Source organism: Diospyros lotus, chromosome 1, assembly GCF_014633365.1.
Source record: "Diospyros lotus cultivar Yz01 chromosome 1, ASM1463336v1, whole genome shotgun sequence".
NCBI lineage: Eukaryota > Viridiplantae > Streptophyta > Magnoliopsida > Ericales > Ebenaceae > Diospyros > Diospyros lotus.
This window is the reverse complement of record NC_068338.1, coordinates 8,645,603-8,717,691: the sequence shown is the minus strand read 5'-3', so window position 1 is coordinate 8,717,691 and position 72,089 is coordinate 8,645,603. Positions and strand designations below refer to the sequence as shown.

The window sequence follows — 72,089 nt, the reverse complement described above, 5'->3', positions numbered from 1 at the left end:
ATAAGGGGAAATTAATTCGAAAAGAAATTTAATTAATTACCTTAACCAATCTAGAGGACAATTTCGAAAAATGCCCAACCCGGCAATGCCTCATGGGAGGCCACCTTGTGCTCAAAACTCCATTTCTGAGCTTCTGGCATGCTCATCGAGCCCCAAAATACTTTCCAGACTTTTCTCCCATTTTTTTTTTTTTTTGGGATTTTCTCATTTTTCATTATTTCTTTTCTTTTCTTTTATTTTCTTTTCTCCTTTCTTCTTCACCTCTGGCTTCTCCCGCACGCGCACTATTCATCATCTTCTTCACCGCGCATGGCCACTGGCTGCGCATGCTGCCGTCGTCCGCTCGCCTACGCCGGCCTCTCTTGGCTGCCGTACGACCGCCCGCCACCACCGCCTCCTGCATCAGCTGCCGTAGCCTGCGTGCACAGCCCTCCAACGCTGGCTCTGTTTCGCTGCAAATGCCAACTGCCATGGACGTCTGCCTTGTTGCTTCCAGCCGCCGCAGCTGCTCCCTCAGCCAGCCTCAACGCCGAACGCTTCCATGAGAGCCGCCGCCGCTAGCCTCCCGGGACCCTCCAGCCACCGACCCCCTGCCATCGTTGCCGCTGCAACTGCAGCGACCAACGTCGCTGCCTCTCGCTGCCGCCGGTCGCTGGTTCTAGCCGCCTTTGGCTATTGGCCAACCATCAGCTTCCTGCTCGCAGCACTACTCGCCGCCGGGCACGCCATGGCTGCCTCTGCCTCGGCCGCGGTCATTGCTCAATCGTCGGCCATGGCGGCTTTTGCCATGGCCGATCTTTTCCTCTCTCTCTCACTCCCTTGCGAGCTCACTCTCATGCTCTTGCGATCTCTCTCTCTCTCTCTCGACTCTCCCTCACGATTTCTCACTCTCCCTCTCTGATCTTTGAATTCAAAATTTGAATTTTTGATGGCAGAGCTTGCGGCTCTCCTATATATATTCACGCCTATATATATATATATCCATATATATCTTAATCACACACTTAATCCCCCCCTAATTTCTCAATAATTTCACTTCCCAATTTCCTTAATCCCACTTAAAGGATTTATTAATTGCACTTGACCCTCCAAGCCTTAATTAATTATCCTTAAACCACACTAAAACTTAATTTCTTCAAAAATTAATAATCGACTTTACTTGATAAAGCTGATTTCGTCCCTGCCCCTGCGCAGGACCTTTACTCAACCCGAAAACACTTCAGGGTTGCCTTATTCATAAAACCGGACCACCCCTAGGGTCCTCTTAGCTTCCCGAAAGTCCCTTGCGACTATTCAGTATTTGCACTCATTCAGGCTTATACAGAATTAAATCCAAAAATTATTCCCGATTGGACTGCTTCCAGCGTCATAATCCTCATCTCGAGACGCTCACCAGTCTCTGGCCCTCTTCCCTGGACATCCAAGTCCCGAGGCACTCCCTGCTGCCAATTCGATAATTTTATTAATTAATTTATCAAAAACGACTCTTGGGCTTCCCAGACCACCCGAGGTCCAAACAAAATAATCAAAAATTATTTGTTTTCAACACCATGTAATACCAGGTATTACAACTTCTCATTACCGATCAACTGACCATGCTAGCACTACATGGGAAGCAACCATTTGGCCCACCCAGCCAACTTCGACCATTTCCTACATGGTCTTCTACCTTGACCAGTTAACCCTTATTAATCTCTTGCCCAAGATAATCACGTTCTCAGGCTACTTTCTGAATCCCCTACTCGAGAATCTCATAGCCGAACTAATTCTCAGCCTTTTTCCTCGGATTATTCCCACCTCAAGGATTCACCTAGGCATTTGGTCATCCGTCTCTTGAGGACATTCATCAATCGAGTGCCGCCTTGGCCTCCAACCAAATGGAACTGCTGGTCGTTAGTCATGCCTACTGCAAGGATATCCATCTTCTGATGGATTTTCTCCGCCTCAAAGCATCGCTTTGCAGTCCACTTCCCATTTTCCCATCAAGTGAAAAAAACTCTTGCTAACATTGCATTACTGATCAGGCTACCACGATTTTTACACTGATCACACACGGCTACGTTTCCCCTTGCCAAACACACATGGCCACGATTTTACGTTGGTCCAACCAGCAACGTTTTAGCACTGATCATCACCGCAATGTCTCTTTTAGTGCCCACAAGACACTCAGACACCCATTTATCATGGCATACCGTCATTAATCATACACATGCATAGCTTGAGTTGATCCTCATGGCAATCTCTCATTACCGATCAACTTATCACGCTAGCACTACATGGGAAGCACCCATTTGGCCTACCCTGCCAACTTCGACCATTTCATACATGGTCTTCTACTTTGACCAGCTGACCCTCATTTATCGATATGATTACGCAAATCGATATACCTAACACCATGTCAGGTAATTACACATTTCAACCATACGTGCATTACCCAAATCCAACTCGAGCTTGGCGATGCACGCACCATTACAATCTCACCTCGAGCTTAACCATGCTCGGGCCTCAACCTTCTCCTAACCAGGAGTTTCTTGCACAAGCACATAAACTCCTCTGGCCTTTCTTTCTGGCCGATATTGCACGCTAGTAGGGGTCTCATACCCATACGGGGAAACTCTTCATTGAGCAACCCCCTTCAATACTTCACCCAATTCCAACTTTTACAATCATGTCCCATGCTAGGCCTTACCTTGGCTGTTAAACCCTACCGCGAGTCAAGGATCATACCATTGCGCTTAAGGTCGCAGAACCATTAATCTGCCCTCGTCATCACCCACGGTGCGTGGCACAAGTGATTAGCTTATTACCATCTGCACAATCACTTATTGCATCGCACCTGTAGGATGACTCGTGCCTTTGGTCCGCACCACAACAAGCTAACACGGTAACACCCCCACTCTTGTAGCGGTCTTCTAGCTAAATTTACTCGCCCAGCTTCAATTTCGTTGGGACTTTTTAAATCTCACATTTCTCAACAAAGCCTCTTACTCTTGAAGCATGAAACTTTTCGGCAATCCCCAAATCAGGTTCTTTCTCAATTTACGATAAACACCTGATTTAAACCATGCATAATGGTTCCCTTTGTCCTACTCGGCAAGGTCAACACCATGACAGCAATGAATTTTCTGACAGCAGCGATGACACCACCACATCATCTCAAAAGTCTCGCTGCTCCTTAAATCTTACTGGTTATCACAACAAACATGACCCCACTCTTAGGCCATTTTCCACAAATCACTTTGCTATACTTATAGCAGCTAGCTAAATCCCTGAGAAACTTTGGCTTCTCCCAGGTTTCTTATAACTTTTGCTACAACCAGCTCACATCACTCAGTGAGTGACCACATTAGCCTTAACGCCATCATCATCAGCTAAGATGATCTCTTGCCATCGCTTAACGCCACATCCAGCCGCAACCACGACTCAGTAACCACCCATGCCACTGACCGATTACTCTCTCAACGCCCCACGACCCTGGCTATCCGCTGCATTGTTGCTGCCGCTATCACCGGTCGGCATCTTCTGTCGCCATCGGCTACCCCTAGCCGGTCACCAATCGGCTCCACTAGTTGCTTTCTTCACACCCATGAACCTCTAACCATGTGACTAAATCTCATCAATTGCCCACACTCCAAGGCATCCCTTTAGCTGTATAGCACTCACAGCTATCAGGTGATTTCATCACCTAAACACCATTCCTAGGAACCAATCTCGTCCCATAAGCTCTTTCTTCGAGCTCTCTTTACCCATTGGCGACATCTTAAAGTCGCCCTCATCTTCCATCTAACCAACTTGATTAGCTCAAGCCGGATTGCCCGGCTCACAACCAACACATGCTTCCTCTAAGCACTACACTTGCAATCATCGACTATGACTTCGATTTAAAGTCCACCCACTGAAAATCACCCCTGCCACTCATGTGGAACTTACACTTCCACTCAATGCCATATGACTCATCTTCCTGCTCAGGCACTTGCTATCACGCTGGCTTTCCCTTGGTGATCTATCCTGTTAGAGTGATAGTACCTTAGGAGGTCCATCTAGTGTTGTGGCCCCATGCCCAACTTTTCTTGGGAGGACATCTCAAGTTCTACTTAGGCCACATTTCAACACTACCATCTATAACTCTCGCTACGGAGTAGTATTCTTTCAAGCGGCACAACTCTGCCCTGACCAACCATCTTTCATCGCCTTGGATCTCTTTCTAAAAATTCGCCTAGTCTAACCACCAGGACCCGCTGAACCTTTATGTACACGGTTAATCAACAAGGCTTTACATCATAGTCTTCGAACCTCACGCTCTCACCATTGCCATCAGGTGCTACCACCTAACAACTGATCCTGTGTCATCAACCGGAAATCCATCCAGTGTTACATGAGGATACTTCCTCATATTTGCATCGACACATCAGGACTAACTTTAGACTGTGCAATCACGAGCCTTCATGGATTTCAAACCGTACCTTATTGTAACGACCCGCTCCCACTTACGGGCGCCACCGGTAAATAATCGACATGATTACTCACCCGACAAACCACAACTGAAGGGTTGGACTATATTTCAACAGGAAACGCCCTAGGTGGGAACTAGGCTTCGTCCTTCCCTTCGCTCCACTCAAGAATCGGTCCCAACTCAAATAAGAAAAATCCAGCGGGCCAAGACCCGAAACCCGAGTGAGCTTCACCTCTCTTTAGCTCACTTCATAGCAGGCCAGAGGTGACCCAGGCACAAAGCTAGCATACAAACACTTCACTGAGTATTTGGGGATTTATGAGAACATACATTGCTGATCTTTACTCGGTGCGAAACTTGGCTTTACCGACTATGCCACATTCAACAAGTAATCTCACAATCATTTATCACACTACGATGATTTCAACAATTAAATACATCTAGTGTTCAATATCGTTTACATTCAATTGCATGAACACATATAAAAATTACAGAAGATTACTCAACATCACATCACATCTCAGGCAACTAGCTAATTACCACAACAGCCTCCCGGCACCATCCTTGCTTGCATCTGGACTTGAATCATCTACACACGAGGTAAAACCTCATGAGTCATAAAGACTCAGTAAGGGTACAATGCATGTAAATATGGATATAATCATGTTTATGTATGCCAATGCATGTAAATGAGGCTAGGTCCACTCATCCTCACAACCCACTAAGGTTTGAGGCATCAACCTATCAACCCCTACCACACTAGTCCTCCATATGGCCATTGGTCCACTAGGTCTTGCATCACACAAGATATAACCACTACATGCCAATGCAACATAAAAACATTATCAAGCATATTTACCGACTTGCAAAGCCACCTCCACATGAGGCCATCCCTTACCTGGCTTGAAGCCTCATCTCTGCCTCGGCGAGAACGCCAGCCCGAACTTCGAGCTCTTCTAGGATTACTGCCTTCCCGGTCGAACCTAGAGGCAAACACACAAAAACCCAACTCTATCAACATCCGGCATTAAACCAATGCCCTCAACTTCGCCACACACAGCAAAATCACCATCAACACTATTTCCAAACAACGAACCACGGCATACACCAGCCGTCAATAATTTCCAAACAACCCCGACCAAGGGTTTAATTCAATTAATACTACACAATTCATTATCTCACATAATGAAATATAATTAAATTAATTTACCTCAATTAATTTGAAGAAGAAAACCGATCAAACGCCCACACCCGCATTGGCTCTCGAGCTGCCACTTGCGCTCAAAATCCCATTCTTGAGCTTCCAGCATGCTCCACGAGCCTCGAAATAATTTCTAGAACCTTTTTGAAATTTTCAGAAATTTTCTCCTATTTTTCCCATTTTCCATATTTTCTTCCCTTTTATTTTTATTTTCCCTTTTTCTTTTAATTTTTCCTTTCTTCTCCCCTGGTCTTCTTCTCTCCCACGCCCGACACTATTCCTCCTTCTTTTTCGCGCAAGGCAGCCGCCACCCACGCCTGGCTCGCTGTTCGCCGCTGCTACCCGCGGCCACAGGCTGGCCACCACCTCCGCTACGATTCGCTGCCACCGAACCAGCCTCCTCGCGTGCCTCATCCGTTGCCATCGTTTGCCTGCCTCGCTGCTTGCAGCAGCTGCGCGCTGCCATGGCCGCCTAGCTGCCGCAACAGGCAGCTTCACGCTGCTATGGCCGCGCCTCCGGCCCTCTCCGACGATTCCCCGAGCCGCCGCAACTGCCATTGACCTCCCCCGTGCATGCCCCGCCTCCCTCGCGCGTCTGCCATGGCTGCACTCGATCGGCCATGGCAGCTTCCAGCGTTGCTGCTGGTCGCGCTAGCCTCTAGGCTCCTTCAATCTCGCACTTCTCTCTTTCTCCCTCACTCTTCTCCGACCTCGCGAGCCTCGGCCAAGCTCTACTTTCTTCTTCCATCATCGGGCAGCCATGGCTGCTCTCCTAAGCTTCAGCACCGCGGCCATGGCTGCAATTTTTAGCCATTGCCGCTATCTCTCTCTCTCTCGATCTCGCTCTCCCTCGAAATCTCTCGGCCTCCATCTCTCCTTCTCTTTCACTCTCATTCGCAAGCTCTCTCTTGATCTCTCTCCGCTGCTCTTGGCTCCTCTCTCTAATTTAAATTTCAGAGACCACAACATTGTTGAAAGCTTGGTGCCCACGCATATACATATATATATATGTATATATTTACACCATAAACCCCTAAATCCTCCATAATTCCACTTAAGAACCTGGATAATTGTACTTGAAGAACCATTTACTGCACTTGCACCCTCCAAGCTTTAAATTAATTACATCAAAGCCACACAACAACTTGATTTCTCAAAATTAATTATCGGCGGTTGCTCGATAATGTCGATTTCGTCCCTGCACCTACGTGGGACCTCAATTCGACCCGAAAACACTTAAGGGTTTCCTTATTCTCAAAATCGGACCACCCTTAGGGTCCCCTTAGCTTCTCGGAGGTCCCCTGCAGCCATTCGGTACTGACACCCATTTGGGCTTATACCAAAATTATTACGAAAATTATTCCCAGTCGGACCGTCAACAGCGTCACTATCATCATCTCGAGACGCTCACCAATCCCTTGCCTTCTTCCCTGGACATCTAAGTCCCAAGGCACTCCCTGCTGCCAATTCGACAATTTATATTAATTAATTACTCAAATTTAACTCTTGGGCTTCCCGGACCACTCAAGATCCTTTCAAAATAATCAAAATTATTTATTTTCAACACCATGTAATACCGGGTATTACATTCCACCCTCCTTAAAGAATTTCGTCCTCGAAATTTACTTTGCCTTAATCTCTTGCCCAAGACGATCACACTCTCAGGCTACTCTCCGAATCTCCTGCGCGAGAATCTCGTAGCCGCACCATTTTTCATCTTTTACCTCAGGTTATTCCCACCTCAAGGTTTCACTTAAGCATTCGGTCCTCCGCATCTCGAGGACATTCACCAACCAGATACCGCTTTGGCATCTCGCCAAATTGTACCACTAGTCGCTGGTCATGCTTACTGCAACGATATCCATCTGCTGATGGATTTTCTCCGCCTCAAAGCATCGCTTTTGCATTTTACTTCCCATTTTTCCTTTTTCGCATCAACCGAAACAACTCTTACTAACATTGCATTACTGATTAGTCTACCACGATTTTACGCCGATCACACACGACAACGTTTCTCACTGCCAATCACACATGGCCACGATTTTACGCTGATCCAACCAGCAACGTCTTAGCACTGACCACACGCCGCAATGTCATTTCTAGTGCCCACTAGACACTCGGACACCCATTCCACCATGGCATATCGCCATTAATCACACGCATGCATATCTTGAGTCGATCCTCATGGCAACTTCTCGTTACCGATCAACTTACTATGCTAGCACTACTTGGGAAGTAACCATTTGGCCCACCCTGCCGACTTCGACCATTTCATACATGGTTTTTTACTTTGACCAGCCGACGCTCATCTATCGATACGATTACGCATAATCGACATACCCAATACCATGCTAGGAAATTTCACATTTCGATCACACGTGCACTACTTGAGTCCACCTCGAGCTTGGCGATGCACGCACCATTATAATCTCACCTCGAGCTTAATCATGCTCGGGCCCCAACCTTCTCCCAACCAGGAGTTTCTCACATAAGCACACAGAATACTCTGGCCTTCCTTTCTGGCCGATATTACATGCTAGTTGGGGTTTCATACCCGTACCAGGGAACTCTTCACTGAGCAACTCTTCTTCAATCTTTCACCCCATTTTAGCTTTCACAATCTTGCCCCGTGCTAGGCCTTACCTTGGCTATTAAACCCTACCGCGAGTCAAGGATCCTATCATTTCGCTTAAGGTCGCAGAACCATTAATCAGCCATTGTCATCACCCACGGTGCGTGGCACAAGTGATTGGCTTATTACCATCTGCACAATCACTTATTGCATCGCACCTGTAGGATGACTCGTGCCTTTGGTCCGCACCACAACAAGCTAACATGATTACACCCTCACTCTGGTAGCAGTCTTCTAGCCAATTTTACTTGCCCAGCTTCTATTTCATTGGGACTTTTCAAATCTCACCATTTCTCAACATAGCCTCTTACTCTAGAGGCACGAAACCTTTCGGCCAACTTAAATCAGGTTCATTCTCAATTTGCGATAAACACCTGATACAAACCATACATAATGGTTCCCCTTGACCTTCCTGACAACATCTTTTCCCTGATAGTGACGATGACACCACCATGCCATTTCAAAGGCTTGCTGCTCCCTGACTCTCATTGGTCAATGCAACCAGCACGACCCCACCCTTAGGCCGCCTTTCCTCATATCACTTTGCTATGCTTATAGCAGCTAGCTAATTTCCTGAGAGACTCTGGCTTCTCCCGGACTTCTCATAACTTTTGCTTCAATCAGCTCACACCACTCAGTGAGTGGCCGCATGGGCTCTAATGCCATCATCACTGGTTAAGACGACCTCTTGCCATCGCTTAGCGCCGCATCCAGCCGCAACCGCAACTTAGGAGCCACCTACACCACTGACCAACTACTCTCACGACGCCCCCACGACCCTGGCCAGCCGTTGCATTGTTGCTGCCGTTATCACCGATCAGCGTCTTCGGTCGCCATTGGCTGCCCCCATCCGATCACCTATCGACTCCACTAGCTGTTTTCCTTCACACCCCATTAACCTCTAACCACGAGGCTAAATCTCATCAATTGCCCACACCAAGGCATCACCCTAAGTATAGTACTCACAGCTATCAAGTGATTTCATCACCTAAACACCATTCCTAGGAACTAATCTCGTCCCACAAGCTCTTCCTTTGAGCTCTAGCCACCCATTGGTGACATCTCAAATTCGTCCTCAACTTTCGACTAACCAACCTAATGAGCTTTAGCCGGATCGCCCGGCCCATAACTAACACAACCTCCCTCCAGGCACTACACTTACAATCATCGACTATGACTTCGATTTAAACTCTACCCACTGGAAATCACCCCAGCCAATCCTGTGGAACACACACTTCCACTTGATGCCGTAGGACTCCTCTTCCTACTCAGGCACTCACTATTACTCTGCCTTTTTCCGAGTGATCCCTCCTGATAGAGTTGTAGTACCTTAGGAGGTCCATCTAGTGCTGTGGCCCCATGCCCAACTTTTCTTAGGAGAACATCTCAAGTTCTACCTAGGCCACATTTCAACACTACCATCTATAACTCTCGCTACGGAGTAACATTCCTTCAAGCACAATTCTATCCTGACCAACCATCTTTTATCACCTTGGATCTCTTTCTTAAAATTCACCTGGTTTAACCACCAGGACCCGCTGAACTTTTATGTACACGGTCAATCAATGAGGCTTTACATCACAGTCCTCGAGCCTCACGCTCCTATTAGTGCCATCAGGTGCTACCACTTGGCAACTAATCCCGTGTCATCAACCGGAAATCCATCCAGTGCTACATGAGGATACTTCCTCACTTTCGCATCGACACATCAGGACTAATATTAGACCGTGCAATTGCAAGCCTTCACAAATTTCAAACCGTGCCTCAGCCACACGTTCAGCATGCCACAACTCCTATCACAGGATTGGAGATCCCCATACTTGAAACTTTCACGCGCTTCAATAAACCCATCTCATGGTTGGCTTCCAACTCGTAAGTCTCGCCCTCCACGGCACTTACGTAACATTCTCGAGTCATTCACCAACTTCACCAATTGACCCATCTTTTTGCATCACCGCAAGGTCACACGGGTCTCTCATCTCAATTTATTCGATCAACTTCGATCAAATTCAACCACAACTGCGTTAGCATCCTTTAACAAGGAGCATCGCCACACATCTTGTTTTCACACCACAAGATATCACTCAATCTATTCACAACCTTTTGTTACAATAGCAACAAAGGTACTACCATGATACTTTAACCCTTTCGAAAATTTAGATCTGGCCCAGACATAACCTACAGCATACCCCATGTTTCCGGCGTCTAGTCGTCTCCACCACAGACGAGTTACTCCACATAGAGGGCTGCAGTCCCTCTTGTGAACTAACCGTCTATATCCAGTGGTCCTTAGCATTAGACCCGTCAACCGTAGGCATTAACCGTAGCGTTATTCCCACGCTAGACCCATTTCTTTTCCTCGGGTTTCTTTCTCGAACATCTCGAGATGTTACCACACCTGAACATTCACTAAATCGCCTCAACACCGCTTACTACTCGCAGCTGAGTTATGGGATTAACCACTGCTTTCGTCACCCTTGACGTGCATCTCACGGATCTTCAGTCCCTGACCATCTGCATAATCACTGTGTTTCCCTGTGCTTTAGGCGAGCCAACACTTGGTCACCATCATCGTGTCACTCCCATACACTGGCCCAACATTGGTTCCCCATCGTGTTGCCCTGTGCCTCAGAGAGTCAACACCCAATCATTATTACTGTGTTGCTCCCTTACACTGGCCCAACAACAGTTTCCAACGGCATGGCTCAGGTCCCACTCTGATCTGTTTCGCACCTCGTAGCTTCGCCCTACCAAGCTTCCTACTCGACTACTAATCCATCAGAACGTTTTTTGCGTTCCACGATTTCTCCCTAGGACTACTCTAGATGTCTTATCCCTTGCAGGAGACTATCGATCTCACCTGACTAACTCTCTTAAGGTACTGCTCTAGGTTTTCGGCATCTGATCGTCACCTGCAGTTCACTAAATTGCTCAAGCCCATGGGCCACTTGCCCTCAACGCGAGCCAACTCATTAGTCCTCTGCCACACGGTCCATAGCATCAGATCCGTCACATCGAGCCTTGCACCCGTAGCATCAAAGCTACTTAAAGCCTTCCTCGAGCTACGTTAGTTCCACCACCATCTTACCAAGCCATCTTACTTGATTATCCTTGCCTTGATAACCTCAAGCTCATACCATGAGTCTCGCTCCTCAAGACTCTACATCTCTTATCACTTAAGAGACTCTCAAACAACAACCAACATGCTGAGCCTATCTCAAGCTCCGGTACTCATAACCATCGAGCACCTACCATTACCCTCCAGGTAAATTGAGACCTCTCGTCTCTCCTTGCACATCCATAGTGCATTTAGTCACGATGCCCAGCTTGGCCTTCCAGCACGCCTCACTCAGGCTCCCATGACTTGGAATTTAAAATTCTGAGCCTCCACATTGCTCACCTTGCCCCTGCCCACTCGGCATCCGAAGTTGGCGTTTCCATTGCGCGCATAGCTTATGGATGTCCTGTTGCCACAATTCACTACCCTCGGCCCACTCACCGCTCAAACCCTTCATTGGGTGACCTCCACGTCTCCCATTAAGGGTCTCGAGACCTTAGGCGTCATCACGACCCCAAGTATCATAATGAGGGTCTATTCACCGCTCATCTCCCGACCTTAGGCGTCCCACTAGACCCCAAGCGTCATAATGAGAGTTTTGATTGGCCCCTCATCCATCGATCCCATGAACGGTCACTTGGCCTTACTCAACCAGGACTTCTAACCCAATGGCTCTCACGCGCATATCAATACATGACTAACTCTTTAATACCCAATCTGGATTCCCCTAGATTCCAGCTCGACTCACTTGGGACTTCCATCTCTTGCAAACACCCGCTAAGGTCCACTTGCCACACGCCTATCATCCCCAAGGATAGACCTCGTCTCATCAAAAAGCCAACTAGGGTCCACTCATACCCTAGGCACATCCCCTCTGAGATCATCATAACAATACGATCACATCGCATCACATTCATCTAGCATCCCGACTCTCCTCAGAGTCCTTCCGGATTTTGCTTGATGTCAAGTCTTTTCCTTGAGCCTCGAGCTAACACCCACTTAGTTCGTTTTATCTCAAGCGTACATGCCTTACTGCACCACTTCCAAGGGACAACTCTATTCCCTCGAACATGCTCGGCAAATCCCTGACATAGGGACGCTCCACTAATCCCCTCCCGGACTAGTCATGCTTCGGCTTCGTGTCCCCACACGAGCCTCAACACTTCAATTTCAAGGAGTTCCCGTTGTTTAAACACTTCATATCCTCGAAATGCCACATTCGAGTTTTCTTGACACCAACACCCACACTCGAGTTTTTGGTTCTTCAATCCAGGGTATTTTCTCATCCCAAGAACAGGAATATCCATACATGCCATTGCAGGCCTCAATGACTTGACCCAATCTCTTATGGTCCTTGGTCCATATGTCCAACTTTCAAGGTTATCGGACCAACCTTACATTGAAATCTCAAAATTTCAAATCAATTGTTCTCGACCCCAACTCAGCAGTTACAACATTTCGACTTGCATTCACATCAAGCCAGACATCCTCTATTCCAAAACTCTGGCAATTTCTCACATTAATCACTTAACCGACCATATTTAACACTTAAGCACGCTAGCCTTCCCCACTCATACAACTAGCCATGCTCTGATACCATTTGTAACTACCCGCTCCCACTTACGGGCGCCACCGGTAAATAATCGACATGATTACTCACCCGACAAACCACAACTGAAGGGTTGGACTATATTTCAACAGGAAACGCCCTAGGTGGGAACTAGGCTTCGTCCTTCCCGTTGCTCCACTCAGGAATCGGTCCCAACTCAAATAAGAAAAGTCCAGCGGGCCAAGACCCGAAACCCGAGTGAGCTTCACCTCTCTTCAGCTCACTTCATAGCAGGCCAGAGGTGACCCAGGCACAAAGCTAGCATACAAACACTTCACTGAGTATTTGGGGATTTATGAGAACATACCTTGCTGATCTTTACTCGGTCCGAAACTTGGCTTTACCGACTATGCCACATTCAACAAGTAATCTCACAATCATTTATCACACTACGATGATTTCAACAATTAAATACATCTAGTGTTGAATATCGTTTACATTCAATTGCATGAACACATATAAAAATTACAGAAGATTACTCAAAATCACATCACATCTCAGGCAACTAGCTAATTACCACAACAGCCTCCCGGCACCATCCTTGCTTGCATCTGGACTTGAATCATCTACACACGAGGTAAAACCTCATGAGTCATAAAGACTCAGTAAGGGTGCAATGCATGTAAATATGGATATAATCATGTTTATGTATGCCAATGCATGTAAATGAGGCTAGGTCCACTCATCCTCACAACCCATTAAGGTTTGAGGCATCAACCTATCAGCCCCCACCACACTAGTCCTCCATATGGCCATTGGTCCACTAGGTCTTGCATCACACAAGATATAACCACTACATGCCAATGCAACATAAAAACATTATCAAGCATATTTACCGACTTGCAAAGCCACCTCCACATGAGGCCATCCCTTACCTGGCTCGAAGCCTCATCTCTGCCTCGGCGAGAACGCCAGCTCAAACTCCGAGCTCTTCTAGGATTACCGCCTTCCCAGTCGAACCTAGAGGCAAACACACAAAAACCCAACTCTATCAACATTCGGCATTAAACCAATGCCCTCAACTTCGCCACACACAGCAAAATCACCATCAACACTATTTCCAAACAACGAACCACGGCATACACCAGCCGTCAATAATTTCCAAACAACCCCGACCCAGGGTTTAATTCAATTAATACTACACAATTCATTATCTCACATAATGAAATATAATTAAATTAATTTGCCTCAATTAATTTGAAGAAGAAAACCGATCAGACGCCCACACCGGCATTGGCTCCCGAGCTGCCACTTGCGCTCAAAATCCCATTCTCGAGCTTCCAGCATGCTCCACGAGCCTCGAAATAATTTCTAGAACCTTTTTGAAATTTTTGGAAATTTTCTCCTATTTTTCCCATTTTCCATATGTTCTTCCCTTTTATTTTTATTTTCCCTTTTTCTTTTAATTTTTCCTTTCTTCTCCCCTGGTCTTCTTGTCTCCCCCGCCCGACACTATTCCTCCTTCTTCTTCGCGCAAGGCAGCCGCCACCCACGCCTGGCTAGCCGTTCGCTGCTGCTACCCGCGGCCACAGGCTGGCCACCACCTTCGCTGCGATTCGCTGCCACCGGACCAGCCTCCTCGCGTGCCTCAGCCATTGCCATCGTTTGCCTGCCTCGCTGCTTGCAGCAGCTGCGCGCTGCCATGGCCGCCTAGCTGCAGCAACAGGCAGCTTCACGCTGCTATGGCCAGGCCTCCGGGCCTCTCCGACGATTCCCCGAGCCGCCGCAACTGCCATCGGCCTCCCCCGTGCATGCCCCGCCTCCCTCGCGCGTCTGCCATGGCTACACTCGATCGACCATGGCAGCTTCCAGCGTTGCTGCTGGTCGCGCTAGCCTTTAGGCTCCTTCGATCTCGCACTTCTCTCTTTCTCCCTCACTCTTCTTCGACCTCGCGAGCCTCGACCAAGCTCTACTTTCTTCTTCCATCATCGGGCAGCCATGGCTGCTTTCCTGAGCTTCAGCACCGCGGCCATGGCTGCGGTTTTTAGCCATTGCCGCTATCTCTCTCTCTCGATCTCGCTCTCCCTCGAAATCTCTCGGCCTCCATATCTCCCTTTCTTTCACTCTCATTCGCAAGCTCTCTCTCGATCTCTCTCCCCTGCTCTCGGCTCCTCTCTCTGATTTAAATTTCAGAGACCACAACACTGTTGAAAGCTTGGTGCCCACGCATATACATATATATATATATATGTATATATTTACACCATAAACCCCTAAATCCTCCATAATTCCACTTAAGAACCTGGATAATTGTACTTGAAGAACCATTTACTGCACTTGCACCCTCCAAGCTTTAAATTAATTACATCAAAGCCACACAACAACTTGATTTCTCAAAATTAATTACCGGCGGTTGCTCGATAATGTCGATTTCGTCCCTGCACCTACGTGGGACCTCAATTCGACCCGAAAACACTTAAGGGTTGCCTTATTCTCAAAATCGGACCACCCCTAGGGTCCCCTTATCTTCCCGGAGGTCCCCTGCAGCCATTCGGTACTGACACCCATTTGGGCTTATACCGAAATTATTCCGAAAATTATTCCCGGTCGAACCGTCAACAGCGTCACTATCATCATCTCGAGACGCTCACCAATCCCTTGCCTTCTTCCCTGGACATCCAAGTCCCGAGGCACTCCATGCTGCCAATTCGATAATTTATATTAATTAATTACTCAAATTTAACTCTTGGGCTTCCCGGACCACTCAAGATCCTTTCAAAATAATCAAAATTATTTATTTTCAACACCATGTAATACCGGGTATTACACTTATCCACTTGTTCAGCCTGCCACAACTCACATCACATGATTAGAGATCCCCATACCTGAAGCTTTTGCACGCTTCATTATTCCCATCTCATGGTTGGCTCCACAAATTGACACATCTTCTTGCATCACCGCAAGGTCACACAGGGTCCATCATCTCAATTTACCATAATCATTTCGGTTAAATTTAACCACAACTGCGTTAGCATCCTTTAACAAGGAGCATCGCCACACATCTTATTTTTACATCACAAGATATCACCCAATCGATTCACAATCCTTTTGCTACCATGGCAACAAAGCACTTCCATGATACTCCAACCCTCTCGAAAATTTAGGTCTGGCCCAGGCATAACCTACAACATACCCCAGGTCTTTGGCGTCTAATCGTCTCCACCGCAGACATATTACTCCATATAGAGGGCTGCAGTCCCTCCTGTGAACTAACTGTCTAAATCCAGTGGTCCTTAGCATTAGACCCGTCAACCGTAGGCATCAACCGTAGCGTTATTCCCATGCTAGACCTGTTTCTTTTTCCCGATTTTCTTTCTCAAACATCTCGAGGTGCTACAACACCTTAACATTCGTTTATTACTCGCAATTGAGTTATGGAACTGACCATAGCTTTCACCACTTCTATCGCGCATCTTACAAATCTTTAGCCCCTGACCATCTACATAATCACTGTGTTGCCCTGTGCTTTAGGCGCGCGCCAACACCTGGTCACCATCATCGTGTCACTCCCATACACTAGCCCAACACTGGTTCCCCATCGTGTCGCCCTGTGCTTTAGAGAGTCAACACCCAATCATGTGTCACTCCCATATACTGGCCCAACACTGGTTCCCCATCGTATTGCCCTGTGCTTCGGAGAGTCAACACCCAATCATTATTACCGTGTGACTCCCTTACACTGGCCCAACAACAATTTCCAACAGCATGGCTCAGGTCCCACTCTGATCTGTTTCGCACCTCGTAGTGTGACTTTCAGCCTTTCAGTCACATCTCTGATATCGAACTTGACATGACTACCTCGCTACGTGTTGGAAATGTATGCCCTAAAGACACGTTTTGTTTAATTTATGGTAATGATGTTTCTTTTATTCAGTTTATGGCATATATATTATTTGCATTTAATTGTTGGAAAAGTGTCCATGCTATTAAGTAAGTGATTCATGTGATGGGTCGTTCTTCACAGTTAGGCATGAATCATGGGTACTTAATAAGCAAGAAAATATTACTCTTGATCTTTTGATAGAACTGGGCATTCTATCATGATAAGATCATTGTGCAATAGATCCTAATGGAGGATAGCTTGCCTTAGCCAGTAAACAGTCCATTTACTCTAATTGTACAAGCGCATTCGGAATGCGTAGAGTGGACCTGTGATAGAAGCTAATGACAAAGTACTAATTATCATGGAGCTAGTCTATCACTGCTACTACGTGGACGAGTACTCTAATACTTGAGTATTAGTTGGTGGTCTAGTGAACCTAGAGCTATATTCTTAGATTCACTGTAGGTGAGGTCTATCAAAGATCAATAACCTTTTGAGTTGGGAGTATGGTTTCTAATTAGCTAAGACAAACTAATACAAGATAGTTTCTGTGATTCACCCCCTTGTGATTGTCCAAGAATAATCAAATAATCCAGGGCCCTGGGAACGTGACTTAAGAGTGTGGTGCTTCTGGGTAGCTCCCAGTGATAAGCAAGTACATTCGAGTAGTCACGGATTATTGGACTAGTGATCTAAGGATGGTAGAAATCATTTAGAGAGGTGTTAGTACATTATTCCTTTCTAAATGATGGGTGTTACGCAGAGGGGTATTTTCGTCATTACACTAGTAGGTCAAAGACATGGCATATGCAAAATTATTCGTGGGGTCAGTGTTACCATATGGTGATAGTTTGAACACTTAGAATGACAAAATATAGCTACTAGGTAGCAGGGATATTTTGGTCATTTTAGTAGCCATGAATAATTTGTCTTTTGGTCCCCGGGGTAGCTCGATATAACTCATGTATTATTTAATACATTTGGCTTGTTGGGTGAATTACATTGAGAGAGAATTATTTTATTCAGAATGGTCCATAATTAATTGGGCTAGAATAAAATAATAGTTCATTAGTTTTTAATTAATTAATTGGGCTAACCCAATTAGAAAATTAATTAAATGGACTTGGCCCATTAGGGTTTGGCCCACTAGGGTTTTAACCCTAGGGTTCTCCCTATATATTCTCTCCTTGGTTGTTTTTCATCCAAGTCGATTTTTACTCTTCACCGAAAGAGAGGCCACGAGTTCGAGTCATACTTCGGAAGATCGAAAGAGAGCCTTCAAGTTCTGATGCGAAGGAGCCGAAGGATTGCAGGACAGCCGTCGTCTCCACCACGAGAAGAAGCTCCCGCCCATCCTCCGCCTGTCGCTTCATTCCGTCCGGTAATTCGTAGGAAAAGTAAGTTTCCTAGATTCTAATCAATACAAGGAAAGTTTTTTTTTAAAAAAAAAAAACGCTTCCGTTGCATGCTATATATCCTCGTTATGATCCTTCACTACGCTCTCGGCCACTATTCTTACCAGGCGTCCTACTCGACAACAAATCTATCAGATCATTACCGTGTTCCACGTTTTCTCCTTAGAACTACTCTAGATGTCCTATCCTTAGCAGGAGATTCTCAGTCTCGCCTGACCAAATTTCCTAGGGTGCTGCTCCAAATCTTCAGCATTTGACCGTCACCTGCAGTTCACTAAATTGCTCAGGCCCATGGGCCACTTGCCCTCAACGCGAGCCAACTCATTAGTCCTCTGCCACACGGTCCATAGCATCAGATCCGTCATATCGAGCCTTGCACCCTTAGCATCAAAGCTACTTAAAGCCCTCCCGAGCTACGATGGTTCCACCACCATCTTACCAAAGCCATCTTACTTGGTTATCCTTACCTTGATAACCTCAAGCTCATACCATGAGCCTCGCTCCTCAGGACTCTACATCTCTTACCGCTTAAGGGACTGTCAAATCACTCCAACTCTTGAGGCTCCCTGATCTTACCCCACAAGACCACACCTCACGGCTTTCTGTTAATATCTAAAAGTTTCAACTTTCCATGACAATGGATCCAAACCCATCATGATTCATTTCACCACCTAGCTCATCCCAAAAGCTTGGTTATCAACTATTTTAATCCACAATTGACATGTTGAGCCTACCTCAAGCTCTATCACCCATAACCATGGAGCGCCTTCCATTACCCTCGAGTAAATTGAGACCTCTCATCTCTTCTTGCACACTCACGTATGCATTCAGTCACTACGCCCAGCCTGGCCTTCCCGCACGCCTCGCTCGGGCTTCCTTGACTTGGAACTAAAATTCCCAGGCTTTCACATTGTTTACCATGCCCCGCCCTCTGGGCACCCAAAGTTGGCATTTCTTACGCTCGCATAGCCCACGGATGTCCTGTTGCCACAATTTACTACCCTCGGCCCACACACCACTCATACCCTTCATTGGGTGACCTCCACGTCTCCCATCAAGGGTCTCGAGACCTTAGGCGTCATCACGACCCCAGGCATCATAATGAGGGTCTATTCACCTCTCATCTCCCGACCTTAGGAGTCCCACCAGACCCCAAGCATTCTAATGAGAGTTTTGATTGACCCCTCATCCATCACTCACATGAACGGTCTTTTGGCCCTTCACAACTAGGACTTCTAACCCAATGGCTCTCAAATGCATATCAACGCATGCCCAACTCCTCAATCCCAGATCTGGATTCCCTTGGATTCCAGCTCGACTCACTTGGGACTTCCATCTCATCTAAACACCCACTAGGGTCCACTTGCCACATGCCTATCATTCCCAATGATAGATCTCGTCTCATCACGAAACCAAATAAGGTCCTCTCATACCCTAGGCACATCCCCTTCGGGATTGCCATAGTGATACAATCACATGGCACTATATGCATCTCTTGTGCATACTCACACCCGACTCCCCTCGGGGTCCTTCCTGATTCTACTTACGTCATGCCTTCACTGGCCACGACATACAAATGCATTACATGCATACTCCCCACAGAGCCTTACTGCAAGCAACCTTATTCCCAGTAGCTTGTCACATCGCCTGATGTCGAATCTTTTCCTTGGGCCTCGAGCTAACACCCACTTTAGCTCATTTTACCTCAAGTGCACATGCCTTACTACACCACTTATAAGGGACAATTCTATTCCCTCGAACATAGTCGGCAAATCCCTGACATAGGGACGCTTCACTAATCCCCTCTCGGACTAGTCAGGCCTCGGCTTCGTGTCCCCACACAAGCCTCAACACTTCCATTTCAAGGAGTTCTCATCCCTAGAACACTTAATATTACCCAAAATTCACAAATTCGAGTTTCTTGACACCACACCCACACTTGGGTTTTCAGTTCCTCATTGCTCAACCCCCACCACTAGTCCTCCTTATGGCCACAGGTCCACTAGATCTCGCATCACGCAAGTGTCAACCACTACATGCAAATGCAACATAAAAACATTATCAAGCATATTTACCAACTTGCAAGGCCACCTCCACATGGGGCCGTCCCTTACTTGGCTCGAAGCCTTATCTCTGCCTCGGCGAGAACGCCAGCCCAAACTCCGAGCTCTTCTAGGATTATCGCCTTCCTGGTCGAACCTAGAGGCAAACACACAAAAACCCAACCCATTAACATCCGGCATTAACCCAATGCCCTCAATTTCGCCACACATCGCAAAATCACCATCAACACTATCTCCAAACAACCAACCACGGCATACATCAGCCGTTTAATAATTTCCAAACCCCACCCGAGGGTTCAATTCAATCAATACTACGCAATTCAGTATCTCAAATAAGGGGAAATTAATTCGAAAAGAAATTTAATTAATTACCTTAACCAATCTGGAGGACAATTTCGAAAAATGCCCAACCCAGCAATGCCTCATGGGAGGCCACCTTGTGCTCAAAACTCCATTTCCGAGCTTCTGGCATGCTCATCAAGCCCCAAAATACTTTCCAGACTTTTCTCCCATTTTTTTTGGGGGGGGGGGGGATTTTCTCATTTTTCATTATTTCTTTTCTTTTCTTTTTCTTTTCTTTTATTTTCTTTTCTCCTTTCTTCTTCACCTCTGGCTTCTCCCGCGCGTGCACTATTCATCATCTTCTTCACCACGCATGGCCACTGGCTGCGCATGCTGCCGTCGTCCGCTCGCCTCCACCGGCCTCTCTTGGCTGCCGCACGACCGCCCGCCACCGCCGCCTCCGGCATTAGCCGTTGTAGCTTGCTTGCACAGCCCTCCAACGCTGCCTCTATTTCGCTACAAATGCCAACTGCCATGGACGTCCGCCTCGTTGCTTCCAGCCGCGGCAGCTACTCCCTCAGCCAGCCTCAACGCCGAATGCTTCCATAAGAGCCGCCGCCGCTAGCCTCCCGCGACCCTCCAGCCACCGACCCCTTGCCATCGCTGCTGTTGCAACTGCAGCAACCAACGTCGCTGCCTCTCGCTGCCGCCGGTCATTGGTTCCAGCCGCCTTTGGCCATTGGCCAGCCATTAGCTTCCTGCTTGCAGCACTACCCACCGCCGGGCAGCCATGCCTCGGCCGCGGTCATTGCTCAATCGTCGGCCATGGCGGCTTTTGCCATGGCCGATCTTTTCCTCTCTCTCTCTCTCACTCCCTCGCGAGCTCACTCTCACGCTCTTGCGATCTCTCTCTCTCTCTCTCTCGACTCTCCCTCACGATTTCTCACTCTCCCTCTCTGATCTTTGAATTCAAAATTTGAATTTTTGATGGCAGAGCTTGCGACTCTCCTATATATATATTCACGCCTATATATATATATATCCATATATATCTTAATCACACACTTAATCCCCCCTAATTTCTCAATAATTTCATTTCCCAATTTCCTTAATCCCACTTAAAGGATTTATTAATTGCACTTGACCCTCCAAGCCTTAATTAATTATCCTTAAACCACACCAAAACTTAATTTCTTCAAAAATTAATAATCGACTTTACTTGATAAAGCTGATTTCATCCCTACGCCTGCGCGGGACCTTTACTCAACCTGAAAACACTTCAGGGTTGCCTTATTCATAAAACCGGACCACCCCTAGGGTCCCCTTAGCTTCCCGGAAGTCCCTTGCGACTATTCAGTATTTGCACTCATTCAGGCTTATACAGAATTAAATCCAAAAATTATTCCCGATTGGACTGCTTTCAGCGTCATAATCCTCATCTCGAGACGCTCACCAGTCTCTGGCCCTCTTCCCTGGACATCCAAGTCCCAAGGCACTCCCTACCGCCAATTTGACAATTTTATTAATTAATTTATCAAAATCGACTCTTGGGCTTCCCAGACCACCCGAGGTCTTAACAAAATAATCAAAAATTATTTATTTTCAATACCATGTAATATCGGGTATTACAACTTCTCATTACCGATCAACTGACCATGCTAGCACTACATGGGAAGCAACCATTTGGCCCACCCAGCCAACTTCGACCATTTCCTACATGGTCTTCTACCTTGACCAGTTGACCCTTATTTATCGATATGGTTAAGCATAATCGATATACTCATACACCTTGCCAGGCTATTTTACATTTCAACCATACGTGTACTACCCGAGTCCACCTAAGCTTGGCGATGCACGCACAATTACATTCTCACCTCAAGCTTAACCATGCTCGGGCCAAACCTTCTCCCAACTAGGAGTCCTTCGCATAAGCACATAGAGATACTTTGACCTTCCTTACTGGCCGATATTACTCGCTAGTAAGGGTCCCATACCCATAGCAGGGAACTCTTCACTGAGCAACCACCTTCAATTCTTCACCCCATTTCAGCTTTTACAATCATGTCCCATGCTAGGCCTTACCTTGGCTATTAAACCCTATTGCGAGTCAGGGATTCTACCATTACGCTTAAAGGCTTGGAACCATTAACCGACCCTTATCATCACTCACAGTGCGTGGCACAAATGATCGGCTCATTACTATCTACACAATCACTTATTGCATCGCACCTATAGGATGACTCGTGCCTTTGGTCCCTCACCATAACAAACTAACATGGTTACGACCCTTACCCTTGCAGTGGTCTTCTAGCCAATTTCACTCGCCCAGCTTCAATTTCATTGGAACCTTTCAATTCCCACCATTTCTTGATAGGGCCTCTTACTTTAGAGGCATTAAACCTTTCGGCAAACTTAAATCAAGTTCATTCTCAATTCGCAATAGACACCTGACTTAAACCATACATAATGGTTCCCCTTGACCTCCTCGACCCTAACATACCAGAACTGCAATGAATTTCCATCCCTAGTCGTTGCCTCTCAACTCTCTCACAAGTCAACTTGACCCATACAACCCTAATCTTGGATTAGCTTTTCTCTACCACCTTGCCATTTCTCGGATGGCTTACTAATCCCCTAAAAAACTCTGCATTCTCTCGAATTCTTCTTATACCTTCTGCTTAGATTAGCTTACATCACTTGGTGAGCGACCACATTGGCTTTAATGCCATCATCATCAGCTAAGATGACTTCTTGCCATTGTTGGAAATGTATGCCCTAAAGACACGTTTTGTTTAATTTATGGTAATGATGTTTCTTTTATTCAGTTTATGGCACATATATTATTTGCATTTAATTGTTGGAAAGGTGTCCATGCTATCAAGTAAGTGATTCATGTGATGGGTCGTTCTTCACAGTTAGGCATGAATCATGGGTACTTAATAAGCAAGAAAATATAACTCTTGATCTTTTGATAGAACTGGGCATTCTATCATGATAAGATCATTGTGCAATAGATCCTAATGGAGGATGGCTTGCCTTAGCCAGTAAACAGTCCGTTTACTCTAATTGTACAAGCGCATTTGGAATGCGTAGAGTGGACCTGTGATAGAAGCTAATGACAAAGTACTAATTATCATGGAGCTAGTCTATCACTGCTACTACGTGGACGAGTACTCTAATACTTGAGTATTAGTTGGTGGTCTAGTGAACCTAGATCTATATTCTTGGATTCATTGTAAGTGAGGTCTATCAAAGATCAATATCTTTTTGAGTTGGGAGTATGGTTTCTAATTAGCTAAGACAGACTATTACAAGATAGTTTCTGTGATTCACCCCCTTGTGATTGTCCAAGAATAATCGAATAATCCAGGGCCCTGGGAACGTGACTTAAGAGTGTGTGCTTCTGGGTAGCTCCCAGTGATAAGCAAGTACATTCGAGTAGTCACGGATTATTGGACTAGTGATCTAAGGATGGTAGAAGTCATTTAGAAAGGTGTTAGTACATTATTCCTTTCTAAATGATGGGTGTTACGCAGAGGGGTATTTTCGTCATTACACTAGTAGGTCAAAGACATGGCATATGCAAAATTATTCGTGGGGTCAGTGTTACCATATGGTGATAGTTGGAACACTTAGAATGACAAAAATATAGCTACTAGGTAGCAGGGATATTTTGGTCATTTTAGCAGCCGTGAATAATTTGTCTTTTGGTCCCCGGGGTAGCTCGATGTAACTCATGTATTTTTAATACATTTGGCTTGTTGGATGAATTACATTAAGAGAGAGTTATTTTATTTAGAATGGTCCATTGGGCTAAAATAAAATAATAGTTCATAAGGGTTTTAATTAATTAATTGGGCTAACCCAATTAGGAAATTAATTAAAAGATTTGGCCCATTAGGGTTTGGCCCACTAGGGTTTTAACCCTAGGGTTCTCCCTATATATATCTCTCTTTAGTTGTTTTTTAATCCAAGTCGTTTTTTATTCTCCTTCACCGAAGAGAGGCCACGAGTTCGAGTCATACTCCGGAAGATCGAAAGGGGGCGCGTTTGAGTTCTGATGCGACGGAGCCGAAGGCTAGCAGGACAGCCGTCGTCTCCTCCACGCGAAGAAGCTCCCATCGCTCCATTCCGTCCGGTAATCCGCCGTAAAAGTAAGTCTCCTAGACTCTAACCAATACGAGGATCGTTTTTATTTTAAAACGCTTCCGTTGCATGCTTTTGATCCTCGTTCATGATCCTTCAGCCATCGCTTAGTGCCACATCCAGCCGCAACTGCGACTCCAAAGCCACTGACTGACTATTCTCATGACGCCGCATGACCATTGCTAGTCGCTGCTTGCCGTTGCTACTATCAACGGTCGGTACCTTCAATCGCCACCAGCTACCCCTAGTCGGTCACTAATCAGCTCTCTATTGGCTGCTTTCTTTCACACCCATTAACCCCTAACCACGAGGTTAAATCTCATCAATTGCCCACACACCAAGGCATCCCCTAGCTGTATCACTCACAGCTATCAGGTGACTTCATCACCTAAACACCATTCCTAGAAACCAATCTCGTCTCACAAGCTCTTCCTTCGAGCCCTCATCACCCATTGGCGACATCTTAAATTCGCCCTCAACTTCTATCTAATCAACTCGATTAGCTCTAGCCGGATTGCCCAGCTCACAACCAACACAACCTTCCTCCAAGTACTACACTTGTAAACATTGACTATGACTTCAATTTAAACTCCACCCACTGGAAATCACCCCTATCACTCATGTGGAACTCACACTTCCCACTCGATACCGTAGGACTCACATTCTTACTTAGGCACTTTCCATCACGATGGCGTTCCCCGGGTGATCCATCCTGATAGAGTTGTAGTGCCTTAGGAAGTTTCTCTCGTGTTGCTTCCCCATGCTCAACATTTCTTGGGAGAACATCTCAAGTTCTACCCAGGCCACATTTCAACTCTACTATCTATAACCCTTGCTACGGAGTAATACTTCTTCAAGCAGCACAATTCTGCCCTGACCAACCATCTTTGATCACCTTGGGTCTCCTTCTCAAAATCCACCTGGTCTAGCCACCAAGACCCGCTGAACCTTTGTATTAAAGGCATACATGGCAATCTACAAGGCTTTACATCACAGTCCTTGAGCCTCACGCTCCCATCATTGCCATCGGGTGCTACCACCTGGCAACTGATCATGTGTCATCAACTAGAAACCCCTCCAATGCCATATGAGGATACTTCCTCATTTTCGCATCGACACATTTAGAACTAACATTAGACTGTGCAATTGCAAGCCATTTCGAACCACGCCTTATGTGACAACCATAACTTTAAAACATGCTTAATAATAATAATATTCATATGAAATTCAAGGTTTAGCGTAGACAAGAAACTTGAGAAATCCAACCTTAAATTGAGACTCGGCCTTTTCATAAACTTATATAAGCTTTATGGACATACGATGTAGCAATACTGTACATATACCATAAGAGTGTAATACTGAAAATCTTTCTAATACAAGAAGAGAAAAACAAGATTTTGATTATTAAAAATTATCTTCAAATAGCCACCACACTCCACGTCCACGTTCCGATCTCCTCATTCATAATCACCTAGGGGAGAAAAATATGGGATGAGATTCATGCGAGTCTCAGTAAGTACAAGAGAACCATCATATGTATTTAAACAGGTTATGACATAACATAACATATCATATGGAGACACGAGAGGTTCCACTAACTTGCAGGGGTAAGAACCCTCATGCGTAGCGCTACCGAGCTCCGGTGTCGAACTTGTGTGAACATAACATAACATAAAGGACCACATAACATAATTCATGGTCATACTTAAACATCATAAATAGTTCATAATGTACTTACCTCAACTTGGTTGGATAAGATTCGAATGTTTAAGGCTTCACACCTTACCGGGTTTGTTTTTTTGCAAACAAGATATGTATTTTCGTGAACTAAACCTCGAATAGTCTTACATGAGATTGTAGATAATTAAATAAGTGGTTAATATGTGAAATATAAGGGAAAAAGGGGCTTCCACGCACCCTCACGTATTTGCACGCGTTGGAGGCAGATTCGACATGCTTTTGTATTTTCGCTGTATCTCCCTCATTTTAACTCCAAAATGACTTCCATTTGAACCTACAGACTCCTATTTCAATCGTCTATATGACTATGGAAAGAAATAAGAATTACCTCTCTGATTTGTGGACTGTTACAGCTAATTTTTACAGCTGTCCTCTTTTCGTCAAGCCTTTGCCTCTCCTTTGTTTTCTCCCTCGTTTTTCACCGACTTTCTCTCTTTCTTTTTACAGAACGTTCTCCTCACACTCAAGATCTTATTTCTCTCTGAAAGAGCTCTCAAAGTAACTTGGATTTGGCTCACACAATTTTGAGATGGCTTGGGAAGTTAGATTTCAAGCCTATTTATAGAATTATCCATCAAATCATAGCATGCCATGTGTCACCTTAATTATTTGGGATTCATCATTACTTCCATGTGTTACCTCGCAAATGGTGACATGTGTCCCAAACTTGGAGGTTAAGTAAAGACTTGGAGAAGACTTTTCTATCCATGTGTTTCCATTCAAGTGATGCCATGTGTCCCTATAATCATTACTTCCATGTGTTTCCATCCAAAGTTGAATTTGAGAGTTATTTGAAATCCGAACCAATAGATTTGTGCCACGTGATCGTTGATCTTATCCTCAAACACCCAATAGGATGCTTCCACCTCACAAGGACACTTGGAGGGTGTTGATTGGCTAATCCTTGATATTTTTGGTTAGCTTACCAATATTACACATGTGCCCGAGTTTTTTTTTTTCCAAAATTACACTTTACCCAGACTTAGTAATTACGATTTTGCCACTAGTTCAAAAACTAAACTTTTGTCTTAGGACTTTCGTAACCCCTTGCAAATGTCTCATTTCTTCGTATATCTAAACTCAAAGATCCTTGGTACATATCACAATTTAAAGGTCTTGGATATTACATATATGAACTGAGAAAGAACAAAAATCTCAGGTGTTACACCTTAGCCATGCGTTCAGCGTACCACAACTCACATCACAAGATTTGAGATCCCTTTACTTGAAACCTTCGTAGGCTTTAATATTCCCATCTCATGGTTAGTGTGACGCCCCGTTCCCACTTACGGGTGCCACTCGTGAACAATTACCCGAATTGTCCACCTGCCCGGCCTTTGGTAAAGGGTGGACCATGTTTCAAGACAAAATGCCCTAGGTGGGAACTAGGCTCGTCCTTCCCTTCCCTCAACCCCAGGATTCACTAGCAGAATTGGGCTTTAACCACACCGCATTTGGTTGAAAAGAACACTCATGAAGATGCCCAACCGCCATTTTCTTATTTATATTTAATTCTTTTTCCATCCAAGAATTTTACCGGGCTCCATAAAAATCACCATTTAAATCAATCCATTGATTGATTACCAATTTTGGAGGAAAAACTCATCATTTTCAATTTTTCAAAATTTCGGCATTATTCTCCAAAATGCTTGAAAAATTCCTTTATTTTGAAAATTCCTCCGGGGCCCAAAATCAATTAAGAATTGCCCCAAAATCCCCAAGAATTCTAAATGTTTGAAAAAAAAATAGCCGACGGGGCCTGCTGGTGTGGGCCCGCGCGGGGCCTCGTGGTGCGCTGTCCGAGCGCCGCGTGCGTTGGCCCCCCTGCAGCACGGCCGTACGCCCACACGCGCAAGGCCACGGTAGCCCGCGCGCGCGCGCGCAGGGCTACTGCCACCTGCTGCAAACTTTTTTTTTTTCCTTTGGGCTTTTAAACCCATATTTTCCAGAAATATACATACACTAAATGCAACTTACAGTTATACCATTTGCCTCCATTTTCCCTATAAATAAGGCTTACACCACCTCTTTGATGATTACACAACATACATAAAAAAATTTCTTCCATTTCACACATGAGCCTTACACAACCCATTGTTGCTCACATAACAACCTCCAAATATAAATACCACACATGATCAAATACAACAAATAGGCTTTCCTAAGCCATAAGGTCACAAATGAAATAATCACATGCCTAGGCTTCTTTAAGCCATAAATTTACAACAAAATAAATAACACCATGAGCTTCCAACCACAAGCTTGCAACTCTTCCTTTTCTCTTTTGACATAAGAACAACCTACACAGGGAGGATAAAACCTCATTGTAACGACCCGAAATAGGGTCTAGAGAATGTTAGCCTTGGTGGGTGTGTGCTATATTTTGGTAAGTTAATTTAGAAGGTTAAAAATATTCTAGTGTTGTGAAAAGTGGAAAATGAAATGAAATGCATGTGGGTTGAATGTTCCAAGTCAAAGGGAGTGAGAAGTTGTGGAAAAGTCAAAATAAGGCCTTTGGAATTGGGGTTCACGGCTGGGTGTGTGTGTGGATATATATATATATATAGTTATTTCTATTTAAATTAAAGGAGGAGAAAAGGGAATGGAAAATTTGTAAATAGTGGCAAGTGCAAGGGAAAATGGGAGAAGTGTATATATATATATATGGCTTTGTGTGTGATCCTCTTCATTTCTCTTCCTCCTTCTCCCAATTCTTCTTCTTCTTTTGCTCCACCGACTCTTCTTCTTCATCTCTTTTTTGGTTGGGCAAAGAGAAGATTGGTTGCTGAAACTAGAGGGATGTTAGTTGATCGCGGAAGCTCGGTTCATGGGTTGTCTTCTTCTTTAGTTTCATTTAACCATTGAGGCAAGTTCTTGTTCTATCTCTTTTCCATGTCAAGGGCTTCTTTTGGAATCTTGTTGATGTGTGTGTGACCCTCTTCTTCCTTGTGATTCTCGAGTTAACCGTTTTCGGGTTAAGATTTCATAAAACCCTTCGTTGGAAGGAGGTTTTGTACAAACCTGGTTGGTTGTGTCTCGTGTTGTTTTTCTTGTATTTTTTATAAACCGTGCCTAGCATCTAAACGGGGACTTGATTCACCCTGTATTTCCTAAAGGAATGGCGTATTATTGTTAGGGTGTAGTTGCATGCAAGAATTTGGTATTGCTTGCATGTATTTTGGGTGTTTTGGGGGTTGTTTGTGGCTTTTCGGGTGCCACTGGTCGACCATTTTCCCTTCATCGGTCGACAGATGGGTGTAGAGGGTTCTTCCGGTCGACCGTTTCCTTAAACGGTTGACAATTTGGGTGAAAAGCCTCTGTCGGTCGACAGTTCCCTTCCGATCGGTCGACCATTTTTGGCTTGACAGCCTGCGCATGCTCCACTGTTTTGAGCATAATGTTTTGTAGAAATATCAGAATTGTAAATTGTTTGAGGCGTTGTAAACCTAACTCGATAGGCTTCAATTTGGTTCATATTTGAGACTTTTTGGACAAGTTTTGAGGGGCCTCCTATTATTTCAAAAAAGTATCTAGATGTTCTTGGCCAATTGGTATACAACTATTAGCGTGGTTGTGCGTAGGGAACTTGGGTGCATTAAATGCATAGTAATAAATATGTTAGATGAAGAATATATCATAAAAGCATCCTTAAATGGGTCAATGATTTCCAATACTTTGAGGATGCCTAGTTACAAGTTATGATAGAAATGAGAATACATATTTCATACATGGATGTGTGTGTGCAAGTTATATAATGGCGGTGTGCCATGGAATTCCAAGGCGGTGCATCCGCGCTTTCACACTATGGCGGTGTGTCTGTTGATACTATGAAGGTGAGTCCGTTGATGCTATGATGGTGAGTCCATTGATGCTATGGCGGTGTGTCCGCTGATACTATAGCGATGTGTTCGTTGATACTATGACGGTGAGTCCGTTGACACTATGATGGTGAGTCCATTGATGCTATGGCGGTGTGTCTGCTGATACTATAGCGGTGTGTCCGCTAATGCTATGACGGTGAGTCCGTTGACACTATGGCGGAGAGTTCGTTGGCGGTATATTTGCATATTACTTTGACAGTGAGTTTGTTGTTATTTACTCTTATGGTAGAGAACCATTGACACGATCATATTCCTGTTATTAGCATTGTTGTTCCATCTTGGTGAGACGAGCTTGCGAATGATATATGTTCATGTTACTTTTACTCCTATGACTTATACTTGCTATTGGCCATTGGGATTATCTTTTATTCATTATGGTTATCGTGTTATGGTCCACCTTGTTATGATCCTTGTTTGTTTCATAGACTTGCTGAGCCTTGTGGCTCATGTTGTTCCTTGCGCCATTCCAGGTAAAGATAAAGGCAAGCTAACGAAGGTGGCGGGTATAGCTGTTGGTGAGTCTTGTAATAGATGTGTACAGACATCTTCCCAACCTGTAGATCCTTGGAGGGTTGTTTTGAGGGCAGGAAGTCGAGTTCTATTTTGTACTTTCCTTTAGCCCTTTTTATATTTTGTAATGTATGGGCAGATGGGCCCGAACATAACACTATAATAGCCTGAAGATGTATATGTGCATAAGTGAAGTTTTATGATTTCTGTATTGTTATGTGGCTGGCTCTTATTGAATCATGTATGTACTTAACCTTTAATGACCCTCTCATGGATCTCCTTTCCTAGAGGGAGCTCCGGGAGGCGGGCCGAATGAGCCACAAAGCTCAATAAGGGTGCAATGAACATAAGTATGAACAAAAACATAATATGTGATGCCAAATGCATGTATGCAACATGGTTAGGGCTTCCACATCCTCACAACCACCTTGGTTTGAGGCTTTAAACTACCCTACCCCACACAACCTCATGGCCATAGGTCCTTGAGCACAAACAACATGCCAATGCACACACTCAAATTTTAAATGCATACTTACAACTTGCAAAGCCACCATCCCATGGGGCTATCCCTTACCTCATTCTTTTCTTTGAAGCTTCAAGAATCTCCTAGCTTCATTTTCCACTCTTCTCCTTAAGAGCTCCTTAAAACAAAAATTTAAAGAAGCTAAGCTACTAATAAAAGAAATGGAAGAAACTTACACAAGCCTAAGGAAGAATACTTACATTCTTCTCTTTCTTCTTTCCTTTCCTTCTTCTCTTCATTATTTCCTTTCTTCTTCATTTCTTTCTCCAAATGGCCAAAGGAAGACAAGACTTCCTTACTTGCCATTTTATACTAGGCCTCCATATTTCAAGAATAAATCTAGGCCATTCGCTAAAAGCATAATCCTTGTGCTTAAGGGTGACTTAATCTCAACCATCCATTTCAAATAAACCCCATCCCTTCTCTTAGAGAAAACACAAGAAAGCACAATCCATGTGCTTCTTTCTTTTTAAATCCAAGCCTTTGGATTTTCAAGAACCATCTACCACCTTTGGATCAAGTCCCATAAATAGATTTCTTTTCTATTTATTTAATTTGGACTAATTTCAAGACAAGCCTTGAAAGACATAATCACTTTCTTTTCCATTAAAGAAATTCTCTTCAATTTCTCACCATTAATGGATGACTAATTTCTTTTATTTTGCATTTTCTTTTTAGGCAACAACATCATGGCTTGCATTTAATACTTGAAAGACCATTAATTCACCAATTTGAATTTCATTTAAATGCCTATTCTTGCTTCACAAGATTATGCCATGTGTCACTAACCACCATCTCCCAATTTCTCATTTCTTTTTGGATTTTCTTCACTTTTCAAGAGAAGATCTCAACCTTCCATTTAAAGCACAATCCAAGTGCTTTGTTAGGATTTAATCCTAGCCTTCCACCTTTTTTAACTCATGATCTCCACCATTCAAAAATCATTTTTTTTTAAAAAAAAGAGATTCCTTAATTGAGTTGGCAATCCATGCCAACTTGAAGGATTTTTATCTCATCCATTAGATCACTTCATTTTTCAAGCATAATCCTCCACTCTTGGATCATCTTGAATTTCCATTCCCTTTCACATTTAATTAAATCTCATATTTTCCAAGGCATTAATGGTGACCATTTACCATTTTCTTTTGAATTTTCTTTAATCCATATAATCATGCTTCTCATTAAATGCTTGAAAGACTAATTTCAATTCTTTTGCATTTAACTTAATCTCCCCATTTATATTTGAACAAGACTTTGCCAAGTGTCATCCCTAGACACTACCTTGGCTTCCAAGATTCCATCTTATCCATCCATGTGGCATTACCATATTTATTCACTAATTTAGGGAGAAATAATTATTTTCACAAATAATTGAATATCCACCATTTTCCCAATATTCCATAACTAATTTCCTTTATGGAATTAATTCTAAAATTTCCAAAATATCCTTTGTGAATTTAATAACCCCATATATCTCCACATAAATACAAAATTGGGATTTAATTCACTTACACACCTAATTCCACATAGGAATTATTTTCAATTTACCAAAATACCTTTTATTGGACTTCACTATCCAAATTACCAAAATACCCCTCATAGGGCACCCTCATTCTCAAGGATCCATCACCTTCTCAAGGGTATTTTTGAAAATTTCACACTTCCTTTCTTATTCTCTTAACACCGGTTACATCGGGTGTTACAGTTAGCTTCCATCTCGTAAGTCTCGCCCTTCACGGCACTTACTTAACATCTTGGAGCCATTTACAGACTCCACCAATCAACCCATCTTCTTGCATCACCGCAAGGTCACACAAGGTCCATCATCTCAATTTACCTGATCAACTTCAATCAAATTTAACCATAATTGCGTTAGCATCCTTTAGCTAGGAGCATCGTCACGTATCTTGTTATCACTCCACAAGATATCATCCAATCAATTCACAAACCTTCTAACTGCCATGACAACTAAAGGCACTACTATGATACTTCAATCCTCATGGAAATTTAGGTCCAGGCTGTCCAGCCCAGACATAACCTATAGCACACCCCAGGTTTTTGACGTCTAATCGTCTCCACCGTAGACAGGTTACTCCACATAGAGGGCTGTAGTCCCTCATGTGAACTAACCGTCTATATCCAGTACTCCTTAGCATTAGACCTGTCAACGGTAGGCATCAACCATAGCGTTATTCCCATGCTAAACCCGTTTCTTTTCCACGGGTTCCTTCTTGAACATCTTGAGACGCTACCACACCTGAACATTCACTAAACCATTTTGACATCGCTTTATCGAAATAAAGGGTTTAACCCTCGACTTGGGTGCAACGCCCTAACATCTCTTATTCTCGCAGCTGAGTTGCGAAACTGACCATAGCTTTTGTCACCCTTACTGTGCATCTCACAGATCTACAGCCCCTGACAATCTGCATAATCATTGTGTTGCCCTATGCTTTAGGAGAGCCAACACCTAGTCATCATTACCGTGTCACTCCCATATACTAGCCCAACACTGGTTCCCCATCATTTTGCCCTGTGTTTCGGAAAGTCAACACCTAATCATCGTTACTGTGTCACTCCCATACACTGGCCTAACACTAGTTTCCCATCATGTTGCCCTGTGCTTCGAAGAGTCAACACCTATTCATCATTACTGTGTTGCTCTCTTACACTGGCCCAACAATAGTTCCCAACAGCATGGCTCAGGTCCAACACTGATTTGCTTCGCAGTCGTAGTGTGACTCCAAGCCTTCCGGTCCCATCTTTGATGTCGAACCCTACATGACTACCCTGCCACGCTTGTAGCGATTCTTCCCACCAAGCTCCCTACTCGGCAACTAATCTATTGGATCCTTTGCAGGAGGCTATTGGTCCCACCTGGCCAAATTTCCTAAGGTGCTGCTACAGATTTTCGGCATCTAATCGTCACCTGCAGTTCATTAAGTTGCTCAGGCCCATGAGCCACCTGCCCTCATTGCGAGCTAACTCATTAGTCCTCTGCCACATGGTCCATAGCATCAGATCTGTTATGATAAGCCTTGCACCCATAGTATTTTGCTACTATAAAACCTCCACAAACTACGATGGTTTCACCACCTTTGACTAAAACAACCTCAAGCTCACACCATGAGCCTCGCTCCTCAAGACTCTACATCTCTTATTACCTAGGAAAATCTCAAACCACTCCACTCCTTGAGGCCTCATGATCTTACCCCACAAGATCATACCTCATGGCTTTCAATCAATATCTGAAAGTTCCAACTTTCCATAACAATGGATCCACGTCCATCATGATTCACTTCTCCACCCAGCTCATCCTAGAGCTTGACTGTCAATGGTCTCTCTATCCATAACCGTCATGCTAAGCCTACCTCGAGCCCCGGTACCCATACTTAGAGCATCTACCCTTGCCCTCCAAGTAAATTGAGACCTCCCGTCTCTCCTTGTACACTTACGTATGTATTCAGTCACGATGCCCACCTTGGCCTTCTAGCACGCCTCGCTCAAGCTCCCATGACTTGGAATTTCAAATCTGGGGCCTCTACATCACTCGCCATGCCCCTGGCCACTTGGCATCCAAAGTTGGCATTTCCTTGGCGCGTATAGCCCACGGATGTCCTATTGCCACACACTCATCGCCCTCGAACCACACACCCGTTCATACCCTTCATTGGGTGACCTCCTCGTCTCCTTAACAAAGATCTCGTGACCTTAGACGTCATTCCCGACTCCAAGCATCACCATGAGGGTCTTTTCACCTCTCATCTCTTGACCTTTTGCATCCCACCAGATCCCAAGCGTCATAATAAGAGTTTTGATTGGCCCCTCATCCATGCATGTCCAATGGCTCCCACATGCATGTCAATGCATGCCCAACTCCTCTATGCCCAATTTGGATTCCCCTGGATTCCAACTTGACCCACTAGGAATTTTCCATTTCATACAAGCACTCGCTAGGGTCCATTTTCCACACACGCATCCTTTCTTAGGATGAATCTCGTTTCATCATGAAACCAACTAGGGTCCACCCATACCCTAGGCATATCCCCTCCGGGATCACCATAGCGATACAATCACAAGGCACCATATGCATCCCTCATGCATCAGTCACACTCAACTCCCATCGGAGTCCTTCTGCAAGCAACAGACGTCATGCCTACCCTAGCCATGACAGGTATATGCTTCACATGCTCGCTCCACCTAGAGCCTTTCTATAGGAAACTTTAGCTTACTCCCTTCCCGGAGCTTATGACACAACCCGTTGACGACTCCATTCCATGGGCTTCGAGCTAATTTCAACCTTAGCTCACCCTCATTCAAGCACACAACCCTTAGCACACCATCTCTATGAGAACAACTCCATTCCCTTATACATGCTTGACCATATCCCCAACATAGGGTTGCTTTGCTAATCCCTTCCCAGATTAGATATATCTCGGGCTCTCCTTGCCTCATCGTGATTCTTATCATGACTCGGGTTCATGTCCCCACACGAGCCTCAATGCCCCAACCCAACTCCTAGAGTCCTCGGGTTACACGTGGTCCTACTACCAAGGTCTTCATATCAACCTTCAACCACGTTACTCCAAGCATCCTCCACTTAATGCTCTAGCCATCGCTCTGATACCAATTGTGACGCCCCGTTCCCACTTACGGGTGCCACTCCTGAATAATCAACCGAATTGCTCACGTGCTCGGCCTTACATGAAGGGTAGACTATGTTTCAACATGAAACACCCTAGGTGGGAATTTGGCTTCGTCATTCCCTTCCCTCACCCTCAAGATCCACTAGTAGATTTGGGCTTTAACCTTACTACACTTGGCTATTTAATTTCCATTAAGATTACCCCAGTCGCCATTTTCTTATTTATTTTAATTCTTCTTCCATCAAAGAATTTCATCGGGCTTCATAAATTTCACCATTTCAATCAACCCATTGATTTTCCCAAAATTTTGAGGAAAAACTCAAAAATTCCATTTTTCAAAAATTGGACATTTATCTCAAAAATAATCGAAAAATCCCTTTATTTTGAAAATTTCATTGGGGCCTAAAATCAATTAGGAAATGCCCCAAAATCCCCCAAATATTTCCAATTTTTAAAAAAAAAAAATTGGCTAGAGGGGCTTGTTGGCGCTCCCGGGGCCCTCGTGGGGCCCCGTAGTGCATTGGCCTCACGCCTGCGCGCTCGAGAACGGCCGCACGCCTGCGAGTGCCCACCCACGCGCTCGTACCCCCAGCGTGAGCCCCCCCCCCCAGCGCATGCCTGCGCGCCTGCTTGTGGCCCCCTACTGGCCACGCGCGGCCTCAGTTGCTGCCTTCAATCCTTTTCTTTTTCTTTTCTTTTTTTCTCCTGGGCCTCCTAACCCAAAATTTCCAGAAATTACACCTCAATAAAATGCATCAAAAATCTCCACATTTTCAATCAAAAGCCATATTACTTTACTTCTTTGGTGCTTCCCACAACACACCCTAAAAATGAGACTTTCACCAAAACTTAGGCTTCAACATGCCATAAGTCAATATCTCATTTCAAAATAAAATCAAACATTCCAAAAATAAAATACACCCATGGTCTTAGGCTTTAACAAGCCATTACCAACCAAATAAATTACATCTCATAAATTAAACACAACAACATAGGCTTCTATAAGTTATAATAAGCTCTTGGATCTTCATTGTCATGCTTCCCCATGCCATTCCACTTTGCCTTGACATTCTCATGCCTTGACAACCTATATGTGAGGGTAAAAGCCTCATGAGCTATTAAGCTCAATAAGGGTGTAATGACAATAAGTATGAACAAAAACATATCATGTGATGCCAAATGCATGTATGCAACATGGTTAGGGCTTCCACATCCTCACAACCACTTAGGTTTGAGGTTTTAAACTACCCTACCCCACACAACCTCATGGCCATAGGTCCTTGAACACAAACAACATGCCAATCCACACATTTAAAGTTTAAACGCATACTTACTACTTGCAAAGCCACCTCCCTTGGGGCGATCCCTTACCTTAACATTCTTTGAAGCTTTAAAAACCCTTCCTAGCTTTCTTCTATCCCTTCTACCCAAGAGATCCTTGCACACAAAATAAATCCATATTTCAAGAGAATAAAAGAGAGAGAGAGAAAGATCTACCTTTTATGGCTAAGACTCAAAACAAATCTTACCTTTTCTTCTTTCATTTCCTTATTCTTTTCTTCTCCATTCTTTCCTTTCTTCCTCTAAGCACTTGGACAAAAAGCTTAGCCCTCTTCTCCACCTCCCTTTATATAGCCAAAATTCCCCTTTTATCCACTTAATTTATTTCCATGGCAAGAATAAATCCTAGCCGTAGGATTTTACTTAAGTTGAAAGAATGAATCCTATCCTTCCATAACAAGCACAATCCATGTGCTTTGGAGGCTTTAATCTCATCCATTAGATTTTTACTTTCTTTCCAAGAGAAGATCTCAACCTTCAAAAGAAAGCACAATCCATGTGTTTTTGAAAGCTTTAATCTCAACCACTCATCTCTTTAATATTTAGCAATCCATGCCATTTCTTCTCTTTAAATCCCCACATTTGGATTAATTCTCTTTTCAAGAATAAACCTCACCCATTGGATTCTTGAATTTTTCGTTTATTTCTCATTTCTTAAATGAGACTATTTTCATATCCATTACATGAGAGACAAAACATTTCTTTTCCCTTTAAATAAATCCCACATTTTCCAAACATTAATGGGTGACTAATTTCCCATTTTCCTTTGGATTTATTTAATTTACCATAATCATGTTCATCATTAAATGCTTGAAAGACTAAATATAATTTATTTTGCATTTAATTAAATCTCTCCGTTTATACTTGAACAAGTCTTTGCCAAGTGTCATCCCTAGACACTAACCTTGGCTTCCAAGTTTCTATCCAAGCCATCCATGTGGCATCACCATATTAATTCACCATTTTAGGAAAAATTAATTATTTCCTCAAATAATTGAATATTTATCATTTCCCCTATTTTTCATAATTTAATTCCTTTATGAAATTTCACTCCAAATTATCAAAATACCCTTTGTGAATTATTAATCCACATGAATACAAAATTGAGATTTAATTCACTTACACACCTAACTCCACATAGGAATTATTTTTAATTTACCAAAATATCTTTTATTGCACTTCACTATCCAAATTACCAAAATGCCCCTCTCTTAGGGCACCCTTCTTCTCAAGGATCCATTACTTTCTCAAGGGAATTTTTGGAAGTTTCTCACTTCCTTTCTCATTCTCTTAACACCGGGTGTTACACCATACAACCTCCTAAGCTACTTTGGAGGCTGCTATGTATTCAACTTCAGTTGTTGAATCTGCAACTATCTCTTGTTGGAACTCTTTCAACTCATGGCCCTACCATTTAGGCAGAATATGAATTTCGACTATACGTGATTTAAAATTATCATGGTCAGATTGGAAATTGGCATCCGTGAACCCTTTCACAGTATACTCTCATTCTCCATATGGCAAAAACATCACTTTAGTGCTTCACAAGTACTTAAGGATGGTTTTCACTACAATCCAGTGTTTCTCACCTGGTCAGCCTGATATCTACTACATATGTGATATCAAGCCTCGTACATAACATGACATACATGATCGAGCCAATAGCCAAGGCATATTTTGCTCAACTCATCCTATCTCTCTCATTTTGTGTCTTCAGACACATAGCCTTAGAGAAATGTATTCCATGTGACATGGGAAGACTTCTCCTCCTAAAATCCTCCATGCTAAACCTCTTTAGCACCTTGTCAATGTACGAACTTTGGGAGAGTGCTAGCAACCTCCTGGATCTATCTTTGTAGATCCTTATTCCCAGAATATAGGCTGCTTCTCCCAAATCTTTCATGGAGAAAATATTTTGAAAGCCATCTTTTAAATGATTGCAACATGGGAACACCATTCCCTATGAGCAATATATCGTCCACATATAGGACTAAAAAGACGACCACGCTCCCACTAATCTTCTTGTAAACACAAGGATCAACTTCCCTTTTGTGAAAAATCAAACCTTTTGATCTTTTCATCAAAACATTGATTCTAACTTCGGGATGCTTGCTTTAATCCATAACTAGACCTTTTCAACTTGCAAATCTTATTTTCTTGTTCATGGGTGACAAAACCATCAAGTTGTGTTATATACACATTCTCGACCAGGTTTCCTTTAAGGAAAGTTGCTTTGTCATCCATCTACCATAACCCAAAGTCAATGTCAAACATTGCCTCATCATAGGTAGTAGGCTCACCGTTCACAGGTAGAAACACATCTTCATGTGTTGAGATGAGAAATCCATATCTCTCTTGCTCGCGACGAACTCTCGTCGACCTGCGAGATTCTTGTGTAGAAGGTTGGGGAGTTAACACAACATCTTGTGTCTGATCTTTCTCGAGTTCCTAGAGGGGAGTATTTGTTTGTGGTTCCCCTTGAATCTATTCTAGCTTAACATTCCTCCCACTAGCCACAGCATCTAAGAATTCCTTCTCAAGGAATACTGCATGCTTGGCAACAAAACACATTTTGTTCATGTGGTTGGTAAAAGTAATATCCATTTGTTTCCTTTGAATATCCCACAAACAAACATCTCATCGATTTGGGTTTTAGCTTATTATTATCAACACGCTTGATATAAGCTTTACAATCACAAATCTTAAAGAAAGATAAATGTAACGCCTCGCTCCCATTTATGGGTGTTACTCGTGAACAATTACCCGAATTGTCCACCTACCTGGCCTTTGGTGAAGGGTGGACCATGTTTCAAGACGAAACGCCCTAGGTGAGAACTAGGCTCGTCCTTCCCTTCCCTCAACTCCAGGATTCACTAGCTGAATTGGGCTTCAACCACACCGTATTTGGTTGAAAAGAAAACTCATGAAGATGCCCAATTGCCATTTTCTTATTTGTATTTAATTCTTTTTCCATTCAAGAATTTTACCGGGCTCCGTAAAAATCACTATTTAAATCAATCCATTGCTTGATTACCAATTTTTGGAGGAAAAAACTCATAATTTTCAATTTTCCAAAATTTCGGCATTATTCTCCAAAATGCCCGAAAAATCTCTTGATTTTGAAAATTCTTCTGGGGACCAAAATCAATTAAGAATTTCCCAAAAATCCCAAAAAATTCCAAATTTTTAAAAAATTTTGGCCGGCGGAACCTGCTGGCACGCGCCCGCGCGGGGCCCTGTGGTGTGCTAGCCGAGCATGCTGCGCGCGGCCGCGGGCTACTACCTGCTACTTCCAACTTTTTTTTTTCTTTTCCTTGGGACTCCCTAACCCCAAACTTCCCAGAAAATAAATTAAATAAAAATATATCATATTCATTCTATTTTGCCTCTATTTCTCCATAATTAAAGCTTACACCACCTCTTTGATGATTACACAACATACATCAAAATTTCCTTCTATTTCCTACATGAGCCTTACACAACCTATTGTTGCTCACATAACAACCTTCAAATATAAGTATTACACATGATCAAATACAACAAATAGGCTTTCCCAAGCCATAAGGTCACAAATGAAATAATTACATGCCTAGGCTTCTTTAAGCCATAAATTTACAACAAAATAATTAAACACCATGAGCTTCCAACCAACATGCTTGCAACTCTTCCTTTTCTCTTTTGACATAAGAGCAACTTACAAGGGGAGGATAAAACCTCATGAGCCACAAAGCTCAATAAGGGTGCAATGAACATAAGTATGAACAAAAACATAATATGTGATGCCAAATGCATGTATGCAACATGGTTAGGGCTTCCACATCCTCACAACCACCTTGGTTTGAGGCTTTAAACTACCCTACCCCACACAACCTCATGGTCATAGGTCCTTAAGCACAAACAACATGCCAATCCACACACTCAAAGTTTAAATACATACTTACAACTTACAAAGTCACCATCCCATGGGGCCATCCCTTACCTTAGCATTCTTTAAAGCTTCAAACTCTCACTAGATTCCTTCCAACACTTCTCCTAAAAAGATTCCTTGATACAAATTTTAAAGAAACTAAGCCCCCCCATCAAGAGAAAAAAAAAAGAGTTAACACTACCAAAGGGAATAATACTTACCTTCTTGATATTCTTCTTTCCCTTTCCTTCTTTTCTTCTCCTTTCTTCTCCTTGGAAAGCTTCTTCCAATTTCTTCTTTCTTTCTTCAAATGACCAAAGGAAGACAAGTCTTCCTTACTTACCAATTTATACCCAATTTTTCCACTTCAAGAATAAATCCTAGCCATTGGATTTATTTGGTGAGAATAAATCCTTACGCTCCAAACTAACACAATCCATGGCATTTGGTCTTGCTTAATATCCACCATTGGATTTTATTTCACTTTACAAGACAAGATCTTAGCCATCCAAAGGAAGCACAATCCATGTGCTTTGCTAGGTTTTAATCCTAGCCTTTGATTTATTTTGGAGATTAAATCTCCACCTTCCAATCATCTCTCTTTAAAATCTCTCCACCCATTTGGCAATTCATGCCAACTTCTAAGATTTAATGGTGGCCCTTTGATCACTTTCCAAATCCAAGAATTAATCTCATCCCTTGAATTTTCATTTCTTTCTCATTTAAACTATGAGACTATTTTCCACCATTAATGCATGACTAATTTCATTTCTTTTTGGATTTTCCTTTAATCCAACACCATCATGCCTCTCATTAAATGCTTACAAGACCAATTATAATTTCTTTTTCATTTATTTAAATCTCCCATTAACTTGGACAAGAGCTTGCCAAGTGTCACCTTTAGACATTAACCTTGGCTTCCAAGCTTCCATCTCCACCATCCATGTGGTATCACCACATTTATCCACCAATTTAGGGAAAAATAATTATTTTCATAAATAATAGTATAATACTTCATATTTTCGTGAAGATGCCACGTATTTTAAGTGAGTTTAAAATATCAAAAAATATGTTTGAAATGGCAACGAGTGACCAAATCAGTCGTAGGGAGTGCCTTAGATCTTAGATACCTAAGGATAAAGGTATATTTTTGACGAGCCTCTCGAGGCGAGATTTATGACGGTGAAAGAAATTAAATCAGAGACGGTTTTTGGGTTAAGCTAAGTTGTAGCCTAAAATAGCCGAATGATGGTAAGGGGCTTCGAAAAATCGTACATATCGAGTAATTTTGAGTTATTAATTTTGAGATTTTAAGTATCTCGATAAATTTGATATTTGATGGTGTAATTATAATTAGAGAATTATCCAAACGAAATAAGGATAAAAATTAAGAGCTTATGTGGTAAAATATTAAAATTGAGGACTTGAAATAAGGACCAAAATGTCATTTGGAAGAACTTTGGAAATTAGCTTGGATTTCAAAAGTTAAATTCATTCTAGCTTTGAATTTCAAAAGCCATTCAATTATAGGTTTGAGTCTTTGGAGTCCATGGCTAAGATTGTGACAAGTGGCATAATGTGATTGGTTGAAGAAATCTATAAATAGGCACCATGGGTTGTTCTCAAATCATTCCAAACAAGTTTGAGAGTTGAGGCACTCTAAGAGGAGGATCTTGCTCTAGAGAGAGAGAGTAGGAAGTTCGGCAAGAAGGCGAGAAGGAATTGAAGAAGAAGCCGGGGAGAACGAGCCTTGTTGGAGTTACGAGTCTTCGCCGGAATTTGCCAAAATCAGTCAGAAAAAAAAAAAAAAAAAAAGCAAGGTAAGTCCATTTTTTGATAATCCTGTAGAGGGGGAAGAGAGGATCGCATAGGTTCAAACGGGGGTTGAATCGGTGTTAAAATGAGGAAGTTATGGCCAAAATACCAAACTGAGGCGAAATAGTCCGAAACTACTGTGCAGCGCGTGAGATACATACGCCGGAAAATAGTTGCGCGTGAAGGCGCGTGTGTAACGCCCCGCTCCCACCTACGGGTGTTACTCACGAATAGTCATCTTACTATTCACATGCTAGGAAAAAGATGAAGAGACGGCTACGTTTCAATGAGAAACGACCTAGGTGGAAACTAGGCTTTGCCCTCCCTTCGCTCCACTCGAGGATTCGGGAAATATCGAAACGACCCCGCGACATTAAAACCCGAAACCTCGCAAAGTGTCACTCCTTCTCAAGCTCTTTAATGAACAGCTAAGGATGACTTCCCAGGATCGAAAGAAATAAACTAACTCACTAGCTTCATATAAATTATGGCATAAGGCCTTAGTTATAAGAAAATAGATTCTTCTTTGCCCCAACTATTAACCCATTTATCTCACCTTCATTTCTTTTAGAAAATATTGGATTAATATTTCTTTGGAAAAAATTTAAATAAAATTTTCCTTATCAATTCTCCTTTATTTTTCTTGTTAATTATTTCAAAATACCTCAAATTTCCAACCCTTAGGAAATTAATTTTTGAAATTCAAACCTCAAGCATCCCCAACCATTTTCAAAATGTAAGGAAAATACTCCATTATTTAATTTCCCAAAATATAGAAATTTTTCCCACAATTGTCTCGAATTTATATTAATTTAATAATTAATTTGGAGGCTAAAATACTCATTTATTTATTTATTTAAACATAATTTTTATTTCAAAAATTTCCAAAATACCATATTATATTTAAATAAATAGAAAATAAAAAAATAAAAACAAAGTCTCAAACAGCAACAGGGGGGGTGGGCAGCACCAGCCGCGCCCCCAGCGTGCGCAGGCAGCGCGCGGTCACACCAGCCACGCCCAGGCGCGCCCCTGGCCGCTCTCAGCACATTGCCACCCCTTTTTTTTCAAAAAAAATATTTTTTTTTTCTTTTAAAACCCAATTTTTTCAGAATACTTTTACACTTCAAATGGCTTCCAAAACATTCAAATTTGCCACTATTCAACCACATTAAGCATTCATTACATATTTAACTAAAATAAATACAACATCATCCACTAAACCACAAAATACATATACTTCACATGCATTTCTCCTTGCTTCATTACCTTCAACCTTCCAAAACTCTTTTTCCCTTAGAGGATTCTCCACCTACATAGAGGTCAAAGAACCTTATGAGCCAATGCTCAGTAAGGGTGCTATGTAAATGTATATGTAACATGAGAATATAAACATGTAATGCAAATGCAATGCATATTATGGATAGTCCTCCATGCCCTTATAACCACTTAGGTTAAGGCACCAACCAACCCCTCTCTCATCACTAGTCCTACATATGGTCATAGGTCCACTAGAACACAAAACATGCAATAAGACCATTACATGCAACTCATTCAAAACATGTACAAATGCAAGCAAACCCCACCACTTGGGGTATCCCTTACCTCTTTCCTTGAAGCTTCAATACTTCCACTTGCCAAGACTTTCTCTTTGGCTTTTAATCACCTTAAGAAAATATCCTTAAAGCATTAGAGATCTTTAAGACTAAAGAATGAATGGAGAATGAAAACTTTCTTACACACTTGAAGAAATTTAAACTAAGGCTTACCTCTTGCTTGCCTTTCTTCTTCCTTCTCCTAAACTTCTTCTTACTCTCTTTCTCTTAATATGTGGAAAAACCTTACACAAAAATCTCAACTCCCTATTTATAGAGATTTCCTACTCAATCCATGCCAAAACTCAAGATTACATCTTAGCCATTGGTTTTTCTTTAATTCAAGAGACTCAATCTCAACCCTCCAATACAAGCACAATCCTTGTGCTTCTCCTAATCCTCAATCTTAGCCATTGATTTTAAGAGAACTCATCTCTAGTCTCTAAAGAAACACAATCCAAGAGACTTAGTCTCTTTAAATCTCATCCTTTGATTTTCTTTGGAGATTAAATCCTCAACCATTGGATCAATCTCTAATTCCCATAATTCTCCAATTTTCAAAATTAATAAATAATGACTAATTTCAAGATTGACTAATTTCTCTATTTTCCATTTAATTTAAATCCATAACTTTTCAAGCATTTAATGGAGACTAATATCTTTTCTTTTTGATTTTATTTAAATTGCTCTTGAAAGACCTAATTCATTTTACTTTGGCATTTAATTAAATCCACCCTTTTCCCACATAAATGTATGACTAATTTTCATTTAATATGGAATTTCTTTTAAGTCTCTCCATAATGGCTCTCATTTAATACTTGAGAGACTAATTTCTTTTCTTTTTGCATTTCTTTAAATCTCACTCTTGCTTCACAAGATCATGCCAAGTGTCCCATTACACTTAATCAACAAATTTATTATTCCTAAATTAAATTTAATCTCATTCCATGAGATCTTGACAAGTGTCACAAATCTAACTGTACTTGGCTTCCATTTTAATTTCTAATAATCCATGCATTTAAACAATAATTAAATTCTCCCAAAATTAATTCTCTAATATAAATAATTTCTCCAAAAATAATTTACCCTTTTATGGAACGGAACTCCAAATTATCGTTTTGCCCCTCCAAATTATGTGCCTTCTCATTAATTCAAGGGCAATTATGAAATTTTCCATATACCAATATTCTCTTAATTGATAAAATCTATCATGACTCATCAAGGGTATTACAGCGTGGCCCATTTTTCTAGGGCATGTGAGAGAGCGTGAGAGGCCCATTTTCTTTCAAATTTTCTGGTTATGCCCCTAATTTAATACCCTTCAACCCGATGTAAAAATATTTGAGGTTAAGTTTACCAAAACATGTGTTTACTGCAGAAACCTAGGCCGTTTGCTGTGAAATTATACTATCCAAGAGATAAACTAACAAGGTGAGACTCCTATACTCCAAATCCTATTTTTTATTCTCTTATGAGAGACTTCTATTGCATGAGACATGTTTTGTGATGTTTTTGTACGTAAACTTTTATTGTTCTCTTATGTGAAATCATGTTGTATATATGAAATATATTTTTCTGAAAAATATATGTTGTTGGCTTTTTAATTGTTACATTTATAAAATTCGTGTGGCCATACTTTTGTACCTATTTGTTGTTGGCCGAAGGCAAAAGTCAAATATCCCCCGAGAGGCGCTATGCATGCGCCATTGAGAAAGCTCTCGTGGGGAAGACCGTGAGTCTAAGGAACAATAGATGTGGTGCTTGCATGAGTTCTATGAGGTCGGGCCGAAGTGACATGGTTAGGGACCTCCCGAGAGGCGTTATGCATGCGCCATTAAGAAAGCTCTCGTTGGAGGAGGCTGACATGTTCACGAGGCACTTCGGAGTAGTTCTCATTGTCTTCTCATACATTTTATACCTGATCATGCATCGATATAAACTGTTTTTGGATTTCTCACTAGAAGATTCATTTTTTAATTAGACTATGTCCCTGGAATATTCAAACGTTCCAGGTTCGACGAGTGGCTCTAAGGGAAAAGAGGTAGCTGAAAAATTAGCTTAATTACTATCTGTAGCATGATTAGCATATTTTTGTTTATGTGCGAACCTATGTAATTTTGGATATGTTTAAGATGTTCAGTTATCACTTGATGATGTCTATGTAATATATTTTGTAGACGTCTTGAACAATTTTATGATAAATAAAGTATTATGGTTGTGAACCATATCAGGTTCGATCTAACTTCCGCATTCAAGATTTTAACGCCTGTCTTATCTATTTGATTATTGGGTTTGTTAAGCTGAGAAGGTGAAAATTAGGGTTTTTGAGATATTGTGTGATGTATGATAGCTATTGTGATATGAAAAATTTTTATATTCCCGAAATCCTAAGTTATAACACGTTCGAGAAATTTGGGATGTTACAAATAGAATATCCATCATTTTCCCAATATTCCATAATTAAATTCCTTTATGGAATTAATTCCAAAATTCCCCAAATACCTTTTTATGAATTATTAATCCCATATATCTCCACATAAATACAAAATTGGGATTTAATTCACTTATACACTTAATTACACATAGGAATTATTTCCAATTTACCAAAATACCCTTTTTATTAGACTTCACTATCCAAATTACCAAAATGCACCTCTTATAGGACACCCTCATTCTCAAGGATCCAACACCTTCTCAAGGGAAATTTTGGAAGTTTTCCTACTCCCTTTCTCATTCTCTTAACACTGGTTACATCGGGTGTTACAATAAATTTGACTTCTTTCCTTTCCATATCTCATATGGAGTCTGAGTAATTGATTTACTTGGAACCCTGTTCAAAACAAAGATTGTGGTGAGGAGTGCGTATCCCCAAAATGAAATGGGGAGTTCAGTGCGACTCATCATGGACCAGACCATGTCCAACAAGGTCCTATCCCTCCTTTAAGACACACCATTCATCTCTGGTGTTCCAGGTGGATTTCATTGTGAGAGAATCTTATTCTACTTCAGATGATCTAGAAACTCACTATTCAAGTATCCACCACCTCGTTCTGATTGAAGTACTTTGATACTTTTCTCAGTTTGTTTCTCTATTTTAAATCTGAATTTTTTGAACTTTTCAAAAGCTTCAGATTTGTGTCTCATAAGCTTCAAGTATCCACCACCTTGTTATGTAGTAGACATATCCACCTCGAGCCTGGTTGGACATGGGCCTACACACATCAGTGTGCACAAGCCCTAGCACTTTTATGGCCCTTTCTCCCTTTCCTATAAAAGGAGATTTAGTCATCTTGCCAAGTAAACAAGATTCGCAAGCACCATATGATTCATAATCAAATGTGCAAGATATCCATCTTATACAAGTTGGATATGCTAGTCTCATTTACATGGTCAAGGCGACAATGCCATAAATAAGTGCTATTTAAATCACCTGATTTAAGTCGCTTAATATTTATGTTATTGATAGGAGTATCAACATCAAGGACATACAAACCATTACATACTATTGCTTTACCATAAAACAACTCATTTTTATAAAAGAAAAAACTGTTGTTCTTAAATAAAAATGAATATCCATCCTTGTCAAACAAGAATCAGAAATTATATTCCTAGTCAAACTAGGATTGTAGTGACAATTATGTAACTCCAATACAAGTCCTGAGGGAAATATCAATGAATAGGTCCCTACAACTAATGGAATAACTCTTGATCCATTGCCGACATGTAGGTTCACCTCTCCTGGAGTTAATCTTGTCGTACTCCTAAGCACATACATGAAAATATGAGCATTAGATCTAGTATCTAATACCCATGTGGACTGATCGGACGTAGATAGATTAATTCCAATAACATAAATACCTGAAGTGCCCTGAGTAGAACTCTTCTTACTCTACACCTCCTGTTTATCACAGTGGAGATAAATCGCATCCTCCTTGCCCTTTCGGGTTTTGGTCTTCTGGACTCTTCCAGATTGCGCTATAGAATAACTCTTCTTCCTTTTGAATTTCTTACTCTTGGGCTTGCCCCTGTGCGCCTTAGGCCCTTCAACTAAGAGAACACTTCCCTTGGCCTTTAATCAATTTTAGGCTTGGTCTCCCTTAGTATGGACAACCACTCTCTAACAGTCTTTTCCATAACTGTTAGGGAAGGACTTGTAACACCAAATTTAGGGTAAGTTTCTACATCCATACCCAAGTTCAGCTCTAGCAACCTATTGATAAAACGTATCATCTGCATGACATGCTTCTCAACAGATGATCCTTGAGCTTAGACATGATCTCCTAGGCATCATAACTCTTATGTTGCGACCTATGTTTTGGGGTCATGGCAGCCAAGACGATATATCAAGCGATGATCATATTACCTTTATGCATCGCCAGGCCTTTTGTACTACAATTTACCTAACTGGTGGCTTCGCAAGAAGAGATCTCTCTATCGCATAGAGAATCTTATCATGTGTGAGGACTATCCTCAAGATGATCTCCTAGTCATAGAAATTAGTCCCGTTGAAGGTATTATTACTAGGGGTGTGCAAAAAAACCGTCAAATCGCGGAAACCGCCCGCACCAAACCGCACCGCACCAAACCGTGCGGTTTTTTGGGGGTGCAGTTTGGCACGGTTTGAGAAATTCTCAAACCGTGCGGTTTGCGGTTTGTGGTTTTTTTGGTTTGGTTAAAACCAAATCGGCCAAGTAGTATATTAATAAAAAAATTAAAAATATCTAATAATTTAAAAATTAAAAAAATAAATTAAAAATATATATTTTCTTAACCATGAATTATATTGTGGATTTTTGTATTATTTTTATATTATGAGCATGTGGTTATGTTATAGATTTAAAACTTTTAAATTTGCATTTTTTATTAGATAGTAACTTATTTTAGTTTTAAACTCCAAGATACTATAAAAATTTAAAAATTATGATTTTATGCATTGATTTTTATGTTTTAATTAAAAATTTATAAGTTAGTGAAGGAAACACCAAATGAAACAATAAAGAAGCATCAAACCGCGGAAACCGCACCAAACCGCACCGCAAATGCGGTGCGGTCTGGTGCGGTTTGTGCACACCAAACCAGACCGCGTGGTTTGGTTTAATGCCAAACCGCACATGCGGTTTGGCTTATTAAATCCTTCCCAAACCGCCCAAACCGCACCGTGCACACCCCTAATTATTACCCTCGAGTATCGATCCTATCGACATGTTTCCACACATTCTGGATCAACAACCAAATATAGAGATATTATTACAATCATATTGAATTACGAAATCATAAATTACAAGAAGTAACATTTTATGATTACTCCCACTATTTTCTACGAGTTCGCTACCCTCAAGATATACCTTAGGAAATCCCATCGGAAGATTTCCTAGAGGGCTAGGATCCCATCTCCCCTCACACAACCTTGAGTGACTCAACAAATTGTGCTAGGATCGATTAGGTAGGTATTTGCTACCAATTGCATCTCCATGTAACTCCTAGATTCATTGGGTTGACAACTCCTTGTCAAGCACATCTTATGTGACTCCCAATCTTTGCCTCTATACTCAGTAAGGCCTTAAGTGACTCAACAAACCCCACTTTTCTAGTTAAGTTGGACCCATCATTCAGGGACATCTCATGGCCTATGAAACATAGGAATCATAGGTGACACATGACCTTGAGTGACTCAACAAATCAAGTGCTAGCTAGAAACCTAATGCTTCATAATGATGGAATGCAAGTTGGCTTAATATTAATGAGGGATTTATTATTTATTATTTATTATTTATTTATTTAGGTCTCATCACATGCAATTAATCAAATTAATAATGCATAATAAATGACTCAAACCGGTGTATGGTATGGATAACTACGGCTAACCCCTCGAGCCATAGAAGGGAAGCTAGCGGGTCAAACCTAGGTGAAGAATCACAACTTGCTTTTCAAGCACATTCTTCAAGCCTTCATGGGTCTTCGAATCTTGTCTTCAAATTGGCTCCATCTCTTGCTCTTCATACAAACTACAACTATCACTACTTTATTCTATTCTACATACATTACATAGAATCAGAAATCTCAACTTACATTCGGGGGGAGTAAGATGAGAAGAGAATGTACATCAGAGTATAAAAGAGGCAGGACACGCAGACCCTATTTCAAAAATCAAATTTACAAGCATTCATTCCCAATATAAAATAAATGGTCGACTCGATTCATACCATACACCCATGCAATCAATCACATTGATACATTCACAATTGTGTTAATTAATTGTCGCATCTATTTCAATCTTAATGAAACGCTTTCAATAAATTGAAAATTTGTATAATTTTGGAAAAACAAAATTGTTTTAATTGTGTTGGGCTTGGGCTCCATCCATTAGTCTAACTAACAAGGCTCAACAGGCCTTGGATCAACCAATGCATGTCAAACATACACTAGCAGCCTAATAATTAATAAATAATCCAATTAACGGCCCCAGCCCATTTTTAATCATAGCTCATAGGTGTCATACACTTATGGTATTAACTATGATGAGACTTTCTCACCTGTCGCGATGTTGAAGTCCATCATGATGATGTTAGCTATAGCTACTATGAGATCTAACAGATGGACGTTAAGATGACTTTTCTGAATGGATTTCTTGAAGAAGAAATCTATATGGAAAAGTCAAGTGGATTTGAGTCCGTCGATTCACGTAAAGTGTGTTTGCTGAAGAAATTAATATATGGTCTGAAGTAAGCATCGAGGAGTTGGAACATTCATTTTGATCATAAGATCAAAGGGTTTGGTTTCTTGAGAAATCCGAATGAACCATGTGTATATAAGAAGGCTAGTGGGAGCAACATTGTATTCATAGTCTTGTATATGGATGATGTTTTAATTATAGGTAACAGTGTGGACATGATGATATTTGCAAAAACCTGGTTGTCTAGAGTATTCTCCATGAAGGATCTGGGAAATACTACCTATATTTTGGGGATTAGAATTTATAGAGATAGAGTCAAGAAATTGATAGATCTCTCCCAAACCATGTATGTAGAAAAGATACTAAAGAGGTTTAGCATGTTAAATTTCAAAAGCGAATAGTTGTCTGTGTGGGTTGGAGTTCATCTCTCTAAGAAGATGCCCCCTAATACTCCTAAAGAGAGGGATCGTATGAGTAAGGTACGTTATGATTTAGCAGTTGGGAGCCTTATGTATGCAATGATATGTACGAGGCTGGATATTGCATACGTTATGAGTGTTGTAAGCTGATATCAGTCCGATCCTAGTGATAGTTACTGGATCACAGTGAAACATATTCTGAAGTACTTGCTAAGGACTAAAGACATGCTACTGATTTATGGAGAGGATGACTTCCATGTGGATTGATTCATTGATTTGGATTTTCAATCGGATGTTGATGATCGCAAATTAACATCTAGTTTTATATATCTCTTGAATGGTGGTGTTGTGAATTAAAAAAATTCTAAGCAGGCAATCACAACGGATTCAACCATTGAAGCCAAATATGTTATGGCATGTGTGCTGATAAGGAAACTGTTTGGATTCAGAAATTTCTTTCGGAGATTGATATGGTTCCGACTATTATGTTTTCAATTCCTTTGTATTGTGATAACAATGGAGCCCACAAGGTACCCCTCCCCCAACAGCAAGCAAGTAATGGGAGTTGTACGTTGCATTAAATGGGTTGCCTTGGGGTGGGCAGCCAAAGGGGATAGCTTCTCCCCCATTGACGCCCCATTAATCCTTTTTCCTCTTCTTCTTCTTCTTCTTGTTGTTTTCTCTTTTTTCGTTTTCCTCTGCTTTTGTGTATAAATGCATATGTGTTACATAAAATCAAATTTGATATTGATTGTTATGTAATGCATGCGACGGGTAAATGGTTAAATCTGGTATTTTCTTTAATATGAGGTAAGATGATGGTAGGGCAAGGAAAGTGGTTTCTGGCGTAAGAGTGTGTGCAATATGAATTGAATTGATTCCAGTTAACTGTTGTTAATTGATGGCAAAGACAGTAGTAATATGTACTGGGCGTCTGTAACAGAGCAACAAGAAATCTCATCTTATGGATAGATTGCAGAAATCTGGACCCCCACATGTTCCCCGTCTTCCTTTCAGTAGGGAGGTGCCTTTGGCCGAATTTCTTTCTTAGCTAAACTATACAACAAACGCTCTGTTTACATGCACAGTTTCTCACAGTGATTGATTGCTGTATGTTCTTTCTGATCCACGTTTGGTCTGCATTCCACAATTTAGTCGATACATCCCGATCTGTGGCCAGCCATCAAAGATCAATTTCATTCAAAGTTTCATCCTAAAAACTGGAGTTTTGTTGTGACGACAGATCAAGTTGAATGCAAGCAATGCTCGGTTGAAGGATCCTTATTCCAGTCGATGTCTCCACATGCTGTTAGAACTGTTGCGCGTATGTAGTCATCCACCGCAACACCCTCTGCTTGCATCCGATACATGAGCTTCAAAGCCTCTTGGCACAACCCATTCTTTGCATAACCCACAATCATAGCCTTCCATGACACCAGATTCCTTTCTGGCAAGCTATCAAAAACTTGGATCGCCTCAGAAATATACCCACATTTCGTATACATGAAAATCAAAGCACTGCCCACAAACACGTTAGAAAAGGCTGGGGTCTTACTCACAGAAGAGTGAATCAATCTCCCTTGCTCTATATTTTCCAATTTAGCGCAAGCCTTCAAAGCAGATGAATAGGTAAAAGGGTTTGGCTCAACACCTTCCCCTAACATTTCTTTCAAGAATTCAAGAGCCTCATACTCATGACCGAGACCAGCACAACCTGAAATCATAGCAGTCCATGAGACGACATCTTTGAAAGCCATTAACTGAAGGACCTTGGATGCTGCAGAGTACTCATTGCACTTGCAATAGAGCCACACGAGGGTGCTTCCTATGTAAATATCACTCTGAGTGAAATTCTTGATTAATTGAGCATGAACTTCCTTTCCCAGCTGCAAACATCTAACCAAGCCGCATGCCTTGAGCACGCTTACCATGGTCAAGTTGTTAACAAATATATTACGTCTACGCATTATTCTGAAGAGACTTATGGCCTGCTCGCCAAGTCCATTGCAAGCATACCCTGCTATAATTGAAGTCCATGTAACAGTATTTCTCTTTCTCATTCCATCGAAGACTTTCCTAGAGTCTGCAATCTCCTGACATTTTGCATACATATCTACCAGAGAAGTCCCAATAAATACATCATTCTTGAAAACCTTCTTAGCCACAGCTGCATGTAGCTGTTTGCCAAACTTGAGTGCCTTCTTATCCCCACAAGCCTTCAGAACACTACACACTGTAAATTCATTTGGGGAAAATCCTTCTAATAGCATTCTTGAGAATAGTGATAAGGCCTCCTCCGTCCACCCGAGCTGTGAGCACACAGAAATCATTGTTGTCCAACTAACTACATCGTGATTTGGCATCGTATCAAATGCACAAACTGCACTTAACAAGTCACCACATCGTGCATAAAAATAGACAATGGCACTATCTACAACTAAATTACTTGAATTACCTTTTATTATACAGGCATGAACTTGTTGCCCAAGCCTATAATCCAATCTCCTACTGCATAAATTTAGAAGACACACGAAAGTCTTACAATTTGCGCGTACCCCGCTTCCAATAAATTCCTTATAGAACCATAATGCTTCATCATTTAGCCCAAATCTCAAATACCCGTTTAGAATAGCAGTCCAAGAAACAACATTACGCACAGACATTTCATCGAACAGTTTACATGCACAAACCAAATCTCCGAATCTCAAATAGGCACTGATCAAATTATTATCCACATATGTTACTGAGCTCGTGAAACACTTTAAGGCAATTGCATGTAACTTTCTGACTTCCTCAACCGAATAACATGACTGAAGCCGGGATGCCAGAACATTGGGATGGACCAACTGATTGATCAATGGATTACTAGAGAACCCGGTTTGTGCCTCTTCTTGGGAGTTAAGGAGATCAGAAAAATGGGTAGTTGATGGTGGATTTACCCATGAAAAAGAACCAAGGTTTTGGGGGAAATCACGACGAAAGTTCTTTGTAACTGTTGTCTTGAAGTTCTTTCGTTGGGTTGATGATCTGGGTGGTTGAATATCAGGACGAGGAGGAGGCAGAAACAGAGTGACTTGAGGAATGACGATCGTTGGCGAGGGCATTTCACTCACTCTGGTCGGAGACTCCCTTGGGAATTGTCAGTTTGGTTCTGGTGATGGTCGTTGGCCAATATACGAACTGAAGATTGACAGTTCAGTTCTGAGACTATTGCCAACGCCACGTACGGTCCTTCTCTCTGAATTTACGCCCCGTCCAGTTCTGCCCTTAACCAATGTCTTAAAAATGGGACTGGATATTGGACTGGATATTGAACTCGGCTATTAATTAGGTCATAAGTTAATTGGTCCGATTGATTAAATGGGAATGATTTGATCGAATGATGTCATATATATATATTTTATAATTAAATAATATATATATTAAATATATTTTTTAAATACTAGCATTCTGTATATTATTATGAGAAATATTATTATTAATTAATAAATAACTAATATTTTATATATAATTACTATCTATGTTATTAAAGAAATTGTTGTTGTCAAAATACAACAATCTATTTTTTTTTACGTAGGAGAATGTAAGGTGCGTGGTTGACTATGGGAGTTTCTAAAGACTTGCGAATTTTTGAGATTCTGAGAGTCAAGTGTCCCGAGAGTCTTGTTGCCAAGGTGCGATAAGAGTAGAATCTCGTCTCCAACGTGCACGTGTGCTGAGGGTCTCGTGACCAAGGTGAGCTGAGGGTCTCGTCACTGAGGCGCACTGAGGGTCTAATGATCTGGTCGCCCAAGATAACCGAGTGGGCTTGGATGACCAAGTAGTCTTGGATAACCGAGTGGCCCTCATAACTGAGTGGTCTTAGATAACTGGGTGGCCTTAGATAATCGAGTGGCCTTCCATAACCGAGTGACCTGCAAAACGAGAGCAATGTTAGGGTGCGGGTGGGGGTCCTCGCGCAAACCCTCCGATGCCTAAGTTAGTTCTCGAGAGCCAAAAATATAGAATTGTGTTGAGAAGCCCAAAAGTGCGTACCTTGTGATGAAAGCATGGTCTCCTATTTATAGCGGAGGAGAGAGAGGAGACGTGCGACAATCAGGGCGAGAATCTCACCGCCCGTTTCGATGATTTCGCAGCCTATCTAAGAGGGAAAAGAAGAGAGATTGGCCCAAGCCCACTCGACTATGACTGAGTGGGGGGTCACTCGGTCATGCCTTATTTTGCCCATTTCCTCGGTTCAATTTTGAGTGGTTCCCATACCTCAACTTCATGCCCGATTTACACATTGATTAAGCTCGAATCTCTTAAAACTCAAAACATGAAAGTTGTAGATAATTCTCTTATCTTTTTCATAGGACTTTGAATCAGCTCAATCGAAACTCGTATGAGAAAGTTATGCCCAAAAAACCAAAGCAGTATAGTACCTACTCAGCATAATCGAGTGGGTCCTCCCCACTTGGTCTCGGCTCAACCTCTTGCTCTTTCAGCTTGTTTCCTTGATCTCCTACAACCCGTTGGACCTTTGGGCTTCATGTCCATGTCTCGCGACTCTTTTAGGTCTTGTAATTATCTAAGTTTGCAGGGTATATCAGAATTAATTAATAATTAAAAATTTAAAAGTGAGTGAGGGCAGTGAAAAAATCGGGGTAAACCCAGTTCTCGGTTCACCGGTCCGACCGCATTTTGACCGATTTTGACTTGGTTGAAAGCCATCAATTTTTTTAAGTCAAATCAGATTGAATAAGCCACTGGTTCTACGATTAAACCGACCCGTCCAGTCCGATTTTTAAAACATTGCCCTTGACCAAATGATGGATCTAAAACACACACACACACACACATATATATATATATAAGAGGGAAAGAGAGAGAGAGAATTAAAATGTTTCAGTGTAATTTATAACTATATTCTAAAAATTAAAGAATATTCTTACCTTTAAAAATATTACAATGTTAAATATTTCTCCTTTTCTATTTATTCTCAAGTTTAAAATAAAATCAAAGAAAACAAAAAATATCTATTGTTTTATTTTTATTTTTTTGCATAAACACCCCCAAAAATGTATCAACCATCCTTCTATTTTTAAAAGATAAAATATAGGCCTCCTTGACTCTTGAAAACTCACAACAGTTTAGTTTACCCTGTAATTCCTTAACACTTTTTAACTTTTGTGAAATTTTAGAAATACTCTTATTCTATCTTCTTTGTAAATTACAAAAGAAAGATGGGCCTAGGGTGGTTAGAAAACTTAGCAAGTGATGGTTGGTCACAATTGCCAATCACCGCCATGGACTTCACTAAAGTTCATTACGGTGGGTAGGTTGATGATCAAATCTAGAGATTTGGCAATCAAACCTAGATATTGGGTTTTATCATCGAAAACCCTACTTAGCCCAGAAAGAAGAAAAAGAAGAAATGCCCAATATATTGAATCTCATAATACCATCGAATAAAAAAAAATCCCTTATCTTCAAAAGAAATTGTCCGATGATTTGTAAATAATTGCATAAGACTTGCAAATAATTGCAACTTAGACAAGTAAATTAAGTATGTTTGTCTCAATTAGTAGAGTCCAGCTAAAAATCATTTGCTAATCCAAATAACTAAGAGCTCAAAACAAACACAAATGAAAAACATGCTACGAAATACACACACACATATACATATATATATATATATATACATAGCACTTCAAATAACTATATCAACATTAGTTTGAAGTAGAAACATGGAATCATTGAATTGGCAGACCAAAGTTTAGCTTGAAGATAGATAGAATTGAAAAAAAAAAAATACACCTACAAAATAAAAAAAAGGATAATAATAGTAGAAATAAACAATAGTGAGATAAGAGGCCAACAATGGTAGTGCTATTGTCCACGTATGGTGGAGGCCATGGCGACAAAGGCATGTGAGGGAGTGTAATACCCGGTATTATATGGTATTGAAAAATAAATAATTTTGATTATTTTGAAAGAACCTCAGGTGGTCTGGGAAGCCGAATGGTCAATTTCGAGAAATTAATTAATAAAATTATCGAGTTGACGGCAGGGAGTGTCTTGAGACTTGGATGTCCAGGGAAGAGAGCAAGAGATTGGTGAGCGTCTCGAGATGAGGATAATGACGCTGGAAGCAGTCCGATCGGGAATAATTTTTGGAATAAATTCTGTATAAGCCCGAGTGGGTGTCAATATCGAATGGTCATAGAGGACTTCCGAGAAGCTGAGGGGACCTAGGGGTGGTTTGATTTTGTGAGTAAGACAACCCTGAAGTGTTTTCGGGTCGAATAGAGGTCTCATGCAGGTGCAGGGACAAAATCAATATTCCCGAGTAAGTGTCGATAATTAATTTTGGGAAAATCAAGAATTTAAGTGGCTTGATGTAATTAATTAAGGTCTTGGAGGACCCAAGTGCTATTATTAAAAATTCATACGTAGAATTAATGAGAATAAGTGGGGCAAATGTGTAATTAGCATATATATATATATATATGTACTCGTGGATTGCTGCCCAAGCTTTCTATAGTACTGATCACCCTAAAATATACCGCAAGTGTACGGGTCGAACAAGTAATATAATAGTAAGTAAGAATATTGTTCCCACGAGGAAAGATTTTCAATACCAAATTTATAAACTTTCTTTATTATTTAGATAATAAAAATTTCAGATTTAATAAAGAACAGAAAAAATAAATTAATTAGATTAACAAAATAAAATTGATTTGGAATGAAATTTGAATCAAGAAATCAATGGATTTTAATAACTAAGGCTCATGTATGAACCTAGCTATGCAATGCAAATAATAGATTTTTATGGGAATGAATTGGTCAATTGAGTATGTGACGGCGAAATCTCCTAATGCATTCGTTATCTTATTTCTAGGTTATAACGAGTCTATCTTCATTTAATAATTTCCTATATTTCTATGAAAGTTTAATTAAATGAAAATGCATTACAAATTGTGAAATTCCTAACGTATCGCTAAAAGCCGCACAAAGAAACTGAATTCTATTTCTAGTCGGTTTTACTTTATGGTGTATGGTACCTATGATGCAATCTCCAAACTATCTCACTTCGGTCTCAAGATTAGGCATCAAATCATGTAAATAGTGACCAATTATTTACAAGCATTAAATTTAATACCACACAACTCAACATAACCCAAATTATTCAATCATATAAAATTATAAAAAATGCATCATCATAGTTTCAGCCAATACATAGCCTTAGTTCAACAAATTAATTCATGGCAAAATTAATTAAAATCCAAAATAACAATGAAAGCATAAAGGAATTAATTAAATCAAGAAGAAGAGAAAATTCCCTAGCCCAGATCTAAAATAGATCTGAGTGCTGGATGTACATTGCTCGCATCTGTTGCGCCTACTGTTGTTGCGTCCCTCTTCAATCTTCCCTTGCGCAAGCCCTTAATTCCCTTCTGTTCACTGCTTTGCCAAATTTCTCTTCACTGTGCCGCTGCCTTCAATTGCCTTGAGTCCACCGCTCCTTGATTCTCTGCCAAATCCCAATCCTCCTTTATGTTATTATTATATATATGCAGGGCATGGAGTGGAGTTCCAATTGCATTGCAATTGGACTCCATTTATTATATTAATAAATTATTATATGCACCCACTTAACTCACGCACGCCACTTCACACACACACACACAAATATATATATATATAATATAATAAAATATATATTATATATAAAAAATATAATAGATAATATAATATTTAATATACTTTTAATTATATTAATTTTAATTATTTATAATATTTATTTTTTATTTATATTGTAATATTAATTTATAGTATTAACTTTATAATATCTTTTTATTTTTTTATTTTTATTTTTATTTATTTTTTTCAACCTAAACACAAAGTAACATTTATGTAAAATAACAAAAAATACTAAAAATTAAATATATATAAAAGAAACTTAAAATATTAGATAATTATAGATAAAACACATATAAAATACTTAAAACACTACTCAATTATGACCAATAAATGTGTAAATAAATTCCCACATCAAATACCCCAAAACTTGAATTAGTGCTTATCCTCAAACGAAGAAAATAAATTCTATACTCAAACACAAAACTTATGATTGGAATCATTCATCACATTCAAATCCTTTGTTATGCCCACATTTAAATCCTCAATTTAAAATATAACAATAGCAAATAAAAGAAACTAAGCATACTTACGTTCCTCAGTTCAAGAATCCATACAAAATTCTAAGCTCAATTATGTTTTGTCATGTAACCCGCACGATTGAATAGTGCAACAACCATTCTTGCAACCATCCCTTCTCACTACTACAAACAAAGGTAGCAAAGTAGGGTTCTTTTTTTTTCTTTTTTCTTCTTTTTCTCTTTTTCTTGCTTTGTTTCCTTTTTTTTTTTTTTGCTAATTGAACGAGTGCATTTTATGCTCCATCTCGTTTTTTTTTTTTTTTTACTGAACGAGTGCATTTTATACTCCATCTCGCTCAACATTATTCACCCTATTTACTTAAACCCTGTTTAGGCCTAGCTCAGAAGGAATAATCACAAGAAAAGCATTGCATTTATCTTTCATGCATAGTCACACAACTCACACAACTTCACAAAGAACATGTACTTCAATAATCTTATAACCCAAATATACTTAATCTTGCTTTATAAGATATTGCTTATTCCAAATTAAAGACTCAATGTTAAACACAATAAAGAACCCAAATGTAAATCATGATTCCAAATAACAAGTTCTACTTATTTTATCTTTCACAAAATTTTCTAGTTTAGGGGTTGGCCAAATATACACTTGATATAAGTTTTGCAAAAAATTTTAATATCAAAAACACCCAAACAAAACAAATAGCATATATTAAAAATTAATAATTCAACACCCCCAAACTTATTTAACACATTGTCCTCAATGTGAAAGACAAAGAAAAAGTAGAATGAAAAATGAATACTCCCCTGGCCACATAATTGAGCGTTACGAATACCCATGCCAGTTCAAATTGAATCAACTTTATTTTCTTTTCTTTTGAACCTGCACAACATCACAAGTATGGGTTATTGGCCATATTTATTCAACAAACTAAAATGAAATAATAGAAACAAAAAGGAAAAAGAGTTTGGGTTGCCTCCCAAGAAGCGATTGTTTATAGTCATTAGCTTGACTAAGTTTTCATCTTCACGGAGGCTTGAATCCTTCTTCTGTCAAAATTTTGTGCATGTCGGTTGATGGACTTATCCCTTGAATGTTAACAACTTTCCATCCAATCCCCTTCTTTTGCTCTCTAAGTACCCTTATTAATTTTTCCTTTTCACAACTTGGTGGTTTGGCTTTTGAAGAAGGAGAAGAAACATCCAAAAGTAGCAAGTTGTCTCTTTTGGATGGATAACCTTTTTGTTTTTTCTCCAAATAGCCCATGGCCCCAGCTTTGTTTTTGGCATTTAAAATTTGTTCCTGCTCATCAAAAAAATTAGCAATGCAATTTTCTATAGGCTCATCTAATCTCTCTGCTAAATCATCAATGTCATCTATCCTTAATACTTCTTTTTCATTGCCATTAGAATGTTTCGTAGCCTTAAACACATTAAAAGTAACTGTCTCATCATAAATTCTAAGGCTAAGTGTTCCTTGTTGAACATTAATCAAAGCTCTCCCTGTGGCAAGAAAATGTCTCCCTAAAATTAGGGGCATATCATAATCTTCTTCCATGTCCAAAACAATGAAGTCAACAAGAAAAATAAATTTATCTACTTTTACCAAAATGTCTTCCACTACTCCCTGTGGATATTTGATACTTCTATCAGCTAATTGAAGAGAAATAGTGGTGGGTGTTGGTTCTTTTAGTCCAAGCTTCCTGAAAACAGAAAAAGACATCAAATTAATACTTACACCAAGGTCACATAAAACTTTATCAAAATTAATTTCACCAACAGTGCAAGGAATAGAAAAGCTCCCTGGATCCATGAGTTTCGGAGGCAATTTGTTTGAATCATGGCACTGCATTCTTTAGTTAAGGCAATAGTCTTATAATCCTCTAGCTTTCTCTTGTTTGACATAATTTCTTTCAAAAATTTTGCATAAGCAGGAATCTGCGCTAAAGCATCTGCAAATGGAATGTTAATGCGCAATTGCTTAAAAACTTCAAGAAAATTTTCAAACTGTTTGTCAACCTTATTCTGTTTAAGCCTTTGAGGAAAAGGGATAGGAGGAACATAAGGTTTAACAAGTGGTGTTAGAGATGGTATCTCATTCTTCTCATTCTCATCACTAATCTCAACATTATTCTTTTTATCAATATCACCTGTAACATGTTCGCTACTTACCTCACCAAGTTGCTTACCACTTCTCAATGTCACTGCCTTGACTTCCTCTCTTGGATTCACCTCAGTTTTGCTGGGCAACTTACCTTGATCTCTTGAATTTATAGCATTTGAGATCTGCCCTAATTGAACTTCCAAATTTCTGTTGAAATTGGCCATCTGGTCTACTTTTTCCTCCAACTTTTCAAATCTATTTGCAGTGGCATTAGCTAACTTTTCAATTGCCAACTCCCAAGATGGCTTGCTTTCTGGTTGTTGTTGCATCACTCCTTGAGGTCTTGGTTGAAAACCAGGAGGATTGTTAGGCCTAGAATTGCTACTGCTACCCTGATCCCTCCAGGAAAAATTGGGGTGATTTCTCCAACCTGCATTATAGCTATTAGAATATGGGTTATTTTGCTGGTTTTGCATGTTATAATTTGAAATATACTGAGCTTGCTCAACCTGCATACAATCAGAACCCAAGTGAGAATTCTCATACCAATCACAATTACTGGCAGAATTGGAATTAGAATAAACAGCATTGCCATTCCCCAACTTACCAAAAATTTTTACAAGATTGTCTACCTTGGCGTTTAACATATTGATGCCATCAACTTCATACATACCTGAGGCTTTCTTAGGCATACCTCTCTCAGTAGACCATTGATAATTGTTGGAAGCCATTTCTTCAAGTAGCTCATATGCATCCTCTGTAGACTTACCCATTAGTGCACCCCCTGCGGCAGCGTCTATAGTGATTCTAACTTAATGAGATAGACCATTATAGAATGTCTGCACAATTAACCAATCAGGCAGACCATGGTGTGGACACCGTCTTTGCAATTCCTTAGACCTTTCCCATGCCTCATACAAAGATTCACCATCAAATTGAACAAAACTAGTAATATCATTCCTGAGTTTAGCAGTCTTACCTGGTGGAAAATACTTACTCAAGAATGCTTGTGATACGGTTGCCCATGTGGTAAATGAATTTGGAGCTTTGGAATTTAACCACACCTTAGCTTTATCTCTCAACGAAAAAGGAAACAGCCTTAGTCTGATTGCATCCTTACTAACGCCATTCATTTTGATGGTGTCGCATATCTCTAAAAAGTTTGCTAAGTGCACATTAGGATCTTCAGCTGGATTTCCACCAAATTGCCCCTGCTGAACCATCTGAATGAGTCCTGGTTTGATCTCAAAGTTATTAGCATTGACAGCTAGTCTCAATATGCTGGCTTGAGCTCCGACTGGGTCTGGCATGGCATAATCACGTAGTAATCTCTGATTCTGATTCTGGTTCAGGTTCAGGTTCTGATTGTGATTTTCTGTCATGACTGTTACTTGTCGTGCTAATCTTGTCCTTTTCTTTATTGCTCGGCAGGTTCTTTCTATCTCTGGATCAAATGGTTGAATTTCTCCACGCTTTCTTGGCATGCACTACTCAACCTGCAATGTAAAACAAGATTATGTAAGATAAGCAAAAAATGAAAACAAAAATAAAATAAAATAAAATAAATAAACAAAAAATCACAAAAGACACAAACACTCAAAACAAAAACAAAATAAAATGTATACAGTCTAAATTAATAAAGAAATTTTTTTTAATTTGATATTAAAAAATACTTTTCCCGGCAACGGCGCCAAAAACTTGATCACCCTAAAATATACCGCAAGTGTACGGGTCGAACAAGTAATATAATAGTAAGTAAGAATATCGTTCCCACGAGGAAAGATTTTAAATACCAAATTTATAAACTTTCTTTATTATTTAGATAATAAAAATTTCAGATTTAATAAAGAACAGAAAAAATAAATTAATTAGATTAACAAAATAAAATTGATTTGGAATGAAATTTGAATCAAGAAATCAATGGATTTTAATAACTAAGGCTCATGTATGAACCTAGCTATGCAATGCAAATAATAGATTTTTATGGGAATGAATTGGTCAATTGAGTATGTGACGGCAAAATCTCCTAATGCATTCGTTATCCTATTTCAAGGCTATAACGAGTCTATCTTCATTTAATAACTTCCTATATTTCTATGAAAGTTTAATTAAATGAAAATGCATTACAAATTATGAAATTCTTAACGTATCGCTAAAAGCCGCACAAAGAAACTGAATTCTATTTCTAGTCGATTTTACTTTATGGTGTATGGTACCTATGATACAATCCCCAAACTATCTCCTTTCGGTCTCAAGATTAGGCATCAAATCATGTAAATAGTGGCCAATTATTTACAAGCATTAAATTTAATACCACACAACTCAACATAACCCAAATTATTCAATCATATAAAATTATAAAAAATGCATCATCATAGTTTCAGCCAATACATAGCCTTAGTTCAACAAATTAATTCATGGCAAAATTAATTAAAATCCAAAATAACAATGAAAGCATAAAGGAATTAATTAAATCAAGAAGAAGAGAAAATTCCCTAGCCCAGATCTAAAATAGATCTGAGTGCTGGATGTACGTTGCTCGCGTCTGCTGCGCTTACTGTTGTTGCGTCCCTCTTCAATCTTCCCTTGCGCAAGCCCTTAATTCCCTTCTGTTCACTGCTTTGCCAAATCTCCCTTCACTGTGTCGCTGCCTTCAATTGCCTTGAGTCCGCCGCTCCTTGATTCTCTGCCAAATCCCAATCCTCCTTTATGTTATTATTATATATATGTAAGGCATGGAGTGGAGTTCCAATTGCAATGCAATTGGACTCCATTTATTATATTAATAAATTATTATATGCACACACTTAACTCACTCACGCCACTTCACACACACACAAATATATATATATATATAATATAATAAAATATATATTATATATAAAAAATATAATAGATATATAATATTTAATATACTTTTAATTATATTAATTTTAATTATTTATAATATTTATTTTTGTATTTATATTGTAATATTAATTTATAGTATTAACTTTATAATATCTTTTTATTTTTTTATTTTTATTTTTATTTATTTTTTTCAACCTAAACACAAAATAACATTTATGTAAAATAACAAAAAATACTAAAAATTAAATATATAGAAAAGAAACTTAAAATATTAGATAATTATAGATAAAGCACATATAAAATACTTAAAACACTACTCAATTATGACCAATAAATGTGTAAATAAATTTCAATTAATGAGAATAAGTGGGGCAAATGTGTAATTAGCATATATATATATATATATATATGTACTCGTGGATTGCTGTCCAAGCCTTCTACAGTACCCATCTGAAAATTTGAATATAGAGAATGAGAGCAGAGAGATGAGTGTTCAAGAGGGCTCGGGAGAGCTGATACGAGAGAGTGAGAGCATGAGAAGGAGAGAGAGCTCGCAAGAGAGTGATGGAGAGACCGAAAGAGGGAGATGGCTGAACTCGACCATGGAAGTAGCAGCCTCGAGCTGCTGCTGCAATGGCTGAGAGAAACGAGGCAGCCGAAGGCGACTATAACAGCGGAGCTGGAGGTGGCGGACGACCGTGGCGGAGGCGGTGGCACGCGAGGCTGTTGAAGAAGGCCGATCGGCCATGGCTACCGCGGGAGCTGCAACACGCATGGGAGGCTACCATGGCTGCTCACGGTGGCAACAATTGAGGCGCGAGAAGGCTGGTTCCAGGGGCTATAGATCTCGGTGGAGTTAGTGGCTGGCTTGTGGCCGGGGGCAGCAGCGGCAGCCGGCGTGCCGGGTGTCGGTGGCAGACTGCCGTGCACGAAGGAGAAGAAGACGCGGGGAAGACGATGAACAGGGAAGGAAAAGAGAAAAATAAAAGAAAAAAGAGAAAAAGAAAAAGAAAGAAAAGAAATAATGGAGAAATTGGAGGAAAAATGATAGAAAATTCTAAAAAAATTTAGAAAAATTGGGAAAAGTAATGGAAATTAATTTGGGGCCCAAGAAGGGTGTTGGAAGCTCGAAAATGGGATTTTGGGCATAAGATGACAGTTAAGAAGGCAACGCCTGTGTGGGCGTCTGATCGGTTTTCTCCCCCAGATTAGTTGAGGTAAATTAATTTAATTATTTTCTAGTTATTTTCATTAAGTGAGATAATAAATTGTGTAGTATTGGTTGGATTGAACCCTCGGGTGGGGTTGATTAGAAATTGTTGATGGATGATTTTGGTGGTGTGGGCGAAGTTGAGGGCATTGGTTTAATGTCGGATGTTAATGGAATTGAGTTTATGTGTGTTTGCATCTAAGTTCGACCGGGGAGACGGTGATCCTAGAAGAGCTCGGAGTTCGGGCTGGCGTTCTCGCCCGTGGCAGATAAGGCTTCGAGCCAAGTAAGGGATTTCCCAAGTGGTGGGGTTTTGCTTGCATTTGTAAGTGTTTGTTTATGAGTTGCATGTAGCGGTCACATTTGCATGATGTGTGTTCTAGTGTACCTATGGCCATATGGAGGACTAGTGATATAGGAGGGGTTGGTCTGTGCCTTAACCTAAGAAGGTTATGAGGGCATTGAAGACTACCCATTTGTATTGCATTTTGCATTACATGCTCTCTCATGTTTCATTTACTTATGCATTGCACCCTTACTGAGTCTTTATCAATCACGAGATTTTACCTCATGTTGTAGATGTTGCAAGTCCAAATGCAAGCAGGGATGGTGCCGGGAGACTGTTATGGCAACTAGTATCGTTGCCCGAGATGTATGGATGTGTATTCTCTTGTATTTTCTTATATGTAGTCATGTGTTTGAATGTAAGCGTTATTGAGCACTAGAGGTATCTAGTTGTTGTAATCATAACAGTGTGATAGATGATTATGAGTCTGCATGAACATATGTGGCTTTAATTGTTGAAGCCAAGTTCGGACCGAGTAAAGATCAGCGAGGTATGTTCTCATAAATCCCCAATACTCAATGAAGTATTTGTTATGCTAGCTTTGTGCTTGGGTTACCTTTGGCTTGCTATGAGGTGAGCTGAAGAGAGGTGAAACTCACTCGGGTTTCGGGTCTCGGTTAGCTGAGTTTTCTTGTTTGAGTTAGGACCGATTCCTAAGTGGAGCGAAGGGAAGGACGAAGCCTAGTTCCCACCTAGGGTGTTTCCTGTTGAAACATAGTCCAACCTTTCAAATGTGGTTCGTCAGGAGAGTAATCTGGTTGATTATTTACCGGTGGTACTCGTAAGTGGGAGTGAGTCGTTACAGGGAGACATGTGACGATTGTAGTGATAAGGGAAAGGAAGATGAACAATGACGGAGACGATTGAAATTCGAGAAAAATGAATGAAAAATGAAGAGAATGTAGATTAAGCATCGAAAAGCTCACACTAGAGGAAACCCTGCTTGCCTTCTAACTATGTTCTACCTTGCAATTGCTTTGTCTTGGATAACGGAACTCTCTTCTGTGCAGCCATTCTTCTTTCTCCTACTTCAATAGTTTGCTTCTAGTTCAAGTCCACAATTGCTTCTTCAAGGGACATAAGCCTATCGAGCTCTCTTTCGGATAGTGGTACAAGTTCTCTTCCAGACAACAACATTTCTTTCTCTCCCGAACTAGAGGTCACCTCACGTTCTATGCCTTGCTCTACCTTGGTCTGATCTTCTTGCACTATAAATTTTAGTTGGATTTTATTTACAACAAGAAGCAATATTCAACTAGTTAGTCAACATTAATAGATTAAAGTTTGATAGTGAACTATGAGTGTTTTTGAAGGTATTCAATTAGTTAACTAGGGACACTCCACTAGTTGACTAAAGGTTGTTAAAATGTTTTGCTTTTGTCCTTAGAGTTGCAACAAACTTATTTCATATTCATTCTAAGTTGTTGGATAATGAAAAATGTACTAATAATCCGTTATAAGAATTTATGTTTGTATGTTTACTCTTTAGATGTTTGTTTTTCTATAGTTGTGGTGATAAAACTATTAAATAACCTTAAACAAAGACATTTTCCAATATAGTTAGACAGTGAAACTTGAAGATTTTGATTGAATCACTACTCATTTTCATTAAAATAAATTCTAACTATGTAGTTGTATCTTGAAGGAATTTACGTATGGTGATGCAAGTAAAATTAAGAATTTTATGTGCATCAAGCATACATAGCAGAAGCTATAAATACACACCGTACACAACTTGGATATTTAAGCAACATGTTATTTCATCATATGAAATACAATAAATGAATACTTGATGTCCAATGCCATGTTAGATACATAAACCGTTTATGTGCCGAGACCAACTCCACCCCAAGTTATGGTGGTCCTAGTCTGTAACACCCGGTGTTATAGGTGTTAAAAGAATAGGAAAGAAAGTGAGAAAAAATTCCAAAAATGCCCTTGAGAAGGTGTTGGATCCTTGAGATTGAGGGTGCCCTATGAGAGGGACATTTTGGTAATATGGATAGCGAAGTCCAATAAAGGGTAATTTGGTACATTGGAGATAATTCCAAGGTGGAATTGAGTATGGAAGTGAATTAGTTCCCATTTTGCATTATGTGGAGATAAATGGGATTGAAAATTCACAAAGGGTGTTTTGGTAATTTTGGAGAGAAATTCCATAAAGGAATTAATTATGAGAAAAAGAGGAAATTAATTATGGGAGTGGAAATAATTAATTTTTCCTAAATTGGTATATTTATATGGGGGTGCCACATGAATGGCTTAGATTTAGTCTTGGAAGCCAAGGTTGGTGGCATGGAGTGACACTTGGCAAAGTGGTGTCCAAGATAAATGGAAGATCAAATTAATTGCAAAAGAAATTGGAATATGGGCATTCTTGCAATTAATGGGAGACATGATTATGTTGCATAAAAAGGAAAATGCAAAAGAAATGAAAAATGGTCAAGCATTAATGATGGAAAATGGACCCATTAAATTAAATGGGAAAGAAATTATACATGTCTCTCAAGTGGTCACTCATGTGATAGGGTGAAATTAGTCAAATTAAATATATGAGAAATGGCTAATTTTGGTATTGGAAGACTACATGATCCAATGGTTGGGATCAAGCCTTGAAATATGGGGATTTAATAAATTGGAAAAGCCTTGAATTATGTCTTTCAAGGTTGATGGCATGAAAATTTCTCAAATTAAATAAATAGAAAAGAAAATCTATTTATGGAAAGGAAGACTTGATCCAAGGGTGGAGATTTAGTCTTAAAAATCTAATGGTTGAGATGATTCAAGAGAAGTGGCATGGATTGCCACATGTAAAGGGATTTTAATGGTTGAGATCTAGTCTTCAAAAGTAAAAGAAATCTAATGGTGGAGATTAAAGAAGACAAGAGCACATGGATTGTGCTCGTTATGGAAGGCTAGGATGTATTCTTCCAACTTAAGTGAAATCCTAGGGCTAAGATTTATTCTTGCCATGGATATGAAATAAGTGAATTAAAGGGGAATTTTGGCTATATAAAGGGAGGTAGAGAAGAAGGCTAAGCTTTTTGGCCAAATGCTTAGAGGAAGAAAGGAAAGAATGGAGAAGAAAGGAAGAAGGAAATGAAGAATGCAAAGGTAAGGTCTCTACCTTATAGTAATAAAGAGAAATCCTTTATCTTTCTTGTATGGTGGCTTAGCTACCTTATGTTTTTTTTTAGGGGTTTCTTGAGAAAGAGCAAAGGTTGAAAGCAATGAAGGCCTTGAAGTTAAAGCATGTGGAAACTTCAAAGAATGGAAAAAGGTAAGGGATAGCCCCATGGGATGGTGGCTTGCAAGTTGTAAGTATGATGCATGATTTCTATGTGTGCATTGGCATGTTGTTTGAGCTAGGACCTATGGCCATGAGGTTGAGTGGGGTAGGGTAGATTAAAGCCTCAAACCAAGGTGGTTGTGAGGACGTGGAAGCCCTAACCATGTTGCATACATGCATTGGCATCACATTTATTTTCATATTCATACTATTGTTATTGCACCCTTATTGAGCTTAATAGCTCATGAGGTTTTATCCTCACCATGTAGGTATCTCATGTGCAAGAAGGAAGGAATCTTGGAAGGGTAAACATGCTTGATGAAATGAAGACCCTAAGGAACTCATGTAATTTAGCTTGGGTTTTGGAAGCCTAAGCATGTTGTAAATTACCTTTTATTTTTTGGATGTATGATGTAGCAAATATAGTGTAAGCTATATTCTTAATAAAGGGGGATTTAAGCATCAAGGGATTGTGTAAGCTTGTTGCAATTTAGTGAATGGTTGTTGTATGTTGTGGAAGCATCAAAAATATTGTTAAGCCTTATTTATGGAGAAATAAAGGTAAATTTGAAGAAAAGTGAGGTATTTTATTTATTTTAATTTTTGGAGAATTTGGGTATTTTTGGGGTGTTGGAAAGTGGAATTTTAAAAAAAAAATGGGTGCTGGAAATTTTTTTGGGAGCAGCAGGTCGGGCAGTAGCTGGGGGCGGGCGTGCGGGCGCGCGGGCGCGCAGGTGCGGGCGTGCGCGAGCGCACGACCGCACAGGCGCACGCGCACGATCGCGCAGGCGCGCGGCCACCCCAGGCAGCGCGCGGCCGGGCCCAGGGAGGGCCCAGCCGGCTGTGGGGCCCGCGCGGGGAAAAAAAACAAAAAAACAAAAAAAGGGAAAAATTCAAAAAATTAGGGGAACAAAAGGGGAAATAATAGGGCCCAATTTTGGGAGATTTTGAGCTATAGAAAAATTATAAAATCCCCGAAGGAGTCCCTGAGCGATGAAATAGCAGAAAATTTGGAGGATTTTTCTGAGTACGAGTTTTCCCTTAGTCTAGCCCGGTGTTAAGAAGCATCTTGAAGCCCTTGGGCGGTGTAGCGGGTTATTTCTTTATTCATAAGAAACTCGCGAGGTCCTAGGGTGTTTATGGATCCTAGGTAAGCGAAGAGCCAGACGAAGCCTAGTTCCCACCTAAGGCGTTTCTTCTTGAAACATAGTCCGCCCTTCATCTCACACCGGGCAGATGAACAGTTCAGGTAATTGTTCACGAGTAACACCCGTAAGTAGGAGCGGGGCGTTACAGATTCTGTCCACACCTAGTGTGTAGTTCGATATCGCTATGTGTAGCTCTTCTAGTGCTAGCCTGAGGATTTCATACCACTAGACTTGTGTGTCTCTTAGGTGTGACAATCACGCATCTGTAATTTGAAATAGAAGCAGAAACTGATAGAAGATAGAAGTAGAGAATCGTGAAAGTAGAAGCTGTTAAGCCTTATGTTATGCAATTACAATCTATTCCTTTGCTCAATTCAGTCACCGTCACCCCACATTTATCCTTCCAATTGCATGCCACGTGGACCTCACTTGGGAGGCTAAGGCAACATCGGGAGTCGACTCTTGTCCGTTGCCAGTCGACTCCCAAACATCTTGTACTCTAACACATCAACAATTAACGCACTACTATCATTAACACTTAATGACATATTTGAGACGTAATGGGTACATAGTGTTGATACTAGATGGCTGCGCTTAACCTTGTGCATTTATTTCAAACAAACACATACAAAATAAACAAAGAAAGAAACAAGCATGCAGGCACAAGGCGTTTATACTCGCTAGTGTACGAGTGTGCGCTGTAGCACAATTTAATTTTCTAGGAAAGTCCAGGTCGATTCACTGGGAGATCGTTAATAAAATGAAAATAGAGCCATGATATAAATTGGATTGTCAGGACAATTCATTTGATTTTAAGTGAACAAAAATGAAGTACTGTAACTGTAAGAAGTCTTGAGTCAAGGCAATGTTCAATGCCAATTCCATAACTTCCCAACAGATAGATATGTACCAAAAACATATGTCTGAATTAATTTGAGGTTTTGATATTAAAATGCATCTCAAGATGATGGTAGTTCTTGGTCTAGCAATCTCCATACATGGCATGAGAGATTCTACGTTAAGCAACTACCATAAATTAAAATACAGTTAATATGTAGTAATCAGATAACCCATTTGGATTTGGATATGATAGCATCTCTAGTTTAAGTAACCTCCTTACATGGCATGGAGACTTTAAGTTTGGCTTATGCTCCACTCCAAATTCAAAAATTCAATGAACACGTAATACTCAAATTAAATCAGGTTTCTGGTAATGCATTTGAAGTTCGGCTATCTTGGGAAATC

The 72,089-nt window shown here is 40.8% G+C and overlaps 2 protein-coding genes and 1 non-coding gene across 3 annotated transcripts; 1 reads left to right on the top strand and 2 right to left on the bottom strand.

Moving 5' to 3' along the window:
- Nucleotides 1-52,895: 52,895 nt before the first annotated feature.
- LOC127801339 (pentatricopeptide repeat-containing protein At4g18520, chloroplastic) lies at nucleotides 52,896-55,003 on the bottom strand. The gene has a single exon (XM_052336355.1). It carries the CDS (start codon nucleotides 54,834-54,836, stop codon nucleotides 52,977-52,979), a length of 1,860 nt encoding a protein of 619 aa, XP_052192315.1. The 5' UTR covers nucleotides 54,837-55,003; the 3' UTR covers nucleotides 52,896-52,976.
- A 5,921-nt stretch (nucleotides 55,004-60,924) lies between these two features.
- LOC127798771 (uncharacterized) lies at nucleotides 60,925-62,774 on the bottom strand. Its single transcript, XM_052332405.1, has 2 exons — nucleotides 61,674-62,774; nucleotides 60,925-61,524 (listed from the first exon to the last, which is right to left on the bottom strand). The coding sequence occupies exons 1-2, from the start codon at nucleotides 62,772-62,774 to the stop codon at nucleotides 60,925-60,927; spliced, it is 1,701 nt and encodes a 566-aa protein (XP_052188365.1).
- Nucleotides 62,775-62,862: 88 nt separating this feature from the next.
- LOC127793612 (small nucleolar RNA R71) lies at nucleotides 62,863-62,969 on the top strand. The gene has a single exon (XR_008021453.1). It is a non-coding gene; the product is annotated as a small nucleolar RNA R71 (small nucleolar RNA).
- Nucleotides 62,970-72,089: the final 9,120 nt, after the last annotated feature.

What these genes read in the sequence shown, in the direction of transcription:
- LOC127798771 (XM_052332405.1), bottom strand. Translation starts at nt 62,774, where the DNA reads ATGGGTAAGTCTACAGAGGATGCATATGAGCTACTTGAAGAAATGGCT. An exon ending in TTCTATTCCTTGCACTGTTG is followed by an intron (nt 61,525 to 61,673) that starts GTGAAATTAATT and finishes AAATATCCACAG; the next exon opens with GGAGTAGTGGAAGACATTTT.
- LOC127801339 (XM_052336355.1), bottom strand. Translation starts at nt 54,836, where the DNA reads ATGCCCTCGCCAACGATCGTCATTCCTCAAGTCACTCTGTTTCTGCCT.